Source organism: Drosophila innubila, assembly GCF_004354385.1.
Source record: "Drosophila innubila isolate TH190305 chromosome 3L unlocalized genomic scaffold, UK_Dinn_1.0 0_D_3L, whole genome shotgun sequence".
Classification (NCBI taxonomy): domain Eukaryota; kingdom Metazoa; phylum Arthropoda; class Insecta; order Diptera; family Drosophilidae; genus Drosophila; species Drosophila innubila.
The window spans coordinates 1,546,415-1,618,503 of NW_022995376.1; the positions used below are offsets into that span (position 1 = coordinate 1,546,415).

General features: G+C 31.0%; 1 protein-coding gene and 1 non-coding gene across 2 annotated transcripts; both read right to left on the minus strand.

The window, feature by feature from the left end:
* Positions 1-19,097: 19,097 nt before the first annotated feature.
* LOC117788612 (sex peptide receptor) lies at positions 19,098-28,909 on the minus strand. The gene is made up of 3 exons (XM_034627420.1): positions 28,745-28,909; positions 21,093-22,177; positions 19,098-19,859 (listed from the first exon to the last, which is right to left on the minus strand). The coding sequence occupies exons 1-3, from the start codon at positions 28,810-28,812 to the stop codon at positions 19,570-19,572; spliced, it is 1,443 nt and encodes a 480-aa protein (XP_034483311.1). The 5' UTR covers positions 28,813-28,909; the 3' UTR covers positions 19,098-19,569.
* Positions 20,250-20,321, minus strand: Trnac-gca. Its single transcript has one exon. It is a non-coding gene; the product is annotated as a tRNA-Cys (tRNA).
* Positions 28,910-72,089: the final 43,180 nt, after the last annotated feature.

The following is a 72,089-nucleotide window of genomic DNA, read 5'->3' on the forward strand; positions in this document are numbered from 1 at the left end:
GAATTTCAATCAAACAAATCTGCAAGCAGACAAAAGAGCAAAAAAACTAGAGAAGTGAGGCAATGTAGAGAAATTTCAAGAGAAGTGGCTGTAGAAGGCTTTCAATTGTAAAACAAATATTATATACATATATTTTTTGAACCAAAGGTACAAAACTTTTTTGCAATGAACACCCTTGACATTAGAGCAAAAAATGAACAAGTCTCAAGTGTTTGACTACAAAATATCCTGTAGTAATATAATGAGCAACAGATGGCGCTAGTACAGTTTTTAAGCTGACTTTTCAAATATTTCCATATTCCTTTAGCATTTTTACTCGATAATTAATTTAAATTATTTATAGGGTAGTCAGCCAACTACATACCAAGTTTAATTTCTTTAGATATTATAGTTACAGAGATTGAGAAAAATATACAGATTAATAATTAATTATAATTTTTATAATCAAAACAAAAGTATTGTTTTGTGGTTTGAGAGAAATGTTTTTTTCTTTTTCTCAAGCTTATAATTCCCTTTTCGAAACATTCTCATTGGTTACAGGGTATACAACTACTTGAACTCTTTTAAGAAGTACGAAGAAATAATAGATATAAATGAAAAGTTGTATAGAATATAAATAATGTGTCGCACTTTCAAGTTGTGATACTTGACCAAAGGACAGACAATACCCTGTAGAAATTGCACTGTCTGCTTGTCTGACATCATAAGGAAAATTACTAGTGCTGAAGGACATTTCGATGTGCTCATGTAAATGTAAATGAATATCCTGTAGATGCTTATAGTTATTACTTTTATGCCACAACCCGTAAATGTGGATTATAAAGATGAGTATTGCGATTTACATAATTGATATTTAAAATATAAATTGAAAATAATGTAAGAGACACAGACAAACTGACATACACACACACACACACACACACACACACACACACATGGAGAGGTCCTTGCGCATTTATAAAGTAAGACGACGAGAGACGAGCGTCATTAATTGAAAAATAATACTTTATGAAAGTTGTTGAGGGAGGGAGACAGGTGGCAGGACATTGACAGAGCTGCTGTCAGTTTGTCCTTGTCGTCCTTTTTAAGTACATGAAGTGTTTTCTGGCATTAAAGGCATTAACAGCAGGACAACAGCTTGGGCCGCTTTTGTGAGACATCTACACATGGACAACACAGATTATGAGTTAACCACACTAGAAAAGGATGAAGGGAGATGGAGTGTGAGAGAGAGTGAGACAGACTATGACCGTGTAAAATCTTAATGATGCTAAAAAGATGTGTTGCCAGAGCAGCTTTTTTTTTTCTTGAAATGAGGCTATTTTTAATAGCTAGGAAAAATATTTATTTTATATATAAATTTGCAAAATTAAGTTAAATACATTATCATCACATATGGTTAATAATAATTTATAATATTATTAAAATAATTTAACTAGAGATTTTTATAAGCGTTTTAAAAAAGAACTTGAAAAAGTTATTGGTGTTTTTGAAATTTTAGATAATATAATTTTTAAATGTATATTTTCAGAGTTTCAGATCTATATTAAAATAGATATAGATTTATATTAAAATTTCAATAAAATTAAGATATATTTTGGTATATTTTATACATTAAATTAATTATTTTAAAATATATTTTTATTCCTTAACATAAAATTTTAAAAATAAAATACGTTTTATTAAATGGCTTATTAAATATTTTGGGATTTAAGAAAAACATTAACATTAACATTAACATTAAAAAAGCTTAGCTTTTTTTGTGGTTAAATTTAGCATTTTTCGACTACTTATATACTGCTTTTTATGCTTAGCTATTAAAAGTTGGCAACACTGCCAATGAGTAAAGAATACATATTTCAACATTTACTCTTGTAATTAAACTTCTGTGCAAGCTGCACAAGGCCCAAGCTCACACATACACACACACACACAACTAATTGCAACACACACACACACACACACATACAGATAGATAGTGTATTTGGCAGACGGCGCATTTAATATGCAATTAAAAATTTATCATACGCCGCGTGGGACCTGTCAATAATTTCTTCTCTCTCTCTCTCTCACTCTTTATCTCTATCTCTCTCTCTCAGGAGCGTATTTAAACTACATTAATTCGATTACTTTGCCAAAATTTCGTGATATTAAACGAAGCTTATTAAAATTGTTGCTGCCATGCAACATATTTTTATTAAAATGTTTACTCTCATTAAGCCATTGATTATTGCTATGGAAATGCATTATTAATGCTTATGCGTTATTATTAAAATTAATAAAAATAATTATGCAAATGGACAAACAATAGCAACAGGCAATTAAATGTTTATTGTTTGGCAAATTGCACAATCCGTATTAAATTAAATTACACAATGCTTAATAGTATTTTTGTTTGATTACATTAATTTACATTAAAGTTTTTATCTTGTAGAAATGTTTGCACTACTCTTGAGTAATTAAATATCTAACATTGTCTGCTTTGTCCGTTTGTTCATTTGCAAGTGGTTAAATTGTGAAATTCGCTGCGTAAATTACTAAGCCACTTGAAGCTTCATTTTGGGTCTACAGTTTTTCCTTTTTTTTCCCTTTGTTTGTTTTTATGCCTTCCTTTTTTTTTGTCTTAAAGCGGGCACAAAATAAATATTAGGCGACAGTTTTCTTTTTTTTTTTGGGTTTGCTATTCTTGAGCCTGGTAAATGCCATCATTAAAGCAGGCCACGTTTCTTGTCTAGCCAACATTTTTTTTCGCTTTGTTTTTCGCTTTGTTTTTTCTCTTTAGAGCTCTTTTCTTGTCCAAATTACTAGCGCTAATTAATTGCAAATTTTGCTTGTTTTATTTTCTTTTGCTATTTTTGGGAAGTTGATCGATGACAAAACATAAATTTGTTTGCGTGTCAATGAAGCCAAAAACAAAATAATTACATATTTATATCCCTATTTTAATAGATTGTATGAATGCGTGCCTGCTTGAATGAGTTGTATATGCACAGTTTGCTGTAAATGTCATTAAATTAATGGTAATTCTATAGTTCCTATTAAATTAGAATATGGTGTCTATATCATAATTTGACTACTTGATACATAATAAATAAATAAAATTTGCCCGGCTATATAAACTTTTCATATGTCTACATCAACATGATTTTACTTCTAAATGTAAAGTAAATAATATTTGTGAAATTTTTTGTATCTATTTCACCAAGATTCGACTTTTTAATACATACGAAGCAAATGGAAATTAAAAAAAAATATATATATAATTTTTCATGTGTCTACATCACCATGATTCGATTTCAAAATACTTACTATATTTGATGTGCACTCAGCGGTCATAGGAATTAGTATAATATCGTATTTTATTTTAACATTTATTAAAGTGAACTATAGAACATCCACTCTATGAATTAAGGTCTAATTTTATATTTATCTATGTTGTATTTATTTATTGGATATATTTACTTACAAGTTTTGATTTCGTAACTTGTAATAATAACCACATTATACTCACTTGATTGATAATGCCAACAATTTGCTTTAATACAAACGATTATATCTACTCCAATGAATTCTGAACTGATTCAAATAGAGCGTCATGATTGCGGCTTTGGTTAGTTAATACAAAGATAATATAAGCCCGAAGTTGTTAGACGTGACAATGACATTGATTTGCTAAGTTTCTGCAGCTATCAAAGATGGTTACAGACACTGTAACAGTGTCTGACAAGACGACTCTGTTGTGGCTTTAAGCCCATTAAATGTAATGCTTTGATTTAATCATCAAACCGGGACGAATGGACATCAATCTAATGGAAGTGGGCATATATAATCTAATTAAAAGGGGAGAATTATAATCATCATTCCCACTTTCTCGTCATAAATTACGCAATCTCAGCGCAAAAGGCAAGTCATTAAAATTTATGGCCATTGACCAGCCCAAGTCAATGGCAAATAAAAAGCTTTTTATTTAGATTTTTAATAGGCTTCCGCCGGCTTCATTTCGATTGTTTTGTTGTGCAAATAATGATAAGCCATTTGGGTTGCCACCCCGATAAAAAAAAAAGGATCAAGAGAGGCAGGAAAAATGTAGTAGATTTAATGCTAAATGAGAATGGGTTCGTTTATTGGCAATTAGCATATTTTTTAAATTAATTGGCGCCCAACGTGTGTCCCGTGATGCAATTTAAATGGCGCCTAAGAGGCGACTGATTGCGTGATTGCAGTGTAAACTCGAATAAAAGCAAAATATGCGTTGTGTAGACTGTCAAATACCCTAGGGAAACTTTGTTACAAATGTTGTGTCAAAATTGAAGTATATTTTCCTGTTCAAAAAGTTTGAGTGACATTTGCATCTGCTTCAAACCATAAATCAAGTAGCGTGAAAAGTTTTCTCAGCTTTTCGCCTCCATTTTCTTGCACTTTGCTTTCTTCCTATAACTCACGCTTGTTTGCTTTAATCTGCTGCAGTTTTTCCTTTACCCTTTTTCTTGACTTTTCATGCAAATTTTTCAATTGCAACTGTCAATTTATGCATTGGCATTTTAATTGAAATTTTATGGCAATTATAAAATGCATTCACCATCATTTTGCTATAACTTCAAGTTGACAAACTTTAAGTTTTAGTTGAGTAAAAAGTTTAAATAATTTATCGAGTTGACTTAAAAATTCATAAAATCAGAAATGCAAATGGAAACTTAACTACACTTCAGAGTCGTTGCTTGCTTAATGATAATTCAATTTCCTTTCAACAACTGGTTAACAATGTAATCCTCTCTCAGTCTGGCTTTTTGATGATGCTTTTATGTGATTTTCATGGAAATCTAGTAGATTTTAAATGGCAGATGAAAGCTGTGAGTTTAGACACAGTTGTCATATATTTATGTATAATTTTAAGCGTTGTCATTGTCATTAAAATATTTTAGTTTAGCTTAGAAAAGGGTTCTTAAGTTTGTTGTTAGTTTTCAGTGAAGTATTAAAGGATTCTAAGCTTGTGACAAAATATGCAAGTCTGGACATATGAATAACTGAATCTCAGAGACTATAATAAGAGTTAGAGAAGATTTTATTTATTTTAGTATTTTACCACATCCATATCTGCTTAAATTTACTGAAAATTTCAACTCGAACGGTTAAAAGCAAAAATGATAACTGAGTAAGAGTTATAGTTGAAAATATTTCGAACCGAAAAAATCGTTTCCAAAAAAAAAAAAGTCCACTAAAATCGAATAATAGTTTTTGAAAATATATCTCAACCAAACAGGGACAATTTTTAAAATAAAATGTATAAAATAACAATATAATGTTAATTTTCATAAAAATATTAAAAAACAACTAATTTTTAAAGATAAAAATAAGAAATAATTATTAAAATTCAATCTTTATTTCAAAATCATAATATAACTCTTACTTTCAAGTTTTATTAAAACATCAAAAAAAAGAGTTGTTTTTCAATGAAAAAAATATTATATTTAATTTAGACATTTTAATTAAAAAAATAGAAATTTGGTATTGTTCGTTTGATCAAAAAATATAAATATTTTTATTTAAAACAAATCGAAATATAAAGGTTATATAATACTGCGTTATAAATTATTTCCGTTCAACTCGTTCATTTTTTTAGATATGAATTTTTAAAATAACCTTCCGTCTCTTTTATTTTCGAGCACCTTGGCTGTAGTGTTTTTTCTTGTGTCAAATTTTGTTTTTAAATAATTTTTGTGCTTGTAAAATCATGTTAGAAAATGTTTTTTAAGTTTGTTTAAGGTATTATTTTACCTCTCAAGGACCTGAGTCTGGAGTGGCATATTTTAATGTAATTGTTGAAAGAAGCATGTAAACAGCTGCCAAAGTTTTGCCAGCTACTTAATTAAATTTTCAATTGATTTTAGACATGCGCCGAGAGCTGCAGCGTTTTTTGACTGCCCCCCTGAAGTTGCAACTTGCAACTTGCAACTTGCCTGCAGCAACAGCTGCATCAACAGGAAGTGCATTGAGCTTACAGTTAATGGAATTGCATGTTCATAAGTTTCATAACAAGTTCATGTAATTTGTAATTTGTAATTACATTGTTTCATGCTGATCAATATAAAATACACAAAATAAACAATTGTTTGATTTTAATTAAAATCAAGTATACGCCGCGTTGCATGCCAAAAAGGTCAACTGATTGTAATAAGTGCCACAGTATCGAGTTGTTAGCTTTAATTACTCACTCTCATTTCCCATTTGCCGTTTTCCTTTTGTTGACAACTACCTTCTAGTTTCAGTTCGATTTCCATTTTGTTTTTCCTTCCAAGTTTCGCGCAGTTCTCTGAAAATTTACTGCAAAGTGCCACTGGACATTCAACAATCGAGGACTTTACCGCAATCCTTAGATCCCTTTTGTAGTTGGAACAATTGCAGGTTCAAGGACTTTAATTTTTTCACAGCTTAAGGTGGAATTATCTGTCGCATGGCTTATGTTAATAAGTTCCTTGAGATTTTTAGCTGAAATCTGTATAATCAGATACGTATTATTTACAGGATTCCAAAGGAAATCAACTCAAATTGAGTATTTATGCAGAAATTTGAAAATTACATGAAGTTGAGCTGATGTTATCTTAATAGACTGGGATTTGTACACAGACTGTGAGCAATAAGACAATTCTGATTTGGGATAAAATAAGAATTCGTGTAGAGGAAAATCTCTGTCTCTCTTTGTTTTTGGAAGGAAAATCTCAGCAGCTGGTTTTTGTAGCTCATGTAGCTGTTAACCCGACACACGCATCAATCATATCCTCATTCGCATTTCTGACAGTTGAACAGCAATGAGCATTGAAATCCTTTCAAGGGCAACATCAACTTTGAACTTCAGCTGCTGCAGCTGCTTCTTTGCCTCAAGGATTCTTCAATGTTCTGGAAAATGGAGGGTAAAGATTGAAGACTTCAACGCCAAATGAATTTAGCGCAGTTTGGCTATAAAGCTAACAAATTAAGCAAGTTCTTCTACGCAGTGTTGACAACCCAGCTTTTTTCATGTCAAATCTGACTTTTTTTTAAAGCTATATTGCCGGAAAAATTACAAAAAACAAGCGGACAGCGGGAATTCAAATTATTTTTATATGCGTTTTAATTTTTTTATTTAAGTTTTAAGCACCAACAAAAATATAATTAAAATTAAAAAAATAAAGAAATACCCATTTCAATGAAGAACTTCAAGAAGATATTGAAAATGTGTAAAAAAAGTATTGAATATTTTTAAAAACTAAGAACATAGTTTATATTTTATATTATTACATATTTTTTATTATTAAGATTTTTTTTGTTAAAATTTTCAAATTTTTTTTGTATTTTTCAACTAAACATACATTTTTTTGCCTCTCTAAAGTTGGCAGCAAGAAGGTATTGAATATTTTTGAAAACTTAAAAAACAATTTTTTATATATATATTTTTTTCTTAAACTTTTTTTTTGTTCTAGATGTTTTTGATGTTTTTCACATTAGACAAACCTTTTTTTGCTGCTCAAATGTTGGCAGCACTGTTTCTATGTGACATAATTTGAATCACTTTATCTCCCTCTCACTCTGGCTGTAGCTATGTTTACAAATAGTGTGTGTGTCTCTCTCACGCGTTAAAACGCGTTTGCAGTTCAAGTGCAAATTACATTTGGGCTCCCAATACACACAAACACACTCACACACACACACAGACACATAGACAATAAAGGGGCTTAACTGGCACAACAACAGCAACCGCAACAACAACCAAAACAACAACAACAACAAGGAGGACAATAGCATAATGTCAACACCATGACAGCTACAAATAAGCGTGGCCCAAAATGGCGGAAGTTGTTATGCAAATTTCCTATCAAATTTGTTTTGTGTGCCTGCTTCACGCATTTTCATTATTTGCACAATGGTTGTTGTAGCTGCCATTGTTGTTGTTGTTGTTGTGATTGTTCGATTAATGCCCATGTGTATGTCACGTGTGTATTAAGCCTTAAAGCTCAAAAATATGTCATACAAGTAAACCAAAAAAAAAAAAAAACAAAAATACCCAAAGTAAAGCTGCAGCTTTCAGATTTTAATTCCAGGCAAACGCTTAAATGGTCGCGAACAGGTAAAAACGATACACAGGTAAACGAATGCTGCAGTTGGCCAAGCACAAAAGGCAACACACAAACACACACACACACACACTACACTTTAAAATGCACACGCTCGTCTTTTTTCTAGCCATAGTTAATATAGCCCCAGGGCGAATAGTTGTTTCTACTTTAAAAACTAACAAAAAGTGCTGAAAAAACTAGTCAACAATATTTAAATGAAAGCTTTCAATGAACTTTAGTGTTTTTTAAAGATTTTCTTAATTAAATATATTATTTAATATTTAAATTTTCTGAAAGTTCCTCCAAGTAACACATTTTTTTTTGAAATTTATGCATTTATGAAAAATTAATCAAGTTAAACTAATAAATGTTTTAAAATATAAATTCGAAGGTTTAATTTAATTTATCACAATTTTCGAATAGATATTTTTTGTAAATATATTGATATTTACCATTCAATTCACTTCTTCAGAGTAAAATATTAAAGAAGTATTAAAAGTAAAAAACAATACTTAAATTAAAAAAAATATATATTTGCTAGAGATGTTACCAAGCTGACTGCAACCTGCAGCTACTCTAACTTACACTTTTCAGCTTTTACAAAAAAATAAAAATAAAACAACAACATAATATTGCACATATTCGTGAGAGTTTTTCTTGAGTGTGCTGGCAATTTGCCTGTGTGTCACACGCGTCGTATGCGTAATATGCATATATATGTATGGGAGCCGCATGTTGCATGGTTTGAAAAATTCTAATAACATTTTTGGCTCTAAGCGAAGCGAAGCTCGTTGCCAATTTCGTTGGCTATGCAAGCAGCTTGTTGGCCCTTAATTAAGCCAGTTAGTTGTTACACATACGCCCCGTTGCATCCAAGACAATTTACTTGAAAATTTCTTTTCTCCTTTTTTAAATTTTTTTTTGTTTCTTTCGCTGACGGCTAAAAGTTGCTGTCGATGGCTTAACGGAAAACGGAAAAACTGTGCTTTAATTGTACTTTCGTACTTACCAGTTGCCAGTTGCCAATGGCCGAAAGTACCAACAGATTAATTAACTGCTTTTTTCGGCAAAGTTTTTCCAACAAACTGCCGGCCGAGCTGTGAGTGGGTAACGAGTTCAAGAGTTGGCCTGGCTTTAAGCCTGATCGCACACGAAAATCTCCTCTTTCTCGCCAGTTTGCTTATCCTCCTTCAATCTTTCCCTCTCCTTCTCTGTGTGTGCATTACAGTTTAAACTCAATTTGCCGCCAGGCTGACAGTCGACACAACAACAAAAACACTTAAAGGGCAACAGGCACTAAACATATGTGTGTGTGTGTTGTTTGTGTGTGTGAGTGTGTGCTTAAATGTGTGTGAGAAGTTAGACAGCTCTTAGCTCTTAGACAGGTGTTGAGAATGGCGTCAAATTGTTTCCTGCCTTCAGAAACTGTTAGTTGCTCAAAGAATGAGTAAAAGTTAGATAGAGACAATAGATAGATAGATAGAACTATTTAAGTTGTTAATCAATTATGTTTATTATATTTATTAGAGCTGTGGCAGATTTCAATCAAGCTCAAGTGCAATAACATCTTTTATATAAAAATTTATTTATTATGAGTCACTTTTATTGTTTACAGCTTGCAGAATTTCTTATTAATTTAAGCAATATACAAATTCTAATTTTATTCAATTCTAAATTCAAAATTAAGTAACATGCATTTATTATTAAGTTAAAAAATTAATTCAAATATAATGGATTTAAGTTGATAATTTATTTTCAATAACAGTTAGATTTACGCATGAATTATTTTAAATTATCTTAAATAATAAAATAATTTTTTATTTATTTAATGTAGACAAAAATCAGTCAACATAAAATAATTTTTTAATTTCCAAATAAAATTATATTCTTTAAAACAAATTTATTTAAAGTATAAACTAATAAATTAGATTTATTCAATTGCATTTTTACAATACTGTTTACATATAGCATCTTAATTAATCTTAAAGAGTTGTCTCCCAATTATTATTTAAATTATTATTTTTTAGGCATTAGTGATGCATTTTTCTTATATGCTCATTTATTACAATATTTTTTATACCACTTAATTTAAGCTTGAAATAAATTACTTAACTATTTATATAAAATATGTGTATATAGGTACTTATTTTATTTATTACAAAACTATTTATAGCTTCAAGCACTTAGTACTTGTTTAAATAACAATAGCAATATTTTTTTTTACTTATATTTTAATTTATATAGCAGTTAGGGTTATAATAGAGTGCAATTTCATTTATTTAAGTAATATATATATTTTCATTTTGTTTGTTTAGATACAAGAATTATTTGAGTTAGCTTGAAGAACTTTCTCCATCAATTTAAGCATTTATTTTATTATGATTTATATCATTTCATTGCACAACTAAGCGGTTTATGTGCTGTTCCTGTGACAACCGACTTGGAAATATGTAAAACCTTTCCCCAACTACCATTTACTCTGGGGAAACTTGCTCTGGATGCCACAAAGATCAAAGGCGTATTTTTTTGTATTCTCAAATGTATTTTCGTACCTTATGTTTTTGGTTTTAAGCCTTTCAAACAAAGTTCAAGTTACATTTTGCTGAAACCACAGTAAAATAATTGTCGTCATGTTGTTTGCCAAAATTTAGCTAGTTTCATTTGGCAACCAAGGCACACACACACACACATACACACACTCACATACACACACAGCAAAGTAAATACAAGAAACATTTAATATCATTGGATAAATGTGAAAATATTTGAAAATAAAATCCAAGAAATATGTCAAATTTTATCTAGCATGAAGTAAAGTGAGAGAGAGAGAGATATAGTGGGAGTGAGGCAGGCGGAAATAAAGTCACGTTTCTTCGGTAGAGGGCGCTTTAGTATTGGTTTGAGTGCAGGTCCTGTTACCAATTTCAAATGTAATACAGTCATCAAGGCAGCTACACACACACTAACACATACAGCTGCAGTTGAAATTCACAAATCTGATCTAATTTACTGCAATTGCAATGTTTGCCATCTGGAATACAATGGAAAACTTTAATGACTTTTGATGCGATTTAATGAAATTTGACCATTTTCTTTTGATTTTTCTTTTGTTCCACAGTCGCATTTCCTTTCATTCAAGGACAAGTATTTGCTGGTTCTTACCTGTTTCTGTTTTCAGCATTATTTTGGCTTATTGTTTGGAAAATTTATTTTCACTCACTTGGCATATTTCAAGTCACGATTTGACCTCGAGATATTTGTATTTATTAGCATTCGCATTTATTTCTTACTTAATTGCATTCATTCGATCGATTACGATCTAGTCAGACAAGTGCTGAAATTTTAATAAACAGCCTCAAATAATTGCTGGCAAATTGCATTAATTAATAATTAATTCGACATGCCATGCACTAAATACACCCCGATTATCCTGCTACTGCCACAAACATTTATCACAAAAAACCAAAAAATTAAGATAAAGTAGTAAAAACGCATAAGTCGACTATGAAATACCCTTTTGATTTCTTTCACACACAAATTTATATGCTTGAAAAAAAAAAATGAAACTGATTAACAGAATAAGATAGATATAAAAAAAATATATTTTTTAAAAATGGGAAAAATATGCAAATAATAGCTTAAATGAAATATAAAGAAAACGAAAAAAATTTCTGGTTTTATTGATGTCACAAATTGGAAAAACTTTTTATATCCTTGTCAAAAGACTTACTTGACATACTAAATATTCTCATAATATCGAGATTTATTATATCCAAAAAGATATACCTATTTTTGGTGTCCATTTTCAAAGGGTACAGGGTATTGTAATGCCAAAATGAATGCAAACCAGGGGTACAAACATAAACAGGTCTTCGTTTTGCTTTTACTTCATACAAGCTGCAGCCCTGGGAAATTTCTCTTTCCAAAAAGCCTACACTCTCAGTAATTTATGTTCATACACATCCGGTTAGTTGCCAACAACATCAACGATAACAACAACAACACCTACAACATCTGCGATAACAACAAGGACAACTAAAATGTTGTGGCAACTTCACTTAATTAACATGTTTAATGCCATTTTTTTGTAATACATATTATTTTGTACGTTTTGACCAAGTTTTTTTTTTTTTTGTTGGCTGATGGCCATTGACGTCGAGGACATGGCTCATAAAGCAGCGGACTGTTGCCACGTCCCCTTTTGTTGGTTGCGAGTAAATTATAAACATCAAACAATGTTCGACAATTTTCCTCATTTTTTTTTGGTGGCTTTTACAGGTAATGGAATCCAGTCGAGTTAAGCCAAGCGTAGAGCTTAAAGCCGTGACTACTGAAGCTGCTGCTAACTGGGCTTAAATGTTGTACCTAACCATTAGCAGCACGAATGTTGTATACTCTAATGGAGTGTACTTATGATATTTTATTTTACTAGGAACCATAACCAGGGAATCAAATCAATACAATTTTGGTTCCCTTCAATCCGAAACAACGAGTCAAGTGTTGTCAAAATGTTGTTTTATACTAATTAAGATGTAAGGAGATGTATAAAAGTGAAAACTTGACATTGAAGTTTGTGAAATTTCCAAATTTCAAAGGAGCAATGATAATTGAAAAATAATAAAATTTTCTAAATGAACAAAAATTAAATACAGAATCAATTAAGAGGCAAAACTATGATCAAAATGATATTCCGCTTGAGAATCGGTTAAGTTTTTCCAAAGTTATGACAGTTCGAAGTTGGTCAGACTTTCGATCTAGCAACTTTACAAGTCAAAATATTTCTTAATTTTGACATGGTTTTTTACAGAAAAATGAAAGGTCTCAGAATCAAGTTTGAAGTGTTGTTTTATAATAATGACGACATAAGAAGTTGATAAAAAGTGAAAACTTGAGATTTAAAATTTTGAAAAAAATATTTTTCGCGAAAAGTCAAAGGGGGGAGTACATGATATTTTAAAAAAAAATTTTGAAAATTAAAAATTTTTTAAAGTTAATAATTTTTATATGCAGATTCAATTTAGAGACTTAATTATGATAAAAATGACATTCCACATTTAAATCGGTTAATTTTTGACAAAGTTATGGACGTTTAAAGTTAACGAAACCTTTGACCTAGCAACTTTACAAGTCAATATATTTCTTAGTCTTGACATGATTTTTTACAGAAAAATGAAAGGTCTCAGAATCAAGTTCAAAGTGTTGTTTTATACTAATTACGATGTAAGGAGTTGATTAAAAGTTAAAGCTTGAGATTTAAAATTTTGAAAAAAATATTTTTTCCGAAAAGTCAAAGGGGGGAGTACATGATAATTTTGGGAAAAATATTGAAAATTTAAAAATTTTTAAAGTTAATAATTTTAATATGCAGAATCAATTTAGGAACTTAATTATGATCAAAATGACATTCCACATCTAAATCGGTTGAGTTTTGACAAAGTTATGGACGTTTAAAGTTGGCAAAACCTTTGCTTTTGGCATATATTGGCAGATATGTACTTACGTATGCATCTTGTTTAGTTCCATAGCTGTTATTCCGTGATTTATACAGTTTTCACTCTCAAAAGCTTAGAATAAACGGGAAGTTTTCACACTTCCATCTACTGAAGGTCTCTCATGCTGATGGATATTTAGGCTGTCTTTTGACTTGGAGTCGTTTCCTTTTAAAGGCGAAACTAATGCGCAAAGCTTAAGGATACTGCGACAACAATTTCAGACTGTTGATCCTGACTAGTCTGAAAATTGACAGTTACACAGAAAAGCGGCTAAAGAGACGATTCCACTTTATTTGTTGTGTGTGTGTGAGTGTGTGTGTGTTGGCCAGAAAAGCAATTATTTGTAGACATGAACCTTTGAGTGTGTGTGTTAGGTTTTATCTATTTCGTCGAACCAGCTCATGAATTAAATAGGTCTACACATTAAAACATGACATTCCATTAGCCATTAGTTTAATTGGCCTGGAATTCGATTAAATGATTCCTCTCAATGTGCTTTGGCATTTTGCTTGATTAACTCAACTGAAAATTCCATTTTCATTTCAAATTGCTAGCCCAATTCAACAACATAATTATTATTTATACTGAGCACAAAACTGAAACTGAACTTAACAAACTAAGGGTAGAAATATGTGCATTCGCATTCTCTGAGCTGCAAGTGCCATAAGTGGCAAGTTAAACAATCCACTCGTCTCGGAGCGGTGCAACATGAGTAGGGGAAGGAGTGGTGGAAATTATTGAGCACTGTAAGCTGCTTGCACAAAGCGGCAACTAAAGAAGCAATGAGCTGAATGCCTCAAGTCAAGTGTAATCTATCTACAAAGTGTACACTACTAAACTTAATGAAAAAGTGCGGATTGAATGTTTCAAATCGATTCCTTTTTTTTCATATGATGTATTTTTCTCTTCTTCTTTCTTCCTGAGACATGAAGGCTACAAAAACTTGACATACATCCAAGTGTATTTAAATTGTAAAAATTAGTGGAGACAAGAAATTTAAAGTCACGCCTAGATATTAATATTATCGATATTTGTTTGCCAAAAATATTAATAAAATTTACTATTTTTCATATTGATATTGTAAAGCACCAACAACAGCTGGTTGTGCTTTGCCCACAGGGGCCCCATAAGGGCCCCCAGGGTATTCTGTCGAATGATTTTTTCAATCTTAATGCACGTTGTTCAGATATTTGTACGGACTGCTTTGACAGAATTTATACCAAGTTTTAGCTTAAACTGTTTGGGAATTGTAATTTTTCTGCTAGTTTTTGTTGCCTATCATTTAAGCGACATTACTGACCTCTTTGGCTTAGGAGGAGCAACTCCTAGCAATATGGCAGTGCAATTCCATCAAGTTTTTTACGGTTCGAAGCCCACTCGCGTCAATCATAAATTTAAATTGTTTTTTTTCGCCATTTATTTAATTTTTTGTTTTTTTATTATTAATTCCATTCTTAGTTGTTTGTTTGTTGCTGAATTGAATAGAATAAATACATCGACAAAAGCAAAGCTTAACGAATATATCGCTGTTGTTGATATTATAAGCACGGTTGCCACTTAATTAAATAAAAAAGCGCCAAAAAAATGTTTAAGAAGAGCCAATTTCACTAAAAAAGAGCCAATTTCATGAAAACTACACAGTTTTTATAAAACAACCTAATTAATTGCAAAACGGAATTTTTAAATTAACATTAACATTGAGAATTTCAGTGCAATGGTACAATACATTTATATTTTATTAAATAACATTAACATTGAGAATTTCAGTACAATGGTACAATACATTAATATGGTCGGGAGCGATAAAATAAAGATCTAAATTACATTCTTAATAGTTTGCAAGAAACTCTTGATTTAATAAACCAAAAAAAAAGCCAATTGCAATAAAAACGTGCCTTTGCGCCAACTGGTAAAAAAAGCCAGCTTTGGCGCAAAATCGCTAAATGTGGCAACCGTGAGGTTTTCGATGTTAATATCGATACTTTAATTGCCGATAACCATGCCTACTACAAAGAAAAGCAGAGAAATATGACATCTACAGGTTTCAATTGTTGTCTGCTAATTGTTCTTTCATTTAAATCTAATATGCAAGGGGAAACAACGAGGCACGTACACTTGGAGTGCTCTGATGCGAATGCGGCACGTTGCCATGACATTATTGTGGCCCTTACCATAAGGAATTTACAGCCAGCTGTTGAATAAGCTGCACTTAACGACGCATGACTTGCAGTCCTTTCCCCACTTTGACAAATTCACTTTGTCTGCCTGAGACAAAGTTTTTCAATCAATTTCATATGAAAAGTTTTTACCACACACACACAAAGGCTGACAGTTCTTAATAAAAAGATAAAAGAGCCGTTATTATAATTAAGCATAAGCACGCTTCAGTGCCAACATATACCCAAACTACTTTCCTCTATACACTCTCTAAATTAAACAATTGAAAAATTTCTCTAAGCAAGTTTAAGTTTGACATTCAGTTCAGATCTCTGGCAGATAACTTTATGTGCTCTTTGCTCTTCCGCTTGCAATCATTTTTCGATTTAGCTTTCCATCTAACTGGGCCTTAAGTTTCGCAGTCGCAACACGTTTCAATAATGGCCAAAATGGCCAGCTAGCTAGTCGGCAAATGATTGCCGACTCGTCTGTGTTTTATACACGTTATAGAATTGCAATTTATGCTTAAAAGAAAACTCAACTTTCAATATTTGGCTCAGCAACCATAGGATATATAGACTTATAAGTTTGTGACAATGTCTGTATGCCTTTTTAAGCAACTGGATATCAGAGATTATAAGAGTTATAAAATTCCGAATTTTTCTGCATTAAATTAGAAAAAAAATCGAATAGCTTCTGCAATTTTTAAGCCACAGAATGTGTGAAATTTGGCGGACGTTTGCTGAAAATTTCATCTCGATCGGTTAACAAACAGTTAATACAATTGAGATATCGTTATGAATTTTTAAATACAGGTCCAACAAACAAAATATTGCTTTTGATGCCGACGCAGGCGACGGTTCGAGTCCCGCTGGATCCAAAACTTAATTTTATTTTTATTGTTTTTTTTTTTTAAATTTTGCTATTAAATTTATTGTTATTAAATTTATGTCCTATTTGATTGCATATTTGTCTGCAATTTGTTGTTACAAAAATTGGTTTCAATATAAGTTTTTCACTTATTATGATTAAACCGATTGGCAGCAAAGCTATATGTACTGGGCATCTAACAGTCGAGCATCTCGACTTTAGCGTTCTTACTTGTTTTAATTGAGATAAGAAAATTAACGGCTATTGTGGTTCTTATTGCAATTTAAACTGTCAAAACAAAGTCATTTATAATACAATTTCTTGAATTATGGCAGCAGTTTCACGGAAGTTGTTGAAATTAACAGAAATTAGAAAGTTAGCAACATTAAATTTGGTTAATTAATGTAACAGCTTTTCGGCCAGTTCAGTTAAGGTTATTATCAAACGATTGATGAGCTTAAGTTCTGTTGGAAAAGTTCGTTTGGTGTTTAAAGTAAAGTAAAAACTGGAAAAGGCGTTGGCCTATAATACTCGACTTTAACTTATTGTACTTAAAGTACAACTTATTGTTGTCTTTCTAAAGTTGCGCATTGTTTTTTTTCTTCTCTCAAATATTTTTTTTCTTTGGGGTCCCCTTTTTTTGTTAGATATAAATGAAACATTATTAAAATGTTTATAAATTGTTGTTAGCGTGCTCTGAATTATTTTATGTGTGGCTTTTCCCGCTGTGACTTTAAATTTTTCGTTTTGGCTTAATTTGAAATTATTGAAAAACTTATTAAATTGCTAATGCAAATTATTTTTACATGCACAGAAAGCCTTTGAATTTACAACTTACCCAGACAGTGACAGAGACACAAAACAATTCATATTGTATTTCGCTTTATTAAATAAGTCATAAATTTTAAGCCTTGCATAAATTACAATATTTATTATGTATATAAAGTACTTAAGATTAGTAAACTTAATTTAATTAGATCGACAAACAACGTTATTGATTATTATTATTGTTTAATACAAACAAAATGGCAACCTTTTCAATTAAATTACATTTATCGTTCTAAGTTTATATCGTTCTTTAGTTATATTAATTGCTAATTATGAAACATTCGTTATCGTTGTGATTAATAATTCTAAATTGTTGAAAACAAGAGCAACAAACAAATCGCATTTATTTTTCAAAAGTATTATTATCTCGAATTGAAAATATTTGCTGGGGCTCAATTGCAAACATTTCCATCCTGATTATAAATGATTTATAAGTGTGTTTCGTTTATTCTATATGCATATTTCATAAATTAATGCAGCCTTCTTACTTATCACTTAAAATTCTAGAGTTAAACAGTCGACACTCGCGATTTCAACAACAATAATTTCAATAATATATATATCATTTTTATTGGCATACTACAGAATTTACAGTGCTTGTAATTAGTACTAAAAGCAGTACTATTTTCATTAACACTAAAAAACTTCGAAATTGTAAATATTTCTGCAAATTATTTGGCCAAACACTGCAATTTTCTGAGCCAATTATTTTAAATCAACTTGCAGCTAAAAACTCAAATACAACAAATTTTAACTGTACATACGTTTTATTATACGATTTTCAATTATTTAAATATATTATTTACATGAAATAGTTTCTAAAAAAATTCGTTATTATTTATTTTTGTGGGCCAACTTGTTTTGCATATTTGCAACGTCGTTTGCTGTTTAAATCCAAATCAAATGCATACAAAAATGCGTTATCTGTCTGCTTAGTAATTCTGTTTGACGAGTGAGGGGTAAAGAGGGGCAGGTGACAGAGCAGGGGGTGTCCTTGTGCGCCAAAAAAAAAGATATATTCGCTGTATATCTATATTTGGCAATGAGCTGTAAAACGAAAGCCATCGGTGCGTGTGAATGATGTGGAATATTTTTGCGTGTTTTTTTCCAGGGACCATAAATGTTATAAGTAAAATATAAAATACGATAACAATTTTTGTCCACTATATTCTTAAATTTTTATAAATATAATAATATAATTGTTATTTCTTAGCTTTCAATGTCAAAAATAGCTTTTACTCGTAGAATTAAAATAAAAAAATTTTACATAGGAAAAAAAATATTTCTTACTAAAAATATTTTTTAAAAAAAATTCAAATTTCACATTCTTTTTGTAATAATTTTAGTATAGGTGCGCTAAAAACAATCATGAATTTTGGTGTGTTTTTAACAAATGTAAATGTTTTAAGTTAACTATATGTAAATTAAACTTACGATAATAAATATTTTAAATTTCTTAAGATATAATTGTCCTTAGCTATTAATATCAAAAATAAATGTAATTTTTATTTCTTAGCTTTTATTTCAATATCAAAAATATGTCTTAATATTAGAATTAAAAAAAATAAAAATAAAAGATATAAAATAAAATGAAAATGGAAATATATAAATAAAAATTGCTAATTTATTTGTTTGTTCAAGTTTTGTTTTTAGTCCCTGGTTTTTTCTGTATCGCTTTTCGTTGTTTTTTTTTTTTTTATTACAAATGTACGTAATATGCAAAACGCCCTAATGTATGCAATAGTTTATTGTGTGCACCAATAAATAATTTATCAACCGTTAAGTGTGTATGTGTGTGGTTGTTGTTACAGTTGGACCAAAAATACGAGTAGAGTATAGTACTTATCATATCTTACATAAAAGCTATACGAAACTCATCACGTCACAATGGGAGTCAGAGTCTGAGGCTGAGGCTGAGTGGTTGGATCCACAACAGTGCACAGCTGATGGTCTATGGCACCACTGGCCTTGTCCACAACCACAACAATTGCCTGGAACTGCTTTGAATTCCTCATTTCAGTTACATTTGCTCTGTTGTCCGCTTGTCGACGCCTCAGGACACTGAGAAGGCGACTGCGCAATCTGTTGTGGTTGCGTTCAGCAGCAGTGGCACCACTCAATGGTGGTTTTTGCTACAGATTCGTCACTTGGGTGGTGTTGGTTGTAGTGGCAGCAAGTGTCACCACTTGCGGCTGCCTCTGCAACGCTGTGTGGCATTTGTCCGGTGCAGCTGCCACAGCTGAACGCTGCAATCCATCCGCTCGTGTGGCAGCCACTTCATCCTGTGCCACCGGCATCCACTTGTCCAGGAACTTGGGGCGAAACAGCAGCGTGAAAGTGCTGCGAAATTGTTTGCTCATCGAACAGTAGAGTATGAAATTGATGCTCGAATTAATCAAAGCCATTACGTCTATTACATCACCTGGGGATCAAGTAAAAAACCATGATAAATTAATTAAAATAGGAGTTATAACAAAATTGTAAGGAAGGAAAATAAATGGTTGAATAGTCTTACTAAACTATTCTATATTATTTTATTAAATTATTTCATGTATTTATCGTTGATAACATTCAAAATAAAATTGTACATAAATAATTAAATTTATTTAGCGTAATAAAATAAAAGTTTATTATCAAATTGTGCGTAAATAGTTATTTTCGATAATTAATATTAAGTTGAATTCATTAAATGTATTTTAAATGTAAGAAATATTCGAAAAAAAAGTTTCTTATACATTAAAAAATTCCTTTTTTTTGTATATAATATATCGTACAGTTTATCAAAATTCCCAAAAAAAAAAGGTTAAATTGAAGGGGGCACCCGGATTTGAACCGGGGACCTCTCGATCTGCAGTCGAATGCTCTACCCCTGAGCTATACCCCCAGTTGAACGCCTCCAACAAGGAGTTGTTGTCGATCTCACAAATCGTACGTTGAGATAAACAAGTAAGAAAGAGTAAGATAGCTATAGTCAAGTCCCCATTAAAAATTACAGGAACTTACAACGCTTGTAAACATGAAACAGACATAAATTTTGTTATAATATATAAGCGACTAAAATAAAACTTAGAAGGATTTTTGATAAAACTAAAAGAAAGTTGTGTTTGAGTTTCCAGATTTTTAAGGGCAGCAGAAACTGTGATAACAATTAAGAAGAATCTTAAATTTTAGAAGAAACAATTTCTAGGTTACAGACGGACAGAGGGATATGCTTAGATTTATTCATAGATAGATAAAAGAAAGAATATAAATTTTTCCTCCCCGTTATGATAAAATGATAAAATTCTAAGAAAATGCTCTAATATTGTGGGCATATTTTTTGAAACAGTTTCTGTGATCCAGGTGCTCAAACAGATATATATTTAATCCTCTATTATATATATTACAAGCAAAGTTTTTCATACTAAACAATTTTCTCAACGTGTGCAATTTGACTCTGAATTTGACCCACTTGCAGTTGGAATTTCGCAAAACGCCGCCTGATTAAATTGTGACAGCTATGTTGTGTGAAAATTTCAGCCTGCTAGGTCTTATGGTTTGGGCTGTGCAAAGATCAGTGAGTCAGTCAGTCAGGACAAAGAATTTTATATATATGGATAACAAAGTTGTTATATTCCGGTCTTTGAGTAAAGGGTATAAAAAGGTAGCAACTTACTCAGTTTTAAATAGCACTGCATGAGGAAGGCATCGCCCAGCACCGTGTTGAGCAATCCCATAATACCCTGTGGAAACTCGGTGATGAGGAAGAGCAACAGCACCGCCAACAACATGCGAGTGGTGCGATCCGTTTGTTTCTCCTTCTCCAGTGTTTTGCTGTTTTTCCGAGGTCTTTCCGTCGACTTGCCATTGATGGCAGATTTATTGCCATTGCTCGGTGCCGGTTTGCTCGTCAATTTCTTGCGTCTTCGCTTCGCCTCGAGCAGCGCCAGAATGAGTCGTACCGAGAGTATGGTTAGTGCAAAACAGGGTATCAATTTGATGAGCACACTGTAGATGAGAAATGTGGCATTCTGCAGGGAGACATTGTGTAAAGCCAAATCGCTGTGATAAAGTCGATACACAGTCACATTGCGCACCACCAAAGTGGGTGGCATTGGTGTTGTAGTTGTTGTTGTTGTTGTTGTGGTGCTGATGTTGCTGACATTTAACCACTGTGTCTCGTTGCTGGGCGTGGCATTTAAGGCAGCCACCAACTTTTGTTCGTTGCTGTAATCGATGACAAACTGTGTCAGCGGAATACTATTAATCACTTTTCCCTGCACATTCAACTGATCCAACCACTCTGTAATATCATAGATGAGATAAATTGATGGTGACACCACCAACACACACACCACATACGCCGTTGTTATTGTTATTATTGTGGTTCTCATGCCGCACCACACACGATTCTTCTGCGGATAACCCACGGCAATATAACGCCACACAGCCAATGTGACTGTCAGCCAAATGGAAATCGTATGCGATACTTGGGCAAAGATCGAATGGAACTTAATGAAGCACGCCCAACTGTAACTCAGCTTATCCTCCCTCGGCAAACTGTCCGTCAGTATATAATCGTGCACCGTATAGGGTATGTACTCCAACATCACAGCCAAGTCCGCGACTGCCAGACCCGTGAGTATCGCATTCGTTGGAGAACGCATCTCTCTTCTGGTCAGCACTATAATATTGAGTGTATTCGCTATGGTTCCCAGTATGCACACAACCAATGAGACATAGCCATGCATATTCTTGTAGCTGAAAAGAGAAAAGAAAATATGCAAATAAGTGCTAGGATTTTTTTAAAATTAAACCTGAAAAACATTAGAAATTAAAGCTCTTAGAACAAAATTTTGTATTATCAAAATCATTTTTAGTTCCTATTTTGTATTGTATTTTCCACAATCAGCGTATTTTACCAGAACACAAAATATTGAATAGAAATTTTTGAGTTATAAAATATTTTTACTATAAAATTTAATTTTAGCTCTTATTTTGGATCAGTTTTTAAAAAAGTGCGATACACTTATTTATAAGTTTTATTAGTTAATTATTTATTATTTTCACTTTTATTTTTCAATGTTTATGTACATTATTTAATGCATTATAATTTTTAATTATTTTTTTTATACTTTATTTTCAACACTTTACGCTGTTTTCACTATGTTAGATGTTGGTTGGTTTTAGTTTAGTGTGAAACACTAAGGATTTAGAACTCAGAGAAACTCAAATTATTTAGAGCTTATTATTGGAGTTTTTAATTTTATTTCGCTAGCAATTTCTCAGAATTAGATAATCAGTTTTGTTTTCAGTTTAGTAAAAATAACCACGTTATTAGAACACGCACTAACTCAATTTATTCAGAATTTATAACCTGAAAAGTTTTGACTTGAGTTTTCAAGTGAATTAGATATATTGAAATTCAAGTTTTCAGTATGTTATTAATTCGCTAGCGATTTCTCCAAATTATTATTATTATTTTCTATTTTGTTTTCAGTTTAGTGCGAATTGCAATTTATAATTTTATTTTACTAGTGAAGTCCTGTATTTTTTTTTAAGGTTAATAATTATATCTGCAAAAAAAAAAATTGAGCGCACAACATAATTTTTGCATTAATTTTAATTTGAAAAAAAATAATCCAGAATTTTGAGCATTACGCTCGAAAAAGTGATTTTTCTAGCATATTAAATTTTATCAATCTATTTAATTAAAATACTATTTATTTAAATGATTTCTTACTTTTCAATATTTAAGTTATTTGATTTTTTCACTTTTTGTTAGAAATTTTAATAATTTTATTTTTGTTTTTAAGTTAAATTTACATTTTATTTTAAGCTTTAAGTAACTCTAGGTCAACTGTACTTAGTTGACATTTAATAAAAAAAAAATATTTAATTTTAATATATATATTAAATATTAATTTTAATTTAATTTATATTCAACTTTAATTTGATATGTCTGTTTGTTATGTTTGTTTGGTTTGTCAAATTTATTTGCAAATTAATTAACTCATCTTATTTTTATTGTTGACCATATAAGTAATAAGTAAATCTAATATAGGAATAAATTTGTAGAAGTAGTATTCAAATTTAATCCCTGCTACTGTACGCCTCTGAATATTCACGCATTTAGGATGCCTTTAGGATTTGCTAGCTATAAATGTCACCTGAATTGGACTTGGTCTCAGTTTAATTAGTTAAGCCTTCATTAATGCGTGCTCGCTGTGGCCGGGCGTGAAATTCAAACACTGACTGTCTGCTTTGGCTTTGGCAATTAGATGTGTATCTAACACTTGGCCATTTACTTTGTGTATGTCAAAGACGTGCCAAATTGCTAGAGACAGCGTCAAGGCGACGCTTGACGCTCGACACTAGACGCTCGACGCTGTCACGAACCAGACAGACGCGTCTGAAACTCGGTTAGAGAGAAACTCGGCAAAAAGCCACTCAAGCAAGACGGCACATATAAGAAAAAAAATTGTAATGGCAATGTGTCAACAATCAGGACAGAAAGACAGACAGACAGACAGACAGAGATGTAGAAAGAAATTTGCAGACAGTCAGTCAAGTGCAACCCTTTCAAATGCCTTGGCAACGCGACGTATGCGCTATATATTACGTATACGCCGTGTAAGGTTGAAGCCACGCACAAAACAAGCAATTAACATGTATTATAAGAATGATGGTGACTCTTTTTATTTTTTATTTCTTTGTTGGTCGCGAAATAAAAATTGAAATAAATATAAAAATGAACTAAAGTGGCATTAAAAAAGGAATAATAAATTATTGCTACACGCATGTTTGGAGAACGACAAAAAAAAAGCGCTTTCCATTTTGATGGACAGAATGTCGCAATGGCACTTTTTGTAATGGCTTTTAACTAGTTTCAAGACCTCGACCTCCGAAATTGAGTGCGAATTTTAAGCGCGTTTCGTTTCTTTTTTCTGTCATTGTTTGGACAGTCGTGCAGGCTGTCTGTCTGCTGGGAAAACACCTTTTTTAAGAGCGAACTTTACAGCTCCATTCATCAAATTCATTGCGGGAGTCTCAGAGCATTACACTCCGGTCTCCTATGCGTTGGAGATTCTGTCTATCCGCGAGCCTTGCTTAGTTTAATTTATTGCCCTTGATAATCCACGTTGATGAATGGCAAAGGTAGACAGAGAAAGCGACAAACAACAACAACACCGCATTGTTTCGCTTTTTAGAATGTGAGAAGTTGACAAGGGAACAACTTGGAATGGGTAAAAGGAAAACTATAATAGATGCAATGCGATATCTTTTTATTTATTTTTTTAACGTCAACAAAAATCAGATGACAATAAATTGAAAAATAAATAATTATACTTATTAATAATAAAATAAAATTAATAAAAAACTATAAACCTTTATTTAAAAAAAAACCAAGCGTTGGAGAATACCACGATATTCAATTTATCTTAAATTACTTTTAAATCGATGAATTTTTATTGAAATTTTTATGATATGAAACTTTTTGTTTAAATTTTATTTTGCTTTAAATTTTTTATTTTATCTGCCTATTTATTTGAAACAAATTTATTTCACTGTTAAATTTATTCCTTCTATTTTGACTTGACACATTGAAAAATTTAGTTAATTACTAAAATTTGATATATATTTATTATTTTATGATATGAAACTATTTTATTAAATTTTAATTTGTTTTAAATTTTTTATTTGATCTGCCTATTTATTTGAAATAAAATTATTTCACTGTTATACTTATTACTTCTATTTTGATTTGACACATTAAAAAAATTAGTTAATAACTAAAATTGGAGATATTTTTATATGATCGATATTTAATGCGATAATGGGCATATATATTATAATATTTTATTTTTGATATGTTATTCTATGTGATATACATATCAGTTTTATATCTTTTCCGATGTCCTTATCGATACTTTTTGCATATTACCCATATCTAAAAGTATAAGAGCAACTGCTTCTCTTGGGCCTAGTTCAAACTTGTTGCTGTTATTCTTGTAGTTGTAGTGTGTTTAACAAATCTTAAAGTTTATGATTTCCCACATGGGGCATGTTTGTTTTTACAGCTGCCTCGCTTCTCCTCAAAAATAAAGGGCTCTGTTGAGGCGTGTATAAACACTCAGTTCATTAAAACAACACAACAACTTAGGGGTAATTCAGAGCATAAATATTTTCAAAAAAAAAAAAACAAAAGAGAAAACAAAAGAGAAAAATATAAAATCAGTTTTCCTGGAAACAGATATAATATGAACAAAAATTGCTGTCGGAATTATAATTATAACATGGCAAGCATGTGAATTCCAGCGTAAAATTTACAGTGAACATTTCATGTGCAACTTTTGAGTGTGTTTCGAGTTGCAGTTGGTAATGAAATGAGAAAAATATGAAATGGAATGCTGCCACTGCCACATGTTGTACGAGTATCTGTGGCAAGTTAAGCTGGCAGCTAGAGATGGGTATTGAAAAAGAAAAATATGGATATATAAATAGATAAAAAATAGTATTCCGTGGAATATTAAATTAAAAATATCGTTATATTGCAATGAACATCAGGAAGTTTAATATTAATAAATAAAATTTTAATATATAAATTAAACAGCATAAGTTATTAATTTTCTTCAATATTAAAAAAATACGTTAGTTACTTTTTTGAATAAATATAAAAAGTATACAGAATTTTGACAGTATCAAAAAATTACATATTTTTATTTGTTCAAAATATATATCTTTATATATATATATAAAACTCGTTGTCCTCATTCACTTACTCACTGATTATTTTTTACAATTATAATTTTATATCACCCCCATATCTATCCAAAAAAGTCGGTTTAATTAAATTCAGAAATAAAGTCCAAATTTGTTGCCTAGTGTTATTTATTTCAGTTCATATTTTATTATACTTAAATATGGTTTTTCTACTCAAATAAATTAAATTGAAAAACAATTTTTAATTAAACTAACTGGTTAAAAAAAAAAAATGTCCATATTTGTATTTGTATTTTAAAACAATAACAAAATAATACAAAAAATATCATATTATTATTTATTTTTCAACACAATCAGACTTTAAATCTTTTACATATTAGTTTAATTGCAAATTATATAAAATTTATTAGAAACGTTTATTTAATTTTGAAGATGCTTATATTATTCAAATGCTATTTTGTGAACTTTTTTTATATTATTAGTGAGCAATTAAATAATGAAATATTATGAATTGCTCATAGAAAGCTTTGAAGCTGCTTTTTGACATAAAATCTGTACAAATTGAGATATTTACATATATTTCATATAATTGTTTTTTAAAACAACACATTTTTTGTGCAGTATATATTAAATATCGATGTCATTATAATTAATTCCATCTCTAGTAGCAGCTTTAAAAACGCCTTTGGCCAAAAGACGTGACACTGCTCACATTTGTTTTGTCCAGAGCCTACACACATTTTCCAAAATTCACACACACACACACACACACAACAAATGACAGCTTTAGGCCAAAGCTGAAGCCAAAGCCAAAGCCGAAATGAAAGCTGGTTTTAGCGGCAGCGCAAAGTTTTTTTTAGCCTTAGAAGTGTATGCAATGAAAACTCGACAAAATTTTTGGAATGCTACAAACTAAACAAAGGGCCATAAAATTGTTTGTTATTGTTGTTTTTATTTGTCTGCCGTTATATATGTAGTAAGTAGGCAAATGCTGCAGGCTTACAGTCTTTATTGGCATTGCATGAAACTTCCTCTCTCTCTCTCTCTCTCGCTCTCTCTTTGTCTTCCTGTTTGCACAGTGTACACTGTACACACGGCAAATGCCAGCAGACGGTTTTTATTGCCAGGCATGTATGCTGTTCCACAAGACTCTTAAATTCAAATCCAAATTGTTATCCCATATCTGTTGCAACGATTGGTTCAACATATCCCTGGGATCAAGACTGCGCTCAATATGCAAAGCGAATGCAAATACTTAATACAATATTAAAGCCAAATTTATATGGCCAATAAAGAGGTTTATAGATTTTTAATGCGCCATAATAAAACGCATATTTACGAGTATGTGATTGCCAAATAAATATTCTAAGCCAGCTGTTTTTTAACTATTTGATTTGAAGTTAGCAAAAGTTGTATAAATAATATTCAATATCATGTATTTATTTTATATTTGTAGGTATATAATAAATTTGTAAATATTTAAAATATTATATTTAAATATTTATTTTAAATATTTCCATTAAATCCAAAAAATTGTTTAATTTACAGTTTAATTTCTTTTTAATATTTTAAATAAACGCCAATTAAAAAATAACAATAAATTTATTATTTTAAATTATATTGATTTTTAAATATTTTAAATAATAGAAAAGTTCTTCAAATAATATTAAATATATAATAAAGCATAAATTTACAAATTCATATTGATTTCTAAATTTAAAATTACTTTATAATTATTTAAAAAATTATTTCTTTTCATTTTATATTTTTAAAATAGTTTTTTTTTTTTTGAATACGTACATATAGATTCAAAAAAATTTATAAGTCAGCGAAACATTCAAACTTAGGCAAAGTTTGCTGACATATATTAAGAAATATATTTTATATTAAATTAAAGCTTAGTATTTAAAGTTTTTATTTCTATATTAAGAGGAAATGCTTATAATCTAAATTTAATAGTTTTAACTTAAATTTCAATTTAAAATTGTAAAATACACTTCTTGATCTACGTTTGCTAAGATCCATTTACTAAAATATTTATAAATAACTCGTAGGTGCTTCATATGTTTAAAAATTATATATTTATTGGCATTAGTTCCAGCATTTTCTAAAATCATAACAAGTATTAAAATTTTTAATTTTAATTGAAAATCTTGATTATTCGCAAAGCATTTCTAACTTCTCATTTATTTTCTTGTTTTTTTGATTTGCTTTTCATTTTGTGTGCTTTTACAAGGCAAGAACAATAAATAAATATTTGTTGCTATATCAGTTTCCATTATACACACACATATGTATCTAATTTATGTGTAGCTTGGAATTACTTGAGCAATCAATTGGCCCTGGAGAATCCGGCTTAATCGACAATTGGGGAAAGATGTCAATCACTTTGATTTTCAGAGAGAGGAAGCATCGAATTTGTGGCAAATACATTAATCGATTTTTGATGTCATACAAAAGTAAAGCTAAAGCTAATACTTGAATATGCTACAGAGTGTAGTCTATTGTTGTTGTTGTTGTTGTTGTTTTCGTTGTGGTTCTTTGTCTGTCTGTCCTTGGGGAACACCCCTAACGATGACACTGACATTGACATTGGCAACTTACCTCGTATGAAAATTATCCATGCCACTGCCGCAATAAAGCGGCGTTGTATCATTATTTCCACTGGCCATTGTTGTTGTTGTTGTTACTCTTGTTGTTGTTGACTATCTATTGTTGCTGCTGCTCGTCAGTTAGTCAGTCAGTCAGTCAGTCAGTCAGTCAGTTAGGCAAGGCCAGCAGCCGCAGCCGCGCTGGCCGCAGACGCATTAATAATTAAATATTGTGAAATTGTATGCCAAGTGCTGCAAATAGAATAATAGAGGAGAAGAAGAAGAGTTAGAATAGCACAACAAAAATATCAGAGGGTCTTCCCTCTGCTTCATTATTAATAACAGTTGCATTACGTTGCGCATACGACACGTGTGCTGCAGGCAGTTACTCAATTCCTGCCTCAGTTACAGGCATAACTTAAAACTTATACGATTTATAGTATTTTTCACAACCAAAAGTAACTATGTTTTTCTTTATTTACAAAATACATAAATTTTATAAGTTTTGTCAGCAGAAAAATATATAGTAAAATGAAAAAAAAAATGCCTAAAATCGCTGAATCAAGTAAATAAACTTTGTACAAGGAAAAGGTAGATTTTTTGTTATTTCAGAAAAGGAAATAAAATATAGAAAAATACTGAAAAAAAACATAACTTTTTTAGTGCAATAACTGTCATAATAAAGTGCAACAAAAATGTTCAATTAGTGGCAGCTGTCTTGCCATTTAATTGGCCAGCTTTGCTGGTCAAAAGAAATTTTTGCAGCTGACCTCAGCTCACATTAGTAAAGATCTGGCATCCACTATGTGCATATATTTTGTATATGCTCTGCCGTTAAATTAGATTTGTTTTGCAGTGCACGCAGATAAATGCATTGCGTCCATCGCATTCATCTCTTTTAGCCGCATTTTCTATCTGGCCAGCAGCTCTGTTAACGTGCCCTATTTTTTATCTGTCATGTGTTTTGCTGCTGTTTTTCTTGTGGCTGCCAACAATTCCTGTTTCCAGGGATTTTAATTGCATTTGCGAGACAGCTGCAGTTGGCAGAGCGGGTAATGAAAGAGAGAGAGAGAGAGAAAGAGAGAAAGGCGAAATTTAGCCAAGTAACAGGACGGATTTTACGGGCTAACACTGAGGCTAAGGCTACAGCTGCAATTAACACGTTTCATGGCGTTTCTAACCGCAAGTGCAACAAAACTAACATGCACACATATACCTATATATATATACACACACACACACACACACACCCACACACTATTTAAATATGCTTGTCTCGATTTATTTTGAAGATTGTGAACGTTACCTTTTCACATTTTTAATGCTTTTAATATGCAAATTACGTCTAAAAATGCTTAGTTTTAATACTTTTGATTATGTGTGCTGAGTCGTAAAAATTAATTCAATTTAATTTAAATACATTTTTTGTCGATATAGCAAAAAAAATCTTTTGAATTTAATCATCAAAAATGTATTACATTGCTGCTGTATTAGTATTATATCATTTATAAAAGTACTTTGGTATTTTTGCTAATTAAATTGCATATGCTAGTGAAAAAAAATATAGTTTTCAAATATGCAATTATCTATTTTAGGCAAAATTCGATTTGTATATTTCTTAATTTACGTGTTACATTTTTAACGCTATTTATATGCAAATATTGATTAAAAATGCTTCGTTTTAATATTATTTTTTAACTATGTGTGCTGGGTCGTTAAAGTTTATTAAATTTGGCTTATTTCTTATTATATTACATACTTTATATTAAACGATTTATATTTTTTTTTGCCTCTGGAATTTAATCGATAAAAAAATTACCTAGTACCTGCTAAATTTAATGCTTAAATTATTTGCTAACCTAATGCTTAGTCTATAAACGTTTTGATTACCTCTATTAATGGGCTATAATTAAATGAATTCTTATGAACCTCTGATAAATAAATTCCATACATAATAATATTGTTCTTGGTTTACACGCATTAATAGCATAGAATTCGCATAGCTCTGTTATTTGGTAATGGTGTATTAATTTGGTTTTAATTACAAATACATATACAATGTATAACAACGTATTAAGTGTTTGTGTGTTTGTGTAATGTTATACTAAATAAAATCATTAATGAAAAGCTTAATGAAGAGGCAGCTGCTGCTGTCGCTGCTTTTGCTGACCCACAAAAGTATGCTACATTTTTTTGATTCTGTGCTCATCAAGTATAAAGGAATAATTAAGTTTGTCAACAAATAAAATGAAGAAGACGTGACAGATGTTATAAAGTATATATATATTTTTAATGATTTAATTTAATTTTATTATTACGTTTTAACGCTCATAAATAAATATATGTACATTTAAAACCTAGTACAGGGTCTCACACAGTCGGGCTCGCTCTACTATAGCCTCTCACTACTGGTAACAATAAAATAAATCAAATCAATTGACATTTGTATGAAACTGTTTTTATTTAATTCCTTACACTTTTTGGTCAACATAAGGATGACAAGGATAAAGGACGAATGACAAAGGACACCAATCAATTACTCAATACGAAAGCAACAACAAGAACTTAATTTAGCGCATGAAAAGCGTTTTAATAACAAAAACTGAAGCACAGTTTCATTTACGCACAGTTCAATGCACAAACACACACACACCAGACACACACACACACGCAAATACAATACAAAGCACTGTGGAAAATTTTTTATTTTTTCAGAAATTAATTAATAATTTAAATTAATATTAAACTTGCTATATTCGAAGATTTTTCTTTATATATTTTTAATTTATCACATTAAAGAGTTTTTTTTAAATACAATCGATTAAAAATGTTTTGTTTATCAAGATATTCGCATCAAACTGGTAAGATTAATGCTTTTTAAGGATACTTACACATTTAAAAAAAATCAACATTGGACTATATTATCATATGGATAAAAAAAGGGTATATACATATGTCAAAACTCAAGTTTCCAATAAAAAAACTTTATGTTTTCAAAGATACTTAAACTTTGTTATAAATATAATGTTATAAATATAATATAATAATAAATATAATATAACAAAATAAAATTTTGTTATTTCTAATAAAAAAATTTATGATGTCAAAGATACTAAAATTTTTCTATGAATATAATGGTATTGTTATTTTTTGCGTTAGGTCAATATGTATGCATAAACGTATTAATTAGATTGTTGTCTAAGAAAAATTGATACAAATGCATCATAGTGCAGAGGTTAATAAGGAATTAAAAACAGCATTGACTTTCAAGTCAGTTAATGGATGTCAATGCCAGAACTGTTACCCTTGGCTTAGTATGAAACTGATGAGCCTGATGGACATGTGTGTGGGTGTGTGTGTGTGTGTGTGTGTGTGTGTGTGTGTGGGCAGGTGCTGTTGTTGTGTGCAATGCAAGCGGCATTCAAGCGGGCCTCTATTGAGAAGAGCCAGGTCGGAACAAAGCGAATCCGTTCGACATGGCGAACAAAGAAAAATGACCGACAAGTCAAATTGAAGGACCTTTGAGCCCGCCTGTCTTTCTCTCTCTTTCTCTGTCTTTATGTCGTTGCATTAGCTTGGCATCGACACTTGATTTATGCATTGACGCAGAACATGAACGTGGCCAGTTGTATATCAGAAAAGTAGGAGAAAACAAGTGAGAGATGCTCGACTGTTAGAAGCAGAGTTTCAGTATCTTAAATAATATTTTTCACACATAATGCTGTCGGGAAAAAATTCGAAAATAAAATTTTTGATAAAGCTATCAATCAAATTTAAAGTGTCATTTTATACTAATTTGGGTCTCAGGAGTTGTTTAGAAGTAAAAACTCAGGATTTTAAATTTTGAAAAAAATTATTTTTCCCCAAAAGTCAAAGGGGGGAGTACATGATTTTGTCGGAAAAATATCGAAAATCAATTTTTTTCCAAAGTTAACTATTTTTGAATGCAGAATCAATTTAGTGACCAAATAATGACTTAAACGACATTTCGCTTTAAAATGGGTTAAGTTTTGACAAAGTGATGCAGGTTTGAAGTTTCGATAAGTGTTTGTCAGGAAATTTTACAAGTCAAATTTTTTGTCAGTTTTGGCATGATTTTTTACAGAAAAATGAAACCTCTCTGAATCGAATTTAAAGTGTCGTTTTATACTAATTTGGGCCTCAGGAGTTGTTTAAAAGTGAAAACTTAGGATTTAAAATTTTGAAAAAAATATTTTTTCCAAAAAGTCAAAGGGGGGAGTACATGATTTTGACGGAAAAAAATCGAAAATAAATTTTTTTCTAAAGCTAATTATTTTTGAATGCAGAATCAATTTAGTGACCAATTAATGACCAAAAAGACATTCCCCATTAAAATCTGTTCAAAATTGACAAAGTTATGCTGGATTGAAGTCTGGTAAAACTTTGAACTGGCAACTTTACAAGTCAAATTTTTTTTGTCAGTTTTGGCCTGATTTTTTACAGTAAATGAAACTTCTCAGAATCAAATTTAAAGTTATGTTTCACACAAATTATGAAATAAAGAGTGGATTGCATATGAAAAATTGGGAAAAAAAATATTAAATATTTAAAATTTCAAAGGGTGGACCCTTAGCATTGAAATCACGATTTTTTGAAAAATTATTTTTTTGAACAAATTAAATTAAATTGGAATGCAGAATGCATTAAGAGACCAAACCATGATCAAAATGACATCTGTTTGAAAATCGGTTCAGTTATGAGTTAGTATTGTGAGTTTGAAGTTGTACAGACCTGAAAGGGAGAGAAAGAGAGAGAGAGAGAGAGATGTAAACGCTGACTTTAAAATTAATATGCACTTTATGCTATTGATTACAATTATTGATTTGATACTGTTTACACTCCTCGGCACTCGTTGTATTTCTTCCTCTTTCTATTTGCATATTTCACGTACTTATTTTTGTGTAAACAAAAAAAGTTGAGTTTGGCACTTTTGTTTACCCAAGTGCTGCGAATGGCATTATTTCAAATTGTTTTTTAAATGGGCAACAAACAAGAAATGTAAGTGAATTGTCTGCGTGTGAAAAGGGATGAAAAATGGGTGCAGAGCGGGAACAAATGGGAAAATAACAAAGTGTTATGTTTGAAAAAAAAGAAAAAAAAAAAAAACAGCTGGCAATGCGGAAATTTCGATTGATTTGTTAAATTGACAGGGATGCTGTGCAAGTAGTTTAAATGGAGCTACAATTTTGAATACCCCAAGAGTTATTGAATATTTTAAATACATTTTTTTCTTTTGTCACACTTAATACGCTTTAAATTTCTTAGGACCATTTTTTTTTATTGATAAATATTTTTACGTACAATATTTAGAAATGAAATTATAACTTTCATCTTATATTGTACATTCAAAATTGAGCGCTTGAATATAATGGAACGCTTTTTATATTCAAAACCATTTTGAAATTAAAAAAAAATTAAAAAATGTTATTGAAATTCAATTTTCAATACATAAATATTTCAATTTAATTTTTTTTTTATAAAGGCAAAAAATAATCTTAAGTAAAATAATAAAACTCATGGAATAATGATAATTCCTTGAGTTTAATAATACAGCCCTTGGTTTAACTTAAACTTTGCTTAGCTTTCAGCTACTCACTTCAAATATTTATGATTAGGTGTGCATATTAAAATATGATTTATTTTTAAGTGTTAATATGAATAAAATGAGTTATTTTAAACTTGCAAAATTGCTTATAGTTTAGCAAGTTGTCGCTTGAAAGATTTATGTTGAAGTTTGTAAAGTCTTAAACTGTAGGCAATTAGCTTGTAACATCATCAGTGAAGAGTTTCTCATTAGTTATGCGACTTTGTTGGCCAACTGTCGTTTCGCATGGGACACGCCTCATGCCTGTTATTTACCCCTAACCCCTGAACCCCCTACCCTGCCACAAATGATGTCGCGCGTTAACAGCAACAACAACAACAACAACAATGACAGCTGCGATAAGAACAATTGCTGCTAACGTGCCCCAAGGGCAACACAGCACATTAGGGACGGCCAACCGGTTAAATGTTGGCAGCTAAACACTTAAAACTGCATGCATAATGCATATGAGATTCCCTCACCATCCCCTGTTTCCACAACCTCCCCCGCTTGTTACATACACAACTTTAATTGCTTGAATCTGCACTTTTGACTTAAACGCCACTGCTAATTGTTTTACTTGTCGTATTTGTCATGTTTCTGGCTGACATAAAAGTGGCCAAGAGTTGACGATGAGAAGGCAACTTTGTTGATAGATTGTGACACACACACACACGCACACACACACGCTTTGCTAGCCATTGGCTATGACTTTATGCACAGCATAGTATTGTATATTAGGGTGTACCGATTTTTTTTCACAAAAAATGGTAACATAAATTCGTTATCTACCGTCAATTCTAAGATTATTTCACCAAGAAACTATAGTTCTAAAATCAATTCCTAGTTCCCACTTTTAAAGTTGAAAAATTTGGTGTTTTTATTCTTTAAATATACGAAAACTATGTTTTAAGGACTATTTGTCCAATGATTTTATGAAATTTTAAAAGTATTAGTCCCAAAATGTGTTTTAACACCAATCTGTTCAGGTTCGGACTAATCAAACTAAAGATATACTGATATTCACATCCAACAAAATTTTCAATAAATACATTTTTTAACTTAAAAAGCGAGGTCCAGGAATTGATTTAAGAACAATGGTTTCTTATAATTAGTAGATTACAAAATTGGGTCAACATTTTTCAATTTTTTTGGGCCCATACAAATCGATGCACCCTAATGTACTTTGATATTTTAAGAAATACAAATATAAATTCAAAAAATATACTTTCACTGCATTACAATTCGTAAATATTGTGCCAGACTTTCTCTGGCTGTCAGCTAACATCCTAACAAATTTCCGTTTGCCGTCCGCTGCACAATCCTGATGACATTTCCACTTTGGTGTCTCCTTTTCCATGTTCTTCTTAACTCAATGCACAGCTGCGAAATAAGTTATTAAAATCTCAGCTGGTTGCTCTTTAAATAACAAGAATAACAAGAGATTGTGATCAATTTAAGCTCTGTCATCTTAAATACACTACACTACATGAGTCTAGTTTGTATGTGAGCTATAACTTCAAACTCTCATAACTTTGTCAAAACTCAACCGATTTTCAAGCGAAATGTCGTTTTAGTCATTATTTGGTCGCTAAATTGATTCTGCATATAAATATTATTAACTTAAAAAAAAAATTTATTTTCGATATTTTTCCGACAAAATCATGTACTCCCCCCTTTGACTTTTTGAAAAAAATATTTTCTTCAAAATTTTAAAACTTGAGTTTTCACTTCTAAGCAACTCCTGAGACCCAAATTAGTATAAAATAACACTTTAAATTCGATTCTGAGAGGTTTAATTTTTCTGTAAAAAATCATGCCAAATCTGACAAAAAATTTGACTTGTAAAGTTGCCTGACATACATTTATCCAAACTTCAAACTTGCATAACTTTGTCAAAACTCAACCCATTTTGAAGCGAAATGTCATTTTGGTCATTATTTGGTCTCGTAATTGATTCTGCATTAAAATATTATTTTATTGAATTTCTAAAATTATTTGATATATTTCTAATAATTTTTTTTATATCACCGTCTAGAACTTTTTCCAATATTTTGAAGGTTTTGCAGTCTCAGTTAAGATTAGTTCTTAGAGCATGTAAAGTAAACGAATAAATGTTTCAATTTGTCAGAGTCTGAAGAGCAATAAATCTCAGCAATTGAAGGAAATTACCAAACAAATCGTAGGCGTTGATTTCGTTAAATAAAATAAAAAAACAAAGAAAGTTGGCAAAACAAAATGCAAATTGCATGCACGAAGGACTTGTCAGTCGTCCTGTGAAAAAGTAAATACGCATCAATCAGAGCAAAGTGAGTATGACAAAAGCCTACAATGAAGAGGAAGTAAGAGGAATCAGAGCATTCGGTATGCTGTCATAATAATAAGGGCCACTCTTAAGAACTGCCTATGTCTAAGATATTTTGTCAAAAAACTTCCTGACAGCTCGGTTGAGATGCCAGCCTGGCAATTGATTGAGGCTGGCACAACAGATAAAAGATCAACAAACTACAAAAGTTGTCAGCTACAATACATTATAAAGGCATTGGCAAATACTTACCAAGCACGTTCTGACCATGGCCATGGGATGTATAATAAATTAGCCATGGCCAACACGTACGACATTGTTGAAAATATATATATGTATATATATTTCGCTTGGGCAGCGACTGTTTCACTTAGACACCCGAAATATTGTCAAGTGGTCAGGACTCAGTCTCATGCAAAATTAACATTCCACAGGCAGTAAATATACAAAAGGCAACTCAACAGTTAAAGGAATGGGAGGAATGTTGAATTTTGCGAATACGTACGTCCCACACTTGACCTTGTTGTTTGGCAAATACAACAGACAAATGCGAAGGCTGCTCAGCATTTTACAGCTAACTTGGCACTTTCTCCCGCAAGGCGGGTTTTTTAATTTTTTTTTACAGCTGCCATTTGGAAAAAGGGGGAAGTTTCCCCAGCACAACACAAAACAGCACAACATTTTTCATATTTGACAGGGCCTATGGATCCCACGCGGCGGATGCATTATATTTACTTTCAAGCTCAAATTCAGCGCATATTTCACGTGGGCTAAAATAAGTATTTTTCTTTGTTTGCTTTTCTCATTGTATTCTGTTTTGTATACCCATTAATCGTTAAGTACAAGGGTATATATTGCAGTCGGCTACTACAAAAGCTAGAGTGACTTTATTTTAAAAATATTTCTATTTCAGCGACTTTAAGAGCTAGAGACTCCAAATTTGTTGAACATACTTGTACCGTCAGCATAAATATTAAAATATTTTTAACATTTTTCTGCGCCTGTTCTGATCTAAGAAACAGGTGAAATATCTATAAAATACACAGTTTTTAACATATAACACTGTTTTTGATGGTTTAAGTAAATTTTTGTTATTCATAATTATACCACTTAATCCCAAGAAAATCGGGTTAATATAATGGCAGTTACGACTGTTTTAAATTTTTAGCAAACGCCTAAAAGTATGCACTAATTTTTTTAAATTTCAAATATACTATTAATAACCACTTAAATTTAGTTACAAGTATTTTTTAGTCTGTTACTCGTTTATCGTCGCATTTTTATTAGCTTTTTCTCACATTTCAGGCCGCAAACATTGCAAGTTTTTCCCGTGAAAACGCTGCCAGCAAATACGCTTGATCTTTTTGCTGACGTTGGTGTGAAGATTTCAGTTTTGAGAAATTCGCCTTAAGCGCATTTTAAACATATTTCTATTGCACAGCATCAAAAGCAGTCTAAGCATAATAAAAACGGTTTTGTTATTTGACATTTAAATAAGAGAAATGAACTCATTTTCAATTGCACAATCAATCAGGTTGACCCTTGGTTTAAGCCCAAAAAAAAAAAAGAAAAAAAAGCAACTGCAACTCAATTTGCAAATACCAAAAATGCCCAAAAGGCAGCGACCTTTAAAGAAAAATAAGACCCAAAACAATTTGCATAAATAGGCATAAGAAAAAAATAGGACCCTTAACACATGTGTTGCTTTTGCCACAAAAATTGACAGACTCTTTAAAATATGTACAAAATGTTGGTCAGCAAGCGTTAAAGTTGCTGCAACACATATTTAAATAAATAATTCTAAACATTTAAATTGTTTGTTGCATATTTAAAGACTGCTTTTCGTAGGCATAAATTTTAATTTGAATAAATCAGCAAGCGACAGGAAGTTGACCAAAATTTACAGACTCAAACACAGAAATAACAACAAAAGCAGCTAGAAATAGATGTAGGTGAATCTCAGGTGTATTATTTAGGCTGTTTTAGCATATGAAATGGCTTACGAAATGCATATTTAATGAGCGCTTTTACAGCATAATATATTATTGAAAACCTTTCAATTTAAAGCTGACAATTCTTGTTGAATTATGGTTGGTAAATTTATAGAATTTGGTTAGACTGTTTGACTATTTTGTCAGCTACCAAAACATATTTTCATTCAAGATGTCTGTCTATTTTTATACGCAAATCAAATTAACACAAGACAACAAAAACTCATGTGGGATCAAGAAAATTGCAATGGAGACAAACACACTAAAACACAGCAGGAGTTCAGAGCTCCAAATGTGGCAGGATATCAATGGCAAGCAGCGGGAATCTGACTGCTACTTGTATGCTGACTGGTGTCCTGACTGGTGTCCTGTCTGTCTATGTTGCTGCTGTATTTAGCATGTATTTTTCTGTAGCTCGACATATTTACAACCATTGTGGTGAAATGCAATCAAATTACTTTGATGTTTCCATTAATGTCGTTTACTTTAACGCTGAGAGCGATGATAATGATGATAACGATGATGCTAGACCAAATTCACAGTGTCTCATTTCGTTTCTCTCTCTCTCTCTCCCCTCTCTCTCTCTTTCCTTTACTCTCTTTGTCCTGAAAATCACAACACAATGTCCTGCCAGGCATTTTTATTGGCCAGTCTCCAAGGATATTCAAGAAATGCAAAGCACTCGAAGCACTCGCTCCACAAGTAATTCATTTGAATTATTATCCATTGAAAGTTGAAGCTTCACACAGTCACGCCCCCAGCTGCCGCCCACGAATTGTTCTTAATACAACCAAGCATTAAATCCTTATAAAAAATAAATACAGTCATATTTAATTTTATCAGCTTAAATTTAAAATAAATATTTATTAATTTATTTAATGTCAACTTAATCAACTTTTATTAAAATTATTCAATATGGCTTTAAATTAAAAATTAAAATAAAATTATAAAAATTTAAATTAACAAAAAATATAGTAGATACAAAAAATAAAAACAAATTAAATATTGAAAAGTCTGGGGATATTCAAAAAATTATTAAATAATAAACAAAAAATTAAAAGGGTTATATATATTTTATAAATTTTTATTTTAACTTAAAATTTTATACTTTTAAATTTCAAATTTGTTTTTTATAACTTCAGTTTTAAATTTACATTTTTAACTGTATACATTTTTCTTTTTTTTTATTATTATTTTACTCAACTTAGTAACTCTTAGTTGACACTAAGTAAAAAGTGAATTTTATAAATAGTTTCATATTTTTTGTTATTACTTTGATTAATTTATGTGAATTTTTGCATGAATTATTTATTACAATCTACTCTATTCAAATTAAGTTTTATAAACTTAATATGAAAATATAATGTATTTAATTAAAATATGTTGAAATTCTTTTATGAAACTTATTTGAATTAACAATATTCATATTTAATTTAGAATTCAAATGCACACACTTTAAAAGGAACAAATGTTTAACTCAAGTGTTAATATAAAAATTTCAGATAATTTTTCTCTGGGTGTATGCAGGGAAAACAGCATGCAATTTTCTTTTACTTAATAATGTCACGTTTACATTTTTTCTCAACCTGCGCAACAACTGAAAAGCATTCAACAAGCATTTGTAAAAAGACATTTAACTAAAAGAGCATTGTGTATTCGGTGGTTTTTTATAAATTATATAAAATTTGTATTTTTTCAAAAAATATTTACACTGTGTAAAGTGTCATTTCCGTTTTGATGTCACGACATTTCCCGTCAGCATTATCTGCACTTTTCCGCTCATTTTCATTGTTTGCACTTGAGGGAAATGCATTTCCCTGGCAATTGCAAAGGAAAAGCAGTTTACTGAGAAAATGCATACAAATTTCATCGTTTTGTTTATGATGAAAGCGACGTGGGATTTCAAGTTTTGTATAGAGTTCCTTTTCAGGTGAATAAATGAAATATTTTTTTGTGCCAGAAAACAAAGTTTCCACATGAAAGCACTCAAAATTAATAAAAAAAAAACTTGTTAAAACCTCTTCCTTTCACGCTAAAGATATTTTCGACAAGTTGAAAGTGATTTAGCCAGTTCTTTAAGCCTGTTAAGGGCTTTATGCATTTTACGAGTAAACTTTAAGCTTTTAATCCGCATTTTGTTTCAAAATTTCGAACAGAAATAGTTTTTCTTACAATTTGCAATTTATTGCAAAATTTGCGACTTTGTATTCAATTTTTTTTTGCCTCCAATTAAGGTTTAGACTTAAGTAAATTTTGAATATTTGCAGACTTTTGTACTTTTTAATATATAATTTGACTTTGCATTTTATATTTTAAGTTTGTATAATTTTATTTTAATTTTTAATTTAATGCCTTAAAACCCTGCAATTGTATTTTGATTAGCTTAATCGGTACCTTCAAGTCGTTTTTATATTTTAATTTACCTACTTTCAGTGACCTCACCCTTTAATTACTATGACAAGTTCTTAGCTTGGTCAATGGCCATTTGCATAGTTTTCTTTACATTTTCTTTTCATTTTCATTTTCACACCTTTGACCTTGTCAATGCGCCTTGGGGGTCTTCAAGCCAAACTAAGAAGCTCGCAATGTGTTCACTTAATGATAGACTGCCTGCTCACTTGACCAATTGGGGCGACAAATTGTTAGCCTGGCCAAAAAGCACTTGACATGCGGCCAACTTGTGTGAGTGAAAGGGGAAGAAAAAGTGGAGAGAGAAGGGGAAAAGGGGTTGTCAGGCGATTAAGGCGTGTGAAAATCAAGTTCAGGTGCAATGTCAGACAAACAAATTGATTTTTATTGTATACAAATGAAATGACAGTAAACATGGCGTATGCGTGATGTGTCATTAAATGGCAGCTTATTTGTTTAATAACTGTATAATGAAACAATACACGAATCAATTACCAAAACAAATACTAGTAGTTAAACAGACAGACATATTTAGACTAATTGATTGCTATGATTATAGGGTAGAAATGGCTCTAACGACAAACTAATATTGTTTTTGAGGGACATGAAAAAATAAATAAATAAAGATATGTATTAATGTAAAATTAATAAATAAAATGCATTGATGATTGACGATAAATGTAAATATTTATGACAACAATGCGAAGGAGATAAATGTTTTAATTAATAAAAGATAAATATAATCAAATGAAATAAATAATTAAATAAAAAAATATTTATAAAAAACAAATAATTTTCAATTTGAGATATTAATAAATAAATTAAATAATGCTTCAGCTATATTTATAAATAATTATTAAGACAATGTAAGCTAGATAAATTATTTATACACTTTATAATGAAAGCCCTGGGTTGAAAATAAAGCAAATGAAATTAAATTAAAATAAATAATATGTAGATCAAGTTTTGTGCTTAAATCGTAACTAAATTTGTCAGCAAACTTGCTGTCTCTTTTACACACATGCTCGGTCGCTTTCACGCTCAATTAAGTGCATCTTTGTTTTGCCAGTTTCTTGGCTAAGTGCATTCTAAATCTCAGGGCGTTTGGTGAGTGAAAGAGAGAGGGAGAGAAAGAGAGAATTTCCCAGGCAAGTTGTGGACTTGTTTTTAGCCAAGCGATTTGCACGCTTGACACATGTGCATCTCTTATAATAGATGCTGCTGCAAATTGCTGTCATTCAGTTGGCCAACTGGCAACCAGTTAACAGGACTCTGCCAGCAAAATCAGCACGTTTCAATTTGCTCAAATGTACACCGAGAGAAAAGCAGCATGGTACAACCAAAAAATAGTAACATTTAATTTTAAATTTAAAGAATAAAATATAAAAAATAATATCAAAACAAATAAATAAAATATTAAATGATTTAACGAACAATACACTAAAATATTAAAGTTATTATAAAAATATAGACCAAAGTAAAATAAAACACTTTGAATAAAAATGGTCATTTATTAATATTATCTATAATATCACTTAACCGCAGCAAGATCGGACAAGTAGAACGGGAGTAATAGCTAACTAAAGTTATTGATAAAGTTATTATTTCAGTACAATCACCTAAAAGTATGCAGTAATTTTTATTAGATAGTAATTTCCTAAAAGTACTTTAATATATATTATATATTAAAGGGTATCCTATGGTCGGGATCTCGGCTAGAGCCTTTCCACTTGTTTGTTATATATTTGTGGTTTTTTGTGGTATTTTTAGTTTTTTTTTTTAAATTTAATTCAATGTTTAAAATATTTATATAATTAAGTCAAATATTTTTCTCATTTTATTATTTATTTTAAATATGTAAAAATTTTAAAATCTCTTCAAATTACCTACATGCATTGATATTTATTTTTAAATATAAGTGCACTCACTTTAGACTGACTAATTCCATATATGAAAATCCAATCAATGTCACAAAGTTTTTTTCTGTGTATATGTTGAAAGCATACATCTAGGCCAGGCCAAAACACGTCTCTCTCTCTGTTTTCCTTATCTAACAAATGTTTGATTCGGTTTGAAAATTTAAGCTTGCTTCTGTTGTAACTTTATGCCTCTCACTCTTTCTGTCTTTCTCTCTTTCTGTCTTTCTCTCCATACACACAGTGCTGCAAATAAGATGAACTCATGTGTAATTGCATTGATAACTCGAGTGGCTGTTACATTTTGGCTACCATCCTTGGCCAGTACACAATTACCTTGATTATTGTGCCTGCATTTGCATAGATGAACACATGGAATAAATCAACACACACTCTATGCATCAAATTATAAGCAAGTGTAACTAATAAATATGCAGAGCAGCACTATATGAAAATATATTTATATTAGATTTTTCTTTAGTCAATGTTTCTATTTTTTTGGAGACAAAAACGTCGGAAATATCAGATTGCAAAGTTGTGTCTTTGAAATCCAAGAGCAATATATTATTTTCGTCTTTCACATCTTTAAGCAATTTGCTTATACAATATGCAATATGCCAAAGGAGTTTTTGTATTTGTCGTCAGCTTGTTTTTCTTTCACCTATTTTATGTCAAATGTCTGCCCGCATTCCCGCAGACAACTTGACGTATGCGTGATAAGCACAAAAACATTGAATAAGTATAATGCACTCACACACACTCACACACATACAGAGACAGAAGATAGACTGCGTAACAACCCACATATAATATATAAAATTTACATGGCTTTAAAATACTTGATACATATTTCAGTTCGGGGCATTTCTTTCTTAAGAAATCCAGTTCGTTTTCAGCATAAAAAGTAATTTCGAATGAGACACGCCTACAGCAACATCAGCATCATCATCAGCAAGGACATTCATATTAACTGTGTGACATTTGAGTTATTGGCAGTGAAAATTACAAGGTTACGCCTTGTAAATATCAACTGCGACACCTGTGCGTATGAGCAATGTGATTAAAATGAAATGAAATCAAATTAACATGCTTTAGCTGACATTCATTAATGCGAATTTGCAAATCAGCATGACAGGCAATAAATTACTTAAGTGCTGCTAATTAAGCCAATGAATCTTTTTTTTGATTATAAACAATGGAAAAACTCCATTAATTAAATATATAAATCATATTGTTATCTTTAAATGCTATTCAATTTATTAATTGCATTTTAAATTAATTTACTTTTTTGATTTATTGATTTTTTATTTAACAAAATCTGCCTAAATATCAAATAAAAAATGTAGTTACAAAAATCACGTTCAACTCTTCCTTTAAGTTTTTTTTTAAATTAAAACAAAAAATTGTTTTGATATATTTAATTTAAAGTTACGAAATAACCTATATTTTAGATTACTAAATAAAAGTTAACAAAAGAAGAGTTTAGATTTTATTTTTTACAAAAATATAGGACAATAAAGTTTTTTTTTCCGAATCGAATTAAATGAAAATTATAACAGAAATCACATTAAATTTTTCCTTTAAATATGTTTTAAAAATTAAAAAAAAAATTAAAATTTTATTTTTTATGATTAAATAAAAGTTTCAAAAATATATTTAAGTTTGTAATCCTCATGTAAGTATGAAATTTAGGGAAATATTTTTTTTGTGCAGAATTGAAGCTTTATTTTTAGAGAAGCTATTAATTTTTAATGGCTCAGTCTGCAGCTTACAACTTAACATTCTGTGGCGACTCTATTTAATTAATTTGGCCAGCTCCTTGCAATTTGGCCAAGCAGACAGAACGCCTCATTAGCACTTCACATATCATCCAAGTGCGGTGTGTGTGTGCTTGTGTGTGTGTGTGTGTGTGTGTGTGTGTGTGTTTGTCCCATGCCAAATGTCATCAACACTAATGTCATAATTTGAAATCTACTTAGCTTCTTGCCTTGCCTGGCGGGGTGTCCTTACAGGATGTTTGTTTTAATTATTTTACGCAGAAACACTGAAATTACAAGAACAACTACTGACGCCCCATTTAGAGGGCGTGTCCCTACAGTAAGTCCAGTGTCACATGCTGCGAAAAGTCTTTGCTTTAATTAACAACGAAGAAAACTAATTGAATTACAACTCGGAGTATTTCTATATGAGCTGACAGAGGTTGAGGTTATGATTACAATCCTCAAAGTCCCTGTGAACTCATTCGCGCCCTGAAGTAGGCAATGAAATTTTCATAAAACAAAACATAAATTAATAAACGTGAATTATTAAAGACGTAAGCATGCTCTGCTCGACAAAGAGATACGCTATATCCACTAAATATAACATAAATCAAGAAATATCTATAATCTAAGGACTTTTTTTAGATCTATCTGTGATTAAAATTTTTTTGACCAACTTTTGTATTTATTATTCCATTCTATGAGAATCTTCAAGGTATTTAGGGTTAAGTTATATTATTTATTATGTTACATACATTCTCACAAAGCTATAATACCCTTGTTTGCATATTTTAATGGGCATAAAAAATAATGAAACAAAGTAGATTTTATTTAACCTGTTAGCCAAATTTCTAGCCTTCGCTTGAATTGATAAACGTGACAAACTTTCATAATTCGAGGGCGAATTAATTACAAAAGAAAACAGTGAATATTTCTTGGCCATTGGCTATAATAATTTCGGCTCTAATTATGCGCTAGAGTAAGCCATTAAAATGTGATTACTTAGAGTTAGTGCTGGCTTAGCCTCGAAGTGAAAGTAAACAAGTTGCCGATTAATAAAATGCTGTCCGCAGGGTAATCAATCATGACAATTAATTATTTAAGTGGTTCGACAAATCTCAGAGGCAGTTAAGGGAGGGGGAAAGTGTGAGAAGTAGGCGCCAAAACGATGACCTTATAATTATGCCAAAAGCAAATATTGAGTGTGGAAAAAGCTAGAGACTCAAGTTTAGTCAATGTGCATATTTTATGTACGATTGATGGCAGATTTAAAAGAGACAGAGAGATGGAGAGGAAGGGAGAAGGGAGCAGAAATGTCAAGAAGCCAGTCGAGCTGTTCAAATTACAAACAAATTATTGACTGCAAAGCTTAAGATCCTTGAACTAGTTTATGACCCAATTGTGCCAAAGTGTCTGCCAATTGGCGATGCGTTTTCGCGCCACCCAAGCGAAATTAAACAAGTGGGAAAGGCTTTAGTCGAGATCTCGACCAAAGGATACCCGTAACTTATTTCAATTTATATAAAAGTACTTTAAAGAAATTAATAATAAAAACTACTGCATACTTTTGGGCTATTGTATTGAAATAATAAAATTATTATTTACTTTGGTTAGCTATTACTCCTGTTCTAGTTGTCCGATCTTGCTGCGCTTAAGTGATATTATAGATAATATTAATAGGTAACGTTAATTACCATAAACACTGTATTATCTTAAAAACTGTGGGTCTGGTGGCTTTTCGGGATTTGCGGGGGCGGACGGGGACGTGTCAAAAATTTAAAACAAACTTGACCTGCGTGGGGTCTATAGAAATCTATGTTCCAAATTTGGTATCTCTATCTCTTATAGTCTCTGAGATCTAGGCGCTCAGGCGGCCTGACGGACAGACGGACAGACACACAAAGCTATATCGACTTGGCTGTGGATGCTAGTCAAGAATATGTATTATTTATGAGGTCGGAGATGCCTCCTTCTCCCTGTTACATACATTCCAATGAACACAATATACCCTTTTACTTGTTTTTTAAGTAACGGGTATTAAAAATCCAACCATAACCCTTCCCTCTCTCAGCACTCCCTGTTTTCTCCTTCCCCACTCAGCGAACTTCAATGCACTTTTCTGCTTTGTTTTTTTTTGCACACGCACATGTTGCAACAACAAACTGTGTGCTCATTTGGACAGTCCTTAGTCCTTAATCCTTTGACTCATCGTCTATGTCTAGTCATTCGTTCAACTGCATTTTGAGTCTACTCATATTCAATTTGATCGCAACAATTGCCATTGCCAATAAATAAATGAATAAAGTGAAATACGAGTTCTCATTTCTCATACTTGTTTCTCAGTTTGAGTGTATGCTGACAATTACGTGCTCCAATGCTCTCTTGATTACTCCCTTTCCTCAGTACACTCAGAAATTTATTTTTATATATTTAGGAAGATGATTAAATTTATTTATCATATAACTGTCAAAAAATTGAGACAAATTTCCAATATTTTGAACATTTTTTCTTAAATGTAGAATGATTTGTTTTTCTTAAAATCAAAAAACTTTCTTATATTGAAAACAATTTTTGGTGAAAGATTTTTTTCTATTTATTACAAATATAAAAATATTATTTGTAGGGTTTCAGGACGATTTTTTTTTGAGTGTATGAGTGCGAGTGCGAGTAATTTAAATGAAATTTGCCTTGCATGTTTCACTCTGTGCATGTCACAGGCCTCGTCACAAAATGCCCCTCCGTGTACATATGTTCGTGCCTCAGTTGTGGCACGTGTTGTGGCACCCACTGTGGGGTCAGCGCATAAAGTGGCAGGTTATGAAATGCTTGTTATCTAAAAGCCGTTAGCCAAAGGTCGGTTCACGTTCAGTGTGTCAGTTGTTTCAGCTGCGCCCTATTTCATTACCGAAGCATAACTATAAAAGACCAGCTCCTTTTTCTTATTTTTTTTGCCAGCCAGGACACTGCGGCATATTAAGCGAAAAAAATAAGTTAGTGTGAAGATGTGATACCCTGTAGATACGTCAATTAGTAACTATGTAGTAAAATGTCTTGAAATATGAAACTGATTTTCATAAGATATTTTTATTTGTAAAAGGTTTGTAATGTCGCAATGAAGAAAATCAAAAATTTGTTTAAGATGATTATTTTGTGTAGATTTATTTAAGAGACCAAATGATGATTAAAATGACATTCCGCATGAAAATCGGTTGAGTTTTGACAAAGTTATAAATGTCTGAAATTTTTGATATACTGTCAAGGGGAAAGTACGGAAAAAATTGACAGTGATGGAAATTTTTTAAGTGAAAAATATTTTGATGCAGAATCAATTTAGAGGCCAAATAATAATCAAAAATGTATTCCGCATGAAAATCGGTTGAGTTTTGGCAAAGTTATGCCCGTTCGAAGTTTTTGATAAAGTGTCAAGGGGAAAGAACGGAAAAAAAAGACAGTGATGGAAAATTTTTAAGTGAAAAATATTTTGATGCAGAATCAATTTAGAGGCCAAATAATGATCAAAAATGTACTCCGCATGAAAATCGGTTGAGTTTTGGCAAAGCTATGGCCGTTCGAAGTTTTTGATACTAAGTTAAGGGGAAAGTATGGAAAGTACGGAAAAAATTGACACTGAGGCAAATTTTTTAAGTGAAAAATATTTTGATGCAGAATTAATTTAGAGGCCAAATAATGATCAAAACTATATTCCGCATGAAAATCGGTTGAGTTTTGGCAAAGTTATGGCCGTTCGAAGTTTTTGATACTGTGTCAAGGGGAAAGTATGGAAAGTACGGAAAAAAATGACACTGAGGCAAATTTTTTTAGTGAAAAATATTTTGATGCAGAATCAATTTAGAGGCCAAATAATGATCAAAACTATATTCCGCATGAAAATCGGTTGAGTTTTGACAAAGTTATGAATGTCTGAAGTTTTTGATATACTGTCAAGCGGAAAGTATGGAAAGTACGGAAAAAAATGACAGTGAAGGAACATTTTTAAGTGAAAAATATTTTGATGCAGAATAAATTTAGGGGTCAAATAATGATCAAAACTATATTCCGCTTGAAAATCGGTTGAGTTTTGACAAAGTTATGAGAGTCTGAAGTTTTTGATATACTGTCAAGGGGAAAATATGGAAGAAAGTACGGAAAAAATTGACAGTGAGGCAAAATTTTTAAGTGAAAAATATATTGATGCAGAATCAATTTAGAGGCCAAATAATGATCAAAACTATATTCCGCATGAAAATCGGTTGAGTTTTGGCAAAGTTATGACTGTTCGAAGTTTTTGATACTGTGTCAAGGGGAAAGTATGGAAAGTACGGAAAAAAATGACAGTGATGGAAAATTTTTAAGTAAAAAATATTTTGATGCAGAATCAATTTAGAGGCCACATAATGATCAAAACTATATTCCGCATGAAAATCGGTTGAGTTTTGACAAAGTTATGAATGTCTGAAGTTTTTGATATACTGTCAAGGGGAAAGTATGGAAAGTACGGAAAAAAATGACAGTGATGGAAAATTTTTAAGTGAAAAATATTTTGATGCAGAATCAATTTAGAGGCCAAATAATGATCAAAATGATATTCCGCATGAAAATCGGTTGAGTTTTGACAAAGTTATGAGAGTCTGAAGTTTTTGATATACTGTCAAGGGGAAAATATGGAAGAAAGTACGGAAAAAATTGACAGTGATGGAAAATTTTTAAGTGAAAAATATTTTGATGCAGAATCAATTTAGAGGCCAAATAATGATCAAAAATGTATTCCGCATGAAAATCGGATAAGTTATGACAGAGTTATGCGAGCTTGAAGTCTGGTAATACCATCTGCATGAGTATAAAGCCCATTTGGTTAGGGTATGGGTATAAAATGTAGTTACCGGCAACTATTAAATGAATACACATTTTTATTGACATTTGATATACCCTGCAATGCATATAGTTCACATTGCCATTAACGCAGTCCAAACTACCCTTTTGCTGTCACATTGAGTGCCAAAAAATGTGTAAAACTTGCCCCCACAACAATTTGGCAGTAATGCTCTTTCACATCGTCCTGAACGTGCTGCAGTCTGTTGTTTAATTCATGCCACACATGCCACATTGGCCACAATTTTAACTGGCAGTTGCTCTTGCTGTTGCCGAATGTCTGTTGAATGTTGCCAACATTTCGCTTTGACAGCATTTAACAATTAGCGGCAGTTGGCCAACTCGTCACGTTAAGCTCTCAAATTGCTCGCATTTTATTTTATTTAGAATTCAAGGAACTTTACGAGCATCTGCAGAATGCTCTTAGACAATCATTTTTATTACAGTCACTAACAAATATCTTTGTACATTTTTGCAACTCAAATTATGCTATGTTTTTTGCGTTTTCCTTCCCTCTTTATTATCCTCCCCCCTCTCACATTCCATAGAGTTCTTGTAAATTATGCGACAGTCGACTTTTGCCTTTGCATTTTCCCTTGGAATTCATTTTGTCAGCTTCACTTGCAACTGTGATTTGGTATACCCTGTAAATATTTGCATATATTCAGTGCGGTGTCTTTATTATTATTATTTAATCCGGGAGAGGAAATTTATTTACATATTTAGTTTCGAAAATATTCTTTCGTTTTTCATTAAATACTCAATATAAATACAAACAGATTATATAAGATTATTAAATCAGAAGATTAAATATTTTAGTTTGGAATTTATAATAATTTATCTATTATCAGAAGCACTCTCTAATTTATACCTAAGTTAAGGAATATGTTTCTTAGCTGCAATTTCTTCAGTTAAATTGTTAATTCCTTACTTTACAAATCTTTTTCAAAACTTTGACGGATATAATAATAAAAATTATTTTGATAATTGTTTTAAGTAATTTTTTTTATGTCACAAATATTTAGTTCTTAAATATTATTAATACATTTAAAGTCTTTAGATAACTGTCTACATTAATTTTAAACATTTTTCTCATTACAGTTTTGACCATTTGCAATAAAAAACAAAATTCTATGCTAAGTTAAGGAATTTTCCTTAATAACTTCTTCAGTCAACTTAACTAGCAACTGTTTTTGAATACCCTGTAAAAACAAAAGCAAATGGGGTACGCCATAAATTATATACTTTTTAATACAAAATGCCTGCTCCAATTTTAAATTAAAACCCCAAGTAAGCTAACATTTTTCCTCAAATATGAAACGCATTAAAAGTATTACAAATGGTCTTTAAGTTGACAAAGAGTATCTATAAGCTCAGCACCCTCGTCTAGGACAGACCCAACTTTTAACTGTTGTCATTGTTGTTGTAAAATGCCACGAAACATTTTTGTGACAATTTTAGCAAGTTTATATTTTGTATAATAAATTGTTGGCCAAGAAGTGAGGCAACTTTTTCATGGGTTAGTTTTGCTTTCTTTTTGAAGCAAACATTTTTTATATTTATGCCATGTCTGGGCAAATACTTAAGGCGTTTTTATAAAGTGTCATGGCGGGATGGAAAGTAGAGGGAGGTGGGACGTGGAGGATATGATAAAAGTGTCGGATGCAGCGTCAGTCTTTTATTTTTTTGAAATTCTTTGTTGTTCAACTTGTTGGAAGAGTGCATAATTTATTGTGGAAGCCGAATTTCAAAAGCTTTTTGATCAGAATTTAAAACTTAGACTTGGGCAAAAAGTTGGTAGCACAATAAACAAGGCAAGAACAAAAATGTTAATAAATATATAAAAAATAAAATGATTGAACTCTCTGAAAGTGGACAACAAATCTTTGGCAATCGTCTGTCGACTTTGTTATGAGTTGAGAATATTTTTGGATTTTGTTTGGCGGCCAATTCATAAATAATTTGCTGCATTGCCGAAAGTAATTTCAATATAATTGGCATTACGTGCTGCTTGCTGCCTTGACGTATCATTCGCACACAAATCTGCGTCTAAGTACGCCCATAAAAAAATGCCAAACTAGGCCAAAAAGAGGGAAAAGGCCCGCGGGAATTGCTGTGGCAACAAGCAAAGAAAAAAAAAATGCCAAGGCAGCCACAAATAAAATATGAAACAATCGCAGCCACGTGATAGGTTTTTCTCCCCCCCCTAAAACAAGGGGGCAACACCCCTCGCTTATCGTACATCAGCTCAAATTACGCGTACACACGGCCAAATACAAAAAAACAAAAAAAATATACAAAAATATCATAGAAAAAAAAGAAAATGTTTGTGCGTGCAAAAAAAAAAATCAGTTTGGAAATGAGGAAACTTGGATAAAGCGAAATTCAATAAGAGTGAAACAAGAGCCAGCAAACAAAAAATAGATCCATTCAATTCAACTTTGACTCCAACGCAGACTTGATTTTTATTTCTATCTTTATTACGTATACGCAGCGTTATGCAAATTGCTTGTTTACTTAAGCCCAGTTCAAATCACTCAGCACGTTGATTTTTTTTTTTATGTATAAGCATAATTTATAATTTATGGTTGAAATTAGTTTGTTAGTAATTTTTTGATGTTGCCAAAAACACTTTTCTTTTACTCCTTGGCTAAGAAACTTGGCCAAGTAGTTTGCCAACTTGCTGTTTACCCAGCAACCGAAAAGTTTCAACTGATTTTTGATTAAAACTTGCTGTTGCTTTGTACGGAGTGTTGGACAAATATAAACCCATCATGACAGAGCATTAAAATTACGACTGTAAAAGTTTTAATTCGATCCAAGCAGAAACTAAGCGAGAAATGATGACGATCTGGACGGCAGACTGAAAGATTTCTAGTGATTAAATGGCATCCGCATCCGCTTCCGGGGATTAGATTTTAATTAGGTTCATCATGGTCGGGCAATTGATTGATGGCGCCCAACGTGGGTTGAACTCTACGGTAATTTTAATTAACACAAGAGCCGAAACAATCTCATCTCACCTCATAGCATTAAGGTGACATGTGTTGTTCACACTTTCTGTTCTATGTAATTTAAACAATTCAATTTCGAACACTTTTATGGGAAAAAATCAGTCAACAACTTTTATTACCTGCACAAACAGCGTTCGACATTTTTGTGCTGGATTTTCTCAACTTGTTTTCATTTTCCACACTTGAGTTTCCTTCATAATCCGCTCACGGATACTTGGAAGAGCTGCTCTGGTGCAAGGAACACTCATCTTTTCAATTCTTTTCATTTTCTTTGACTTTGTTTTTCCTCTTCTACTATCCTTTACTTTCTGTTCTTTTTTTTTGCCATCACGTGCCGGCAACGTAATCTGTTATTTTTCTACTACCATTTTGTGATTGTTTTTATTGTTTTATTTAACGGATTGTCATTTTCAGTTGGGCATTCTATTCATTCTTCAGATTGCAATCACTTTGGATAAGCACAAAGGGTTGTGCCCAAGGAAATATCAAAGCAAAGATGTCTATCTAAATAATATTGGTTTATTTGCAGCTCCCCAAAATTGCAGACTCTTCGACTTTTACACTTAATATTAATAGCATCATTTGCTGCCATAAATAGAAGCATTTGTCAATAATATGCTTTAACATTTATAACGCTTCATTTAACTTTAAGGCAGGAGCAAAATAAAATGCAAATTGGAAATGAAAACGAAACCAATTCAATCGAATTGTTCAATTGAACAAACAAACGCCACTGACAATAACAGATTAAGATTTAAATAAATTTCTGAATATTAAATAACGTAGCATTTTTTTTGTATGTAAAGCAAAGTTGCAAGAACCTTATGAAAAAATTTGAAATATTAATATTACCAATATAAATTTCTTTAAAACATTTTGAATTAAAAGTACGCATATTTAAGCATTTAAGGTAATTTAAGGAAATAACTGTATTAAAAATGTTATTTAAATAGCAATTAATTTGAAATAACGCAATTGTAAGCATTTAAAATTAGTTAGAACTTAATGCAATGAAATATATTAAAATTATGCATTAAAAATAACGAAATATTTTTGAAATAAAGCATTTAAATCAATGCCAAATTAAGGCACTATTATAAAAATTATACTTAAACAATTTAAAACCAAAAGTACGTACTATATGTCAAAGACAGTAAAGTAGCCATAATTTCAATTTAAACGCTCATATTTAATACTCTCATTTTGCGAATGAAATTCTCATTTCTTTGGCTCCGTTTTTTATGGTCCTTATTGCATTTTTCTGGAATTACTTTCTACATCGCAACAGCACTAAACAGAAAATATATGACTGTAATAATTCATATGTGACACTTACTGCAACTGGAGATTGCGCTTTCTCTGTGTGTAAATTCCAAGCACAAATTGTTTTATATTTATTGCAGTAATAACACTTGTTCAACGTGTTCTTAAACACATAATTATTATTATTTTTTTGGAGAATTTATTCAAATATATGAAAAATAATTTTTAGTTGAATGAAAAGCTGTTTAATTATTTTTATATTGTTCACATTTTATTGAAGTATTTTTAAAATATTGTTTAGCTTAAAGAAAATTTTTAATTATTATTGAATGTATTTAAATATTTCTGAAATGATTTGTAGTTAAGAGAAACTTATTTAAATATTTTTTAATTAATTTATGATTCCTAAATTTCATTGAATTTAATAAATTATTTTTTATATAATTTATAATTTTTCGAGGGTATTAAAATATTTTTGAAATAATTTTTAGTCACATTTTAGAGTTTTTTAGAATTAAGAGAAATATTTATAAAATAGTTTTTACACTTTAATAATTTTTATATTTAACATTTTTTTAAAAAATTTTTTAAAATAATTTTTAGTTATTTTTTTATTTTTAGAATATTTTATTAGAACTATTTTTGAAATAATTTGTAATTTCACAGAATCTGCTAGAATAGATTTAATAGTCGTTTAAGTGATCAAGCGATTAAGCCGAATCGCAGCGCACGAAATACAAAATACAACTAACTTCAGGACACCAAAAGTGCACATGATGTTGCCGTAAACGCAGCCGTAAACTGAAACCGACTCGGACGACTGACAAACGAATGGCGACTGTCGACAGTCGAATGGCGACGCGACGCGTTGCGAACTAAACGCCCCAAAAGGCAATCAAACTGTGCGCGTATCGCAGCAGCTTCTTGGCGGCTACTTGCCACACAGCTGCCACAGCGTGCCACAAACGACAACGTTGTTAGCTTCCACAAAATCAAACGCAAAGTCAAAAAAAGTTTACTTTAACTCAAACAGCGTCTGCAAAGCGTTTCTCTTAATTTCTCTTAATTTCTGTCAATTTCTCTTAACTTTCTCTTTGGCACGCAGGCGCAGCATTTAAACAGCTGTTTAATCAGCTGTTAACTGTTGCTTATTACTTTTTATGTTTATATTTTTTTGGTTCTTACTTTGCCTTCATTTCAGCTTTCTTTCATATTCTTTTATTTTTTTTAATTTGCTTTCACTGGTATGAGGTTAAGGTCAGTGCAAAAAACGACAATAGATGGCGCTTTAAGCAGAGGCAACCTGCCACAGTCTCTGCCACAACACAGTTGTGAATGAAACGCAGTTGTGGTAATGGTAATGGTCTAAACAAATTTATGCAGCCAACACGTCGTATGTGCAATGTGGTTGGAGATTTGCCTAATCTGACTACCACATATCTGTCCATTTGTCTATTTGTCCCATTGTGCATATATTTTACCAGCTGTGGTTGCTGCTACACAACATATAAATAAATTTAACACTTGACATAATTTTCGTCTGCTTATGTTTTAAGCAATGAAATACTTGCATTCATTTTGAGAGTATTTATGTAGATTGAAATAGCTGCAAGTCAGTGGTGGTAAATATATATTATGGTATTTATATAAAGGCAAAATTGTCTGTGAGAAAAGTGGGATATTTATTTATTTTTTTTTAAGTCAAGTTTAAGTTTATTAATCTATACTTAAAATTATACAAAAAAAAAATCAAAGTATAAGAAATTAATAAATAATAATTAAATTAAAAATAGTATAAAATGAAATTGTGTAAGACTTATTTATGATTTAAAATTGAAAAGATAATAAATATACAGTAAAAATTCATAAACTGAAAGTTTTTAGGAACATTTAATGGAATAAATTGATTGAATTAAAATCATTTAGTGGAAATAGAAAATATTATTTAGAGTCAAAGTTAAATCGAAGTAAGAAATATATGATTTAATTAAGATTTGAATTGAAATGATAAAAAACAAGACAGAAATATTGAGAAGTCTCAGAGTGTTTAAAGAAATTTAATTGATCCCACATTTGTAGCAATGGATTAGGGAAAATTCAGAAATCCATATTAATAAAGCAAACACTTTTGTAAATGTAATTATTTTATTTAATTAAATCTATTGATTTATTCTAGGGTTATATTTATAAAATTTATACGTTTACTAGTCACGTTAATGTTTTTAAAATAGTAATCTAGAATTATAATTATTTTTTGAAGTCAGAAATAATTTATTAGTATGATTGACACAATAAAAGTGAGTGGATTACTAACAAAAGTAATTCTTTTATTTATATTATTTTTCTTATGTTCCTCCGTTATTTCTCGATATAAATATGAGTTTAAATTCCATGCACATGAAATAACCTTTTACCCATAACTTGAAGCGCTAGTGACTATTATTATTTTCCGTTTGTGGGGCTTTAAATTCCATAAAATATGCAACTTAAATTCGGAATCTGAAAAAAACGAGAGTTTAAATGCAATGTACATAAATCAAGCGTTTAGCAATATGTTGAACCTTGAACTGCCCCAAAGGGGAATGCATTTACCGAAATAATCGAAACATATGTTGAATTTCCCATATTTATACCCTGTAAGCAATTACTGGCTGGCAATCAACCACACTTCACAGACTGTTTCTCTGTCTGTCTGCCTTGGTATAGTTGGACTATTTAAGTCACATTATTGTAGCTGTTGTTCTGGCAGACGGACAGACGGACAGACAGATTGACAGACGGACAGACGGTTATCTGGTCCGTCTGCGGGTACAATTTATGGCGCGACTTTATGCAAATGAAGCGTGAAACTGTCAGAGTAAAACACCAGGCGACAAAGCTGAATCCTTGGTCCTTGTTTTGGGTCCCAGTTCGGTCGGTCGGTCGGTTTGTCTGGCTGTCATGTTGCGCCGACAGATGCGTCTATCAAATAACAAAGAACTCTTGCCGCTTGTCCTGTTAATCCGCTAATCCTTTAGGACATTACGCTTTGTCTGCCCAATTCCAATGCCAAGTTTCCTGTCTTTCGAGTGGCTAAAATTGAAATTGAATAAAATTCGCCTGGCTTAAAGTATTTACTGACCGAGTGTCATGTAACATAGTTGCAGTTTAAATGTGGATTAATCAGTCTAAATGTTCTTGGCAGCGCATTACACTTTGAGCCAGTGCACTATGGGCAAACCCCACTACATTAGCCAATACAAAAAGCTATAATTTCTGTTGATATTGATTAATTATTATTTTTCAATTTGTATTATGGTTATATGAGTCCTTTAAAGACATGTAATGAGTCACATGAAAGGTAATGAGTCACACATTGTGAATGTTTTTAGATTTATTTTTAATTTTTATTTAAAATGTTACAAAAATAGTTCGCTTATAAGATTTTTTTTTAAGATTTTAAAACAAGTTTTATATTATAATTTTTAAATAAAAACTAAAGTTAAATTACTATTTCATAATTTTTGATCCAGAGAAATAATATTTTTGAGCGAACTTATCCAAGTTTTAATGCAGAATAAATTAAGGGGCCAAACCATGATCAAAATGACATTTCGCTTGTAAATCGGTGGGGTTTTGGCAAAGTTATGACAGTTCAAAGTTGCTTAAGCGTCTGACCCACCAACTTTACAAGTCAAAATTTATCTAATTTTTACATGATTTTTTACAGAAAAATGAAAGTTCTCAGAATCAAGTTTCAAGTGTTGTTTTATACTAATTACGATATAAGGAGTTGATTAAAAGTGAAAACTTGAGATTTTAAATTTTGAATTTTCGAAATTTCAAAGGGGGGACCCTTATCATCAAATTCGAGTCTTGGTCAAAAATAATTAAATTTTTTAAATGAACAAAATTTGAATGCAGAATAAATTTAGAAGCCAAACCATGATAAAAATGACATTCCGCTTGAAAATCGGTTCAGTTTTGTTCAAGTTATGACGGTTGGAAGTTGGTCAACTCTTTGACCTAGCCACTTTATGACAACCGTACCGGTACAAGCGTTTCGGTTGTTGTTAGAGCATTAATTTCGGTTACGGTTTTTAGCTTCCCTTTTTATTTCCTGGTTTTTAATATCAAAACTTATTTTCCCTCGGATCGATCCTACTTTATACCTTTAATACGATAATATTCTTTTTTTTAATCATTTCAGTTTTCAATTTAAATTTTTATTTGTAATGTAATATAGTTTTGAATTTGTTGTTTTAATTTTAACTAATTTTTCTTCAGATATCTTGAACTATAAACCGCGAATCTAACGTGTTTTCCCATAGTGCAAAGGGCAGAGTGGGATAGGTGGAAAGGGGAAAGGGGAAAGGGGAAAGAAGAAGAAAGAAAAACTTGAACCGAAATCGTGGCCACAAATGCGGCTTAATCGCAGTCGCATTTTGGCAGTGCAACACAGAGAAATGCGCCAGGGGCAACATCATTGCCAAAAATATGTATTTGCCACCAAAAATGTTGCCGACTTTTCTCGTTAGTGCTTCCGGCTACCCCTTCCCCATTCCCCTCTCGCTCTTGCTGCCACAAAATATTCCATAATGTAATGGTCGCTTTGCATATTTTCGTTTTGCTGCTTATGATGGGTCCTGATACAGGATGCCTGGTGTCATCAAAGGCCACAAGGCAACTGCAAAAAGTTTTCAGCTCGGCAGCTGAAATTGTCAAGGAGACGGGCAACAGGGGGAAAGAGGGGGAAAGAGAGGGGAGACATGCATAATTAGTGCCATTGCACTTTTTGGAGGAGCAAATGTAAATGAGTCGAGCTCTGATATTTAAATGTATAGTATATTTATGCCTCTCAACCGAGTGTTCTGGCACATAGGAAGCAATTATTGCAATTTATGGTTATAAATAAAATTAATTGAAGCGTTGGTCAGAGCAGCACATTATGGAGTTGAGGTCAAACTCATTAGAAAATTCATCGGAAATGCAATAATGTATATTTACACAAGCAGAGTATTGCCTAAATTATTGATTGACATCAATACAGCATTTAGTTAAAATAATAAATATTATTTAAGCAGAAAATGCAATCTATAAATTATAAATTTCATAAGAAACGATTGATAGCCATTAGAAACTCATTAGAAAATTCATCAGAAATGCAATAATGTATATTTACATAAGCAGAGTATTGCCTAAATTATTAATTGACATTAATATAGAATTTAGTTAAAATAATAAAGCAATAAAGCATACCATTAATAAAGCATTTAGCAATAAATAGTGCAAATAATAAAATAATTAAAATTTTTAATTGGTATTGGAAACCGAAATTCATAAATTTAAAGCTGAAAACAAAGTATTTTAAAAATTCATTTTGAATTTATACAAAAGAAAGATTAATGCAGCATTTAGTTATAATTAATAAATATTATTTAAATGAAAAGTACAATTCATAAGTTATAAAGCTGAAGTTAAAGTCATTAGAATTAATTATTCATATCATTAAATAATACATTTAGTTATACATAATATGCACTATATTCTAAACGGCTAATGCAACCAATAAATTATAGATTTGAGGTCGAAGTCATTAGCAAAGTCATTTTAAATGAATAGAAAATTAATTACAAAACAGAGCAGAACTATATTGATATTTGAATAATTTATAGCATAATTAAAGTAAATTCAATGTATACAGAGAGCTTTAAATTATAAGAAATTAATTAGTATGCTTCAATAATGTTTTTTTTACTTCTTATAGTTTTTATGTCGAAGCTACAGTTATAAAAAATAAGCAGAAATAAAATTAGTATTTGCTACAACGAATAATAGAGATGTGGGCAATCTTATTAGACAAATCATTAATTAGTTGTAGAAATATTTAAATTACTATTATTTTTATTTATATAAATCTATATGTCTAAGAAATTAAATTTGAAAATGAAAAAAGTTCTAATAAGCTTAAATAATGAAATGCAATTTGGTTCTATCTTTAAAAAAAAACAGTTTTTAATTGCAACAAATTATTAAAACTAACCAAATATTGAGACATATTCATTGGACATCATTTATCGCATTCCAGCAAAATCAGAATTGTGCAAATAAAAGCAATACATGATATATTTTTAATAAAATCCAACAGTTTATGGTAAAGTATTTTTAGAAAATTCACAACGATAACAATAAATAATAAAAACTGATAAAAATGTGGCAAGCCAATGTGAGCAAAAAAAAAAAAAAAGCAAACACAAAAGCAAAATGCAGAAACCAAATGCAAAATATTACAGAATGGAACGAAAACATGAAGAGCGTACAAAACAAATAAATAATATTTGTAGTATATGGAGACTCGAACTCGTTGTCATATTCGTATTCGTATTCGATATAAAACAAAACGTTCTGCGGTTTTTTTTTTTTTTTTTTTTTTGGAAAATACGTATAGAATCGCTTGATTGTAAATAAAAACCAAACAACACATGCGATTTTCATGTTGGCAGCCCAGCAATTTTTATATTTATTGAGCTGCATCGTTTTAGCTCTACTGTCACGTGTGGGCGTGAATGGGAACGTGAAAGTGGGCGTGGTTGGGCGCAGAATGGAAATAGGGGGATACGGATGTGCTGACAGTCGGGCATACCATATACATATGTTGTTGCTTACATGCTTTGACAGTTAGCTGACCCAATTTCCGCCAACTCTCACTCGGTCAATTGTCATGACAAAATGTAAATTTTACGATTCCCTATAAGAATTTTTGATAAAAAAAAAAACTAAATGGAATACTAAAGTTACGCTGAAAACAAAGGGAATAAAAGTGTGGTGCGAATAATCAGAAAACATGTAACTGGAAAATAATATAGGGAAGTCAAAATAAGGAAAACTATATTAATAGGAGTATAAAATTAGTAAGGATAAAATTGAAAAATATGAAACAAAACAAAATTTATTAAAAATTGTGCTGTTTAATTAAACAATTCCCTTTAGTTTTGATAAATAATAGTAAAAATATTAAAAATGACAGAAATTATGAACAGAGAACAAGAAAAAATCAATTAGCTTATGAATATAAGAAAATAATTATTTCTAAGGCAAACATTTTTAGATGTGAAGCCTAAAATATGTTTTGTTTTTTTTTTTTTACTACACTTTATAATCTAGATTCCATTGATTAATATTATTTATCTATTATTTATTTATTATTAATTTATTATTTATTTATTGAATTTAAGAATTAATTCTAGGTAATAATAAAACAAAGATTTCAGGCTGCCAATTATTTAGTTATTTTGGTTATAACATATAATAATTATTATAGAAAAGTACCCAATGGAGTTCAAATCTTTATTATTATTTGAAAAGAAAATGCTACCGATGTCTGAAAATTTAAGGATTCTTTTTCCTAATATTAACATTAATAAATTATATTTTATCTAAATTTTATATTTATATATTTGTTTATTATTAAAATTGTGATCTTGATTTCCTTTAATATTAATGTATTCTTATTTGTCATTGTTATTTTAAATCTCAAAAAAGAAGTGAATTATGAATACATATGCTATACTAAACGTTTCGTACAGCCCTCGCTAGGGCAGAGACTCATGCCTATGTCTCTTTATAGCCAACAAACCGCAGTCCATTTATCTAATGCCATTTACACAAGCTGTCATTAGCCTTAAATGGTGGAAGGGGATGTAGGAGAGAGGGGTAGACAGAGAGAGCGAGATAGAGAAGAAAGAGAGAGAGAGAAAGAGAGAGGTGTAGGCAGGCAGTTGATTGTAAACAAACAGAGCGTCAGTTGAATGTTAAACATTTATCGTTTTTTCTTTATTTTTTCTTCTTGCATTCGAATTTGAATTGGAATTGCCAAAAAGTGAAAAGGAAAAACTGTGTCAGCAAAAATTGTTCAATATTTTCTTCGCGTGGGCAGCGACAGTTTTCCACTTTTCCAACCAGGAAGCCGTTGAGCCACCAAAGTCGAAGGCGCTCAAATGTGTTTATTTAAATAGGTGGACACGGGAGCGGACTGCGGGCAGGGCCCAAACAAGGGGCGCGAAAAATTAAAACAAAGAAAAGCCATAGTATACAAAAAATCAATATAAATATTAATACAAATAATCACTATAGATTTAATGGCGATTTTATTTTCTTTGCATGAAAAACTACCGAGCCTGTTTTATTCCACTTCCCTTTCTTCCATTTCTTTTGCATAGTAAATTTGTGAATATTTGTTCAACGTCAACATAATACATAAGAAAATTAAATTTTGTTTTTTTTTTACTATGCCTCGACTATGAAATACCTGCACCAATTCCAAGACTGAATTTTCAGCACGCATTTTCAACAAGTGAGGCAACATTTTGAATATAAATGAATAAAAGAAATGGAATGAGCATAATATACCCCTGGTTAGCTGGCATTATAATTCGTGGCGATTTCAATTTGCATTTTATTAGAACGCCAGCTTTTCGACCAAGGACAATTTTGGACTTTTATTTGGCCTTGTACATTAATCAAATAGCAAGGGCAGAAATTGCGAGGCGTTGAGCATAAAAAATATATATTATAAAAAAAAGACATAAAGCAGATTCATATTCCGGAACTCAAAATCCCCTCAAAAAAAAAAAAAAAAAAAAATGACAGCTGCAAAACTGCTAAACTTAATCACATTTAGCGGGAAACTTGAGATGCTCAAGTTCAAGGAACTTTAAAGAGTACGGAAACTTTTGCTGCAGGCGGATGCTATTTCAGGTTCAATTTAGATAGCATCAGATGTATGTATAGATATAGTAAAAAACAAAAAAAAACAGTCAACTTATTTCCTCAGGGGTCAGCAGTTCTTTGTCTCGACGTGTCAATGACTTTATCGATAGACTGACGAAATCAATCTCAATACAGAATTCGATTACATTGTCGCAGACGTGACGCAGTTTATGACGTACTCTGTTTGGTTAATCAGAAAAGTAATTCAATTACATTTTATGTAAATAATACTACCAAATAAAGGTGTTTTTCTTCTGCTATTAATAAAAATGGCTTAGAGCAAATTAAATTGATAATATTCAATAATTCTTTAAGGCAAACGGCAGTAAAATATTATATTATTTTATATAAGTAAAATTAATTAATAAAGGAATTAGAACAAATTAATTTGATAATATTAAATAATTCTTTAAGGCAAACGGCAGTTAAATATTATTTTATTTTATATAAATAATACCTGTTAATAAATGTATTTTTTCTTCTATTAATAAAAATGACTTAGTACAAATTAAATTGATTATATTTAATATTTATTTAAGGTATACGGCAGTAAAATATAATTAAATTTTATATTAATATTACTAGTTAATAAAGGTATTTCTTTTCTTCTATTAATAAAAATGACTTAGAACAAATAAAATTGATAATATTTAATAATTCTTTAAGGCAAACGGCAGTAAAATATTATTTTTTCTTAAATAAATAATATTAATTAATATAGTTAGTCTTCTTGCATTTAAAAAAAATGTAGAATATATTTTTCTCTAGGGTTAAAGATATGAAAACTGTATTCAATTTTACTATAAACAATATTAATTAATATGAGAATTTTTCTAGTGTTATAAAAATAGTCAACCATTAATTTAATATGTAAAATTTATTTTCCATATTTTAAACGCCAGAAATATTGCAATAAAAAAGGGCACACAGCAGTAAAAACTGTCAAACTAAAGGTGTTGGCTTTGAGTTAGCGTCACTTTATGAGCAGGAAATGCAACACCACAGAGGCCAACATCTGACCCACAGCTGTGTCCTGGCCACGTCCACGTCCATGGCAATTTGGCTTGACATTTTTGACTGTTTCCTTAGAGAAATCTACGTAGTGACGTCGACTGGCCACAAACACTATTCATTTTTCACGTGGAAAAGCCTTTTACAAGACTTTAACTATTTTTATTTTCTTGCCTCACACACAGCTGGTAATTCTTCTTGGCAACTCGACTTTTCCCTAAGCGCAAATTAATTAAAAGCAACAGCTGCGACGGCGACTTTGATGAGGTGAAGGGTGGCTTAAAAGGGCGACTGGACAGCCCTGTAACACTAGACAACAAAATAAAATTTCTTTAGAAAATGTCTTATATATTTCAGAATTTTTCGAGATTTTTGAAGTAACGTAAATAAAATTGCACAATTTATAATTATACAAATTCATAGTTGTAAATTAATCCAACCTATGATTTAATATTAAAAGTGTATGTTAATCATTTAAATATATATTTTGTATATGAAATAGCTTTCAGCAAACTTAAAACTTTTTAAAATAGGTTGTGTTTTTCTGGAAAGAGCTTCACAAAAATAATAATAATTTAAAAAAAATATAATTTAATTTTTTGGATTTTTTGTTCTGATCTGTCAATTTGTTTGTTGTGTAGTGTAAGTTAATCATGACTCTATTGTAATTATAGTCAACGCCATTCCATGTCACGCTACGCGCACTTAACGCTAGGTGTTACACGGCGTATGAGTTATTTATTGGTAAAATCAAATGGCAAAGCAAATGCGAAACGCTATCTGTATATGCAAAATTAATTATGCCAACCGTTTAATTGCAAAAGTTCAGAGTTAACTTCTGGCTAAGTAATTGAAGCTCAACTTGGGCAACTTGGAAAATCTGCAAACAGCTGATGAAAGTTGCAATAGAAGAAACACAATAGAAACTTATTATTAAGTTATTTATATTTACGACTCAAGTCGACTCTTTGTTGCCATTTGTTACATGATTTATTGGCCAACAATTTACTCAAGACAATATATTCTAGTATACATGCATTTTAAAGCAGCTTCAGCTCAGCATTACGCATACGCACTGTAAGCCAGTGCACAAATTTGATTCATATCTGTGCACTGAGTTATAAATAAAACGTACTCGTAATAAGCTTTAAAAAAATTCCACCTTGACATTATTATTATTACTGTATGTCAGACATTTATTTCAATGAAAATTCAAAAACATAAATCAAATTAAGCATAAAAATTGATAACGCATGTCAGATTTTGAATAGGAAAACGTCTTAACTGCAGCTTAAATAAAGAGGGAAATAGAGTGGTGATTTAAATTTGTTTTTTATTAAAGTAAATTCACAAATATTTGCATTATATTATTTTATCTTATGATATTTGTTTTTATAAGAATTGAAATGTAGTCTAATTTGTATTTAAAAAAAAAATTTTAAAATAGCTTAGACATTCCAATTTTACATACCTAATTTCTAACTTAAGTATTGTGGATTTTGCTACCATTAATTAATTTATTAAAAGCTTTTGCTTTTACCAAATCATCACAAAAAATTTAAGTGTCTTTTTAATGTAGATTACATTTTTACTACCACTAAATAATTATTTCTATAAATATTATATTCCAATTTAAGAACTTATTTTTGCACCAAATTATTGTTGGCATTATTCAGTAGTATTTATTCAAAATTTACCACTTGTTTTTTGAGTATATTTTGTACCCAAAAATGTTTTATTAAAGAAAAAACTTTTGTCGAATACTGACTTTAAGTCCAAGTTAAGAAAGCCACAACACTGGGACCCGGGATACAAATTTGAAGTGCTTCTCATGCCAGTCGCATGCCAAACCCTGGATAAAAGTTAACTCTGACCCCTGGCAAATGATGCCCGGTCGCAGTTGCTGCATAATTTGTGCTCGTGTGTGTGTGTGTGTGTGTTTCGCTTGAAAGCCAAGAAAGCTTCCCGAATATATATGTACGTTATGTGGAAAATCCCTAACACACTCCCAGTTGGGCACCCCAAAAAGCACATACTAATTTATGTTGGCAAATCTAATGGGCGTGGCAGCTGCTAAAAGTTTACAGTTTTTGTTAGTTGAATTATGAGCCAAGTTACAGTTTCCATTCTCCTCTTTCACCTCCTGTTCCTTTGCTTTTGCTCCTTATTGGCGGCACGTGCCAGTGTTGAACAGTTTTGTAGTGCTCTTGCATGAAATTAATCTGCTTTTTAGTGTGCTTTAAGAAGCCAACAACCAACAATGACTTTAATGGACTGTAGTTTGCTCTAAAAGTTTGATAAACAATTGAAATTAAAATCTCTCTCTCTCTCTCACTCTCTCTCTCTCTTTTTCTCTCAGTTAGTAAACAATATGTGATAATGCATAGGGATGGCAGGCAAAATAGTATCGCTATAAATATGAGGACAAAAATCGCATAGAATATCGTATTTTAATCAAGGCTGCAAACAGGTTCTGAACCAAAACTCGTAGAACCGGTTCGGTTCGGGTTCTTAAGCAGCCTGAACCGGATTATGAACCGAACCCTTTAAATTATTTACTTTGCGAACCCTAACCTAAACCGAACCGCTTTCTAAAAAAAATGTTCGGTTCGAAAAAAAAATAGTTACATAAATTTTATGTTTTTCTAATTACGCATTTATTTGAGCCTTCGGATTAAAAAAGGTCATATTTAAATCTTCAAATAAATTTAAATTTAAATCAATATTTGATTTCTTTAAAAAAAAAATTAAATTAGTTCAAAACGTAGAGAAAAATGTATAGCAATAAAAATATTTTTTGTATTAAACCAAGGTTCGAACCCAAACCTTGGATTCAGGGGGTATATAAACCAATTCGCGAACCGAACCGATGTCTTGCTCTATGGTTCGAACCGCCGAGCCGAACCTTTTACAAAATTTTTGAGGTTGGCAGCCTCGATTTTAATGATATAAAAATATTTATATATAATCACTTAAATTTATAAATATTTATTTTTTAAAAGACGACAGTTACTTAATTGTTGATTAAAAAATATCTATAGCGAAATATCCAGTTGCATCTCTAATATCTAAGTGTTTTAGCAGACGTTGCTCTGACTGTATAAATTTGTCAATAATTAAACGTTGTTATAAATAAAGATGTGGACTCAGGAATTGCTGATAAAATCGCATAACTTGCGCTTGGCTGCGTCTTTTGTTTCAATTTACATTGTTTGCTCTCTATATATATATACATATATATTATATATTGAGGTGCCAGCTGCCTTTGTTTGTTTATCGTCGTGTTTGTTGTGTTTGACGTGTCAGTTTTGTCAGCTGCTCTGTTGTTGTCCTATGTGTCCTATGTCTGTCTGCCTGTCGTTGATTTCCGCTGATTCGTCACCTGCTGAGCTGTCAGTTTGTTGTTTTCTTTTTTTACTTCTCGCCTCAAAAAAAAAAAACAGATAATTAAATTTTGTTAAATTTATAAAGCTTAAACCGCAGTCAAATCTGGGAAATTCTGCTGCTGCTGTTGACGCCTTTGTACTAATTGCACATAATTAATTAAAAAGCATGCGCCTGGCATATGTGGCGCCCTTTTTATTATATTCCACAGCAGGCATTGCTCATACGCCGCGTGGTGCACATAAAAAAAACATGACTATAGCTTAAATGTTCTCTTTTCTAGTCAAAGCTTAAGAAAAGCAGTCCTCAGTCAGTTTTATTGCCATTGCTTTAACTCTCTCCAGATAAGAAATTACTTATACGTCGCGTGGTCTTAAGTGAACAAATGGCAAACATTTGATTCTTTTCAGATTAAACATATTTGCCGAATTTTCTCTAGAAAAGCTGTGGCTTTATTTACCTGTATGCTGATTGAATATTGCTTATACGCCGCGTAGTGCACCAAAAATTTAAATCTACTTTAAATATTCCTTAATATCTATTTTTTTCTGCATTTTGCTATAGAGCAGTCATTGAGCAAAAAACAATACCATTTTTCAACTAGTTAATAATGGAATTTTAACAGTCTGACCTTTTATTAATTTATTCATAACGAGACAATCCAAAAATGAAAACTACCGTCCTTAATTTAAACTAAAAATGTATTTTCTTGTACATATTTATTTTTAAATCATATTTTTACTTATAAAGTTAAATTATTACTGTATAATACTATTTTCTTTTTATTTAATTTTAATGCTTATCATTTTGAATACATTTATTTTATTATATGTGTTTTATTTCTTTTTCTTAATTTAAATTATTACTGTTTGTATAATATTAATTAATTTTGTATATTATTTATAATGCCAATTATTGCTGAATCTTTTTCTTTACATCACATATTGCTGATACGCCACATTAAACATTAAAAGTCAAGTCTCAACTTTAAATAATACTTGCTAATAGTTTTATTTTGCATTTTGTTAGCCTTAACTCTTACTCACAGTTAGTTTTATTTCGCATTTTCCTTTCTTGCAAAGCACAAGTATTGAGCAGTTCAGCTGAAACGGAAATAAGCTGAAGAAAAGCAAACATAAAGTGAAATCAATGAGACAAGTCGCTGCTGGAAAGTAAAGAAAGCAAGTAAATAAATAGTTTTGCATTTACATATATTTCTATGGCGAACTTGAAAAGGAAACTAATACAAATGAAATATAATAGCTTAGAAAAAGTATAAATTTCAAAGCTACAACTTTAACAAAGTACTTGCTATTTAAAATATTTCCTTCCAGAGCAACACTTTAAAGTTGACGGAGCCAAAAAGATGTCCGTGTGCTGTCCCTTCTGGCAATGAATGTCAAGTCTAGGGTAGAGTCCAATGAGCCGCACTCTACTAATGGTTATATAAATCATAAGCCTATTGACTTGCCTGACAGCCCACGGGGGGAAACTTCGAATGACTTCACCCTGATCCATTTTTATGGACTGCGCAACATTCGAACATCATTTCCCTTTCTCTGTCCCTTTCTCTTTCTCTACCTTTTCATTTCTTGGGTTTCATTTTATTTTTGGGGGCTATTTTAAATTCTGTATACAATTTAATGCTTAAGCGAAGCACGTCGTCCAGTTATAAAGCATTAATGTGCGTGTTTGGTCAAAAAAAAGTGACGAAGCAAAAAATCAAATGAAGGGATAAAAGGTTGCACAGTCTCCAAGCTGGACAAGCCTTTAATAAATACATGGTTCTATTCTTTTATATTCTTTTTCTATTCAACACGCATTAATGCTTCTAAATGAAGATTTGCTTTTTATGATTTTAAGCTAAAAACCCACGTACATTTTAAAACGTACACTGAATTTGATAGCACTTCATTTTCTGAGAATGCCAGCATTAAAATGTTTCTTCTGCCTCCACTGAATATCTACTGTCAAATAAATTTTTGCAAATGTCACAGCCCACAGGGCGTATGATTTATATACCCTTTTACTTCTCGCAAGCATGCCAAGTGCTAATTATGCGACACCTGAGAATGGCATAAAATGTTAAACGATTTTTACTTACATATTTAATGTAGGAAATATAAATTCCAATTTTTCGTGGATCGTAAATGAGAGTTATGAATGTTAAAACATCAAACAACGGTTATGTGAATGAATAATCTAAGATGAAAACTAAATAATCTTGTTATAAAAATATAAGATATTGTTACAGGATCAAATCGTCTCAGCTACGTTGTGTAAAAATGTCAACTTTCTCGGTCTTGCGGTTTGGTCTTAACAATGATCAGTTAGTGAGTCAGGACAATAAGTTTTAATGTGTAGACTGCTTGATATAGTAAAGAACAGTATTTAACTATTTGTTAAAAATAACAAATCATTTTTATTTTATTTTAATTATAATAGGAACGTTGAAAATGCTACAACTTTAATTGAAATAAAAATAAAGAGTTATCTTTTTAATTTCTGATAACAACAACATTAAATTGATATTTAAAAATATATATTTTAGATTTGAAGACTAGCTTCTTATATATTTATCATTAAGAATCGGCTCTTACTTTAATTGAAACCTTTAAAGAGTCTTGTTGCAACTGCAACTTGTGGCAACTGTTCAAGCTGTTCTGGCAACTGTTCAAGCTTATTATTGCAATTATCTGGAGCAAGGCAAACTGATTGCATGCCGATTGTGCTTTAATAAGCTTTAATATTGTCTGATTGCCCTGCAAATAAGGACTTCCTGTGCTCACTAAGCAACTGATTTCCTTAATTAGACTCCTAATTGAGATGTTATGAACTTATAACTCTCTAAGCACTCCATAACGAAGCGAACTGAAGATAGAGAGAGAGAGAGAGAGAGAGAGAGAGAGAGAGAGAGAGAGAGAGAGAGAGAGTGACTTTATTGGTTGTCAAATGTGTAATGAAGTCACGTAAACATTTTAATTTGGCATTAAAGTACATGCAGAATGATTCCGTCTTCTTTTTTCTTTTTGGCCTAAAGATATGCGTTCTTGCATAACAAGCATAATTTTCCAGCTACAACACACACACACACAAAAAGAATGTATTAATTTTGTCATGTCGTTAACTTATTAATGTATACAACTGAATTTTTCTCTCTCTCTCTCTTTATCTTTCTTTTTCTGTGTGTGTAATTTAGCGCGCAGAATTTTCCCAGCCAACTGGACGTATGCGTAACATTAACGTGTACGTGAGTTGGAGTTTTTTTGTGCTGCTTTTATTTGACATGACATTGTCTGACTTTCTGCGTGTGATCTGCTTGGTAACAACGCTGATTTGATTAGGCCATATGCCTGCTAATGACAATCGCCTGACGCTGCCGGAAAAGCCATGGGAAAATGCTTTGTTGGCTGCCATTCTTACATGTATTTCATGTCGACACAGCTCACAACTTGTTGCCTTATATCATGTGCAAACTCAGACTTTTCACTAACTTCAAAAGCAAATGTAAAGCTTAAGATAAATATAAAATAAATATGCAATTTTTCTCGCTTTCTTTGTGCAGTTTTAATTATGAACTTTAAGCCTGATCAACTTTTATTGCCTGTCTAATTATTTTATAACTCACTGTCGACTCGGCTTATCAAATCAATAATATTAATTACTCATACGCAGCGTGGTACGCGTGATATGTTAGATGGCTTATTGTTTGATTGTCTGACTTTATGCCAGCTTGGCTTTTGTCGAGTTTGAGTTTTCGACTGACAAATGCCCTGTCGTGTCATGTTTTGTATACAAATGTAAAGCGTATAGAGGGGGGGTAGAGGGGGATGATAGAAAGGGTGGGGAAAATGGGGCATTGTCGATTTTGCAGTTGTTAGCTATAAAGCACGTGCATGTCACGCAGTCAAGGCAATTTATGCGTTGTCATTGGAAAAAATCCAATGATGCCGCCGCTGCACAGTGGGCAATTTCGCTCATTTAGCGGAACGAAAATTATAATTAAAAAAAAAAGTATTATTAATTTTTTTGATGATGAATTGATCAAGAAAAATTGTTAAAGTAAATATTTTTTTAATAATATATTTTTTAATTTTATTTATTTTACTTTTTAATATGGACTTATATTGCGTTTCATTCTATAAATGTTTAAAATACTTTTATCTTAAGGATCAAAATTTTTCTGCTATATTAATCCAATAGAAATGTTAATAAAATAATTTTTTTAAAGTGAATTATATTTACTTTTTAATTTTCATTATTTGAAAATTTAATTTTCTTGTTGAAAACAAATTTGTTAATAAAATCCAATATATGGAATCAGAACTCTCGACAAATGTAATATACCAATCAACATAAAGTATAACAAAATAATGTATTAATAATATTAGTTTTGGTAACTAAAATCTATATTATTTTTAATTAAAAAATAAATTTTATTCGTGTGCCCTTATTTGATAATAATTAAGTAAATAGGTATTTTATTATTATTTTATGACTCCCACTGTGCACTGCTGTGCAGTGAAAAAATGTCCACTAGTCTCTTCACTTGGCTTTAATGTACAATCAATGTGCCATCAAAAATTCAGGACTCATAAAACAGGCAACTAATTAAACCAAATCACAGCAAGGCAAACAAAGGCTGCAACAAGGATAAAGTTTGTCGCATTAAAACCCAAAATCCAAATTATCCTGTGGCCACAAAACACAACCACAAGCTAAATATTGTTTATGGAGAGAGTGAGTGAATTCAATGTAAGCATTTCCAAAACATTAAGTGATTTAAAACTTGCCCACATCAAATATGTAGACAGTATCTTAATTTGATCAATGTTAATTAAATGCGACTCGCAATTCTAATCTAACATCTTAATAGAGTCTCTTCAAGTGTTATGGCATTTTTCAAATAACTACTTGGTGAAAGTTTTTTGTGAAAATGCTGGCAGCATAATAGTATTATACAAATTGACATTTCCGGGTAAAAAGGAACATTTTCATTATGGCCAAAATCGAAAACGACTTATCAAAAAATAAGTTAAGAGGCAAAAGAGCAAAAGCTTTAACTTTTTAGGGTTACTTGCCT

What these genes read in the sequence shown, in the direction of transcription:
- LOC117788612 (XM_034627420.1), bottom strand. Translation starts at nt 28,812, where the DNA reads ATGGCCAGTGGAAATAATGATACAACGCCGCTTTATTGCGGCAGTGGC. An exon ending in ATGGATAATTTTCATACGAG is followed by an intron (nt 22,178 to 28,744) that starts GTAAGTTGCCAA and finishes TTCTCTTTTCAG; the next exon opens with CTACAAGAATATGCATGGCT. An exon ending in GCAGTGCTATTTAAAACTGA is followed by an intron (nt 19,860 to 21,092) that starts GTAAGTTGCTAC and finishes CTTGATCCCCAG; the next exon opens with GTGATGTAATAGACGTAATG.